The sequence below is a fragment of the Pseudonaja textilis genome, chromosome 1 (genome assembly GCF_049901715.1).
Source record: "Pseudonaja textilis isolate UNSWEBS1 chromosome 1, rPseTex1.2, whole genome shotgun sequence".
NCBI lineage: Eukaryota > Metazoa > Chordata > Lepidosauria > Squamata > Elapidae > Pseudonaja > Pseudonaja textilis.
Window position 1 is genome coordinate 271,848,430 of NC_141990.1, and position 72,089 is coordinate 271,920,518.

The 72,089-nt window shown below is 38.3% G+C and overlaps 2 protein-coding genes across 3 annotated transcripts; one reads left to right on the top strand and one right to left on the bottom strand.

The window, feature by feature from the left end:
• Positions 1 to 1,505: 1,505 nt before the first annotated feature.
• On the bottom strand, positions 1,506 to 13,535 carry VPS18 (VPS18 core subunit of CORVET and HOPS complexes). 2 transcript variants are annotated; one of them, XM_026710028.2, is made up of 5 exons: positions 13,293 to 13,535; positions 9,685 to 9,826; positions 7,688 to 7,779; positions 5,463 to 7,333; positions 1,506 to 3,450 (listed from the first exon to the last, which is right to left on the bottom strand). In XM_026710028.2, exons 1-5 carry the CDS (start codon positions 13,381 to 13,383, stop codon positions 2,719 to 2,721), a joined length of 2,928 nt encoding a protein of 975 aa, XP_026565813.1. In that variant the 5' UTR covers positions 13,384 to 13,535; the 3' UTR covers positions 1,506 to 2,718. The 2 variants fall into 2 exon arrangements, with proteins under 2 accessions (XP_026565813.1, XP_087777918.1); XM_087921792.1 differs by having other exon boundaries at positions 13,364 to 13,528.
• An 11,926-nt stretch (positions 13,536 to 25,461) lies between these two features.
• On the top strand, positions 25,462 to 46,207 carry RHOV (ras homolog family member V). The gene is made up of 3 exons (XM_087921793.1): positions 25,462 to 26,006; positions 42,612 to 42,670; positions 44,039 to 46,207. The coding sequence occupies exons 1-3, from the start codon at positions 25,808 to 25,810 to the stop codon at positions 44,477 to 44,479; spliced, it is 699 nt and encodes a 232-aa protein (XP_087777919.1). The 5' UTR covers positions 25,462 to 25,807; the 3' UTR covers positions 44,480 to 46,207.
• The last annotated feature ends 25,882 nt before the right edge of the window (positions 46,208 to 72,089 follow it).

Here is a 72,089-nt window from a genome sequence, read left to right on the forward strand (position 1 = left end):
TATATGATTCCACGTGTGAATATTTTGCATGCTAATAAAGCATATAAAACGGAGTGTGTTATATCAAGACGAATAAACGGTCCTAAAGAAAACAGTCTTAAAGAAAACAGTGACCCCTAATGGCTGAGGCTGATTTTATTCTTTTTATCCCTTGTTCAATCTGGTACAGGGAGTCTTCATTTAGTAACCACAACCCGGACCAGCAACTTGGTTATTAAGGGAAGCAATTGCTGTGTGAAACTGCAACTGGGCTTATGATCTTACTTCAATTTTCCTTTGCTTTGCAGACCTCTAAGATTATAAATGTCAGGAACTTATATTATCAACACCATTCTAACTGCAAAGTTACTAAACGAGGCAGTCTCTAAATGAGTATTATGTGTTTTCAATACAAATAAGATTTTTTTTTCCTGCCTAAGCAGGGGGTTGGACTAGAAGACCTCCAAGGTCCCTTCCAACTCTGTAATTCTATATTCTAAATTAAAGATTTCAGGATAAATGCATGAGCAGCAGCTACATAAATGGCTTATTTTTGTTCAAAAACCCACGTCAATCATATATGACACAATAAAAATCTGTTATGTATTTCTGTTGTATACGGTAATATTTAATGTTATTGTCAATTTATCCTTTAAAATTATATTAAACAGTTTATGTTGCTTTAAATAGTAGATATGGTCAACTACTTTGTTCTCACTGATTCAAATACGACGGGGAATTTAGTTGTCTCAAATATCAGAAGTAACATTCATAAAAAGTTTCTGCCTTGCAGTCTTCCTAATTATCCCCTTTGTTCCTAATTTGGCTCCGTGAGCGTTGGACTGCCATTAAACAAAGGTGTCTGACTTTGTTTGACTTGGGTATCAATCACATTCTACTTTAATACACCACAAATGTAGTAATAAACAGCCTAGTAATTTGTACTATCTGTACAAGTAGTATTCATGTAAACAAACAAGAAAATAAACAATAAAAACCCAAATAAAACATTGGGCAGAAATTGTTTATCAGAAGTGATCACATAGAGCCAACAAGAAGGTAGCTTATATTCTAGTATTTTACACTAACATTGCAGCAGTAAGGGATTTCTTCAATTATTCATCTGCAAATAATACAGTACAAGCTACTCATCTTTTATCCCCTGACACAGCATTTTTTAAGAGAGACAGAAATTTATCTTACAAACTTACAAATCTTACAAGCCTGAACTGATGCAGAAATGCAAACTTTCAGTTTATGCCTTACCAGAAAACAACTTCTCTAAGGAAACCAGATATTCAGGCAAAAAAGAAGGTGGAGTGGTCTTAGCTGGACTGTGAGCTATGTACGAACATGTACGTTCATACATCATGCTATGTGATTGTCTTCACATAGGTTGTTAAAATTCACCATTTGGTTGACACATTAACACGAAGTATTCACACAATTTATAATACTAGACTCTGTTAGCAATCTCACAGCAGAAATGGCGAAAAAGCAAGGACAAAGTACACAATAGAAAGTCATTAGACAATAATTTCAGGACTCTTTAATAGGCAACTAAGCACAAAAAGCATAATTAATTACAAATTCATAGCCATTAAAGGTATTTTAGCAGATATCTTTTGATACAAATATAATGTAACTTGGTAATTTGAAACCAGTGCCCACAGAAAATGTGGTTTTTGGATATAAAGTCCCTCTTAACTACTCTTTAGCTTGCATTCCTCCCCATTACCTAAATCTCTTGTACACTGTACATCAAACACAATTACACTCCTTAAAAGAGAGAGAAGTCAACTTTTAGCTCCAAACCTACAGTCAACCATTCTTCTAACTAAATGTTCCGGTTTAGTCATAAATTATCTGAACCACTTGCAAGGTTTACAGCTCATGGCGTGCAGGATTCTAATTTTTTTTGTCTAAATGCCACAAATTCAGATAAATATGCAGATGGCAGTAACAATGACAATAATGACAATGCAATAGAAAATCTCAAGTGAAAACACAGAATGCTTTCATAGTGCCGTAAGTTATGCAAACAACAATTTGCAGCTACCCAACTAAACCTTCAAGGAAACCCAGCAAAAGTACGATTTCAATGGACAATAATCAAAATATACCATTCGTGCGTGCTTTGACTGAAAATTATATGTCGGGAAGCTTCCTTGCCATATCAATATATGATTGGGATGTTGCCAGAAATGGGACTTCGTGCAGAATTTTTATCATTTATGAATTTCATCTGTTATATGAGTAGACTTCCCTTTGCACACTGAAGCACTATCTTCCTCTTCTTTCCATTATTCCCCAATTCTCCTATTTACCAATAGGGTCCATTCCCCTGACGGATGAATACATTTGGACGTGACCTTGTGTAGCTATTAATAAGAACCAAGGGAACTCTTTGCATGAAAACAGGGTAAGCTTATGCAGCTGGGCATCCTCACCTCTGTCTAATTATTCATAGAATTATGGGTATAGTGCAGATATAATATATGCTACCGGTATTATTTTAGTTTGGTTTTTCAACACAAAAATCCATACGGTATTTAAGGTAGGAATGTCTCTAAATTTATATTAGACAAATAGTTCAGTAAAACCAATATTGTCACTGACCATCTCATCTTTACAATCAGTTCACAACGAGCCGGATATAGTGCTTTTTCAAACCTATTTAGAATACCGGGAGAATATTGGCCAAGTTTCATGCTTCATAGGCAACTTCATTCTTCTATCCTACAACCAGCTCTGCATCTCTTCTTGATATCTCTCTGGATCAATGAAAGGCTTATCAATGGATCGGATCATTAAGTCACCGCAATATACACATTCAGCTGCCACAATATCATCTATGTCAGCTTTTGTCTGTTCTCGGCTTGGCTGACCTTTTCCTTGACCAAGAGTATCTGCTGTATCCTTATGGCGGTGATGGGATTTGGAAGGCTGGCTTGCAGCCAGCATCTTCTTTTGAAGGTCTTCCAGCTTAGCTTGCTTATAGGCAGGCAGGTTTGGGTAAACTGCCTGTAGAAGGCAGTCATAGTGAAACATGTGGCCACAAAGAAACAGGTAAAAAGGACGGTTCAGAAGTGGAAAATCACAAGCTGCACATTTTTCTTGGGGTTCAACAGAGCCATATTTGTTTCTCATCTCCTGAATGTCCTCCCTGATCCTTTCAGCACTTTGCGTGGCTTCCTCCATCTCTGTCTTCAGCTCCTCTATGTGCTTGTTATAGGCCTCTAGAGAGTTGCAGATAGCTTCCTTGAAGTGATCGATGGTGACAAAGTCTGGGAAGAAAGGCAACACATCTTCAATCTTCAGCAGATTGCAACTAGAAAGGCAAGCCATGGCCTTCTTGACATCCTTCTCCTCTTGTACAACATGACGAGCAATCTTTAGCCACAGCTTTTTTCTCAACTCCTCATCCTCTTCAGGAAGATCTGCACAGGATTTTGCCATATCTACATCCACCTTAAAAGAGGGAGGGGGGAGAAAGAAGGGGGGGGGAGAGAAAAGCAAGCAGTTATCCTATCTCCTATTATAAAAAATACTGTTGAAAAAGTGTGAGGGAGATAATGTTTTTGAAAGCAACAACATAGGGATACAAGAAGATATATTTGTAGATGTATGTCATCCTCTTTAGCCAATACTGGATACTGTTTTTAGTAGTGGCAGATCATTTTGGAGATCAGGCATTCTAAGATGCAACAAGCCTAAAATTGTGGCAGAATAACATTTGTTTTTCCTTAACCCATCCTGTCCCTTTTTGCTGGGGAATTCCTAATCTGAACTGTGCCTTCAATCTCTGTTTATGAGCTTCCCATGAACAATGTTATTTGCTGTTAAGGTAAAGTTGGCTACAGGTCTTTGATTTACAAACAGTTGTTTAACGACTACCTGAAGTTACTGCAACCTCAGAAAAGTTATTTATGACCCATTCTCAAACTTGCAACTATCTCACTACTTCTACAGTCACATGATCACATTTCGGGTAGTTGGCAACCAATTTGTATTTACGATTGCGTCATCCTGCAGTCATGAGATCACATTTGGTGATGTTTTTGCCATTTTCTGCCATTGGATGAGCTAGAGTCAGATTTACAGTGAATACAGAAAGTCTACAAACCCCTGTTAAAATGCCAGGTTTTTGAGATATTAAAAAAATCAGATCAAGATAAATCACTTCAGAATTTTTTCTACCTTTAATAAAACAAATAAGCTCGATAATTTAATTGAAAAACAAACTGAAATCTTTTAAGGGGAAAATAACAATTAAAAAACATATAATAATATGGTTGCATAAACGTGCACCCCTCTTATAAGGAGGGATATGGCCGTGTTCAGAATTAACCACATTCAAGCTGATGGTAAATAAGTACACATCTGTCACCAATTAACATCCAAGCCCAGCTACATTTTGCAAAAATCTACATCACGTGTGACAAAAGCATGTGGGAAAATGAGTTATATCCTGATGAAACCAAGAATGGACATTTTGTTCATAACCCCCAAAAGTATGTTCAGGAGAAAGAAAAACACTGGATATCACCAAAAGTACACCATATCCACAGTGAAGCATGGTGATGGCAGCATTAGGCCTTGGGACCATTTTTCTTCAGCTGGAACTGGGACTTTAGTCCAGGTGGAGGGAAATATGGACTGTGCCAAATAGCAGGCAATTTTGGCACAAAACCTCCGTTAAAAGGCTGGTCATGAAGAGAAATTTTGCCTTTCAACATGACAATAAAGCACAACTCCAAATCAACAAGAGTGGCTTCACCAAAAGTTCAAAGTTTTGGAATGGCCAAGCTAGAGACCTGGACCCAACTGAAAATCTGCAAGGAAGATTCCCAAGACAAGATGTTGCCATGGTGATAGGCTCCTACCTTAGAAGACTGAATGCTGTCATAAAATCAAAGGTGCTTCAACAAAGTATTAAAAGGAGTGCACACATATTCAACTCCACTATTGTATTTTTTAAATTTCCCCCCTAAAAGTTTTCTGTTTTTCAATTGAATTGTACAACTTATATTAAAAGAGGAAAATATTCTGAAGTTGGTTTATCCTGGTCTAATTTTTTCACATCTCTAAAACCTAGTATTTTAACAGGGGTGTGTAGACTTTCTACATCCACTGTTATGACATGATTTGCTTAATGACTATTATAAAATCAAGTCCAGTCATATAGTGACATGACTTACGATGCAATGACTTACTATCAGAATTCTAGGCTCAATTGTGGCTGACAGTTGACAAATATCTATAAGCAGGCCTTCATCTAATACAGCAAGGTAATTTTCATATTAGAGAATCTGTTCTAATAGTGTTGATTTTCTAACCAATAAATGTTAACAGTAATCTAATTCATTCTTGGTCTTCAGTCAACATTTCATCCTGCCCTTTTTAGATGATTATTTAAGAGATCCTGAAATTTCAAGGAGAAAACTTAAGGCAACCCCTTATTTATACAGAAGCATATTTACCTGCAAAGCTAGATCAACAGCTTCTTCATACATCTCCATAACTTTATAAACATGAACACAAGCTCGGTGGTGGCTATGTTCGGCACAAAGCCTAAGTGCATACTTCAGGTCATAATGGATACTGTCAGCAAAGGTTCCAGCATGTTCCAAGTAGGACAGTAATGAGTCAGGCCGACACAAAGCATAGAGTGACAACAAATAGTTGTGAATGGCCTCCTGAGTTTCTTCCAGCTCATTCACACAGAATTCCATGTATCGAATGGCTTCATTGATCTGCTGAGTACTCCCACTCTGACTGTAGGTGACAAGAGCAGGAATTAGCCTCTTGGCATCCAAGTCCTTGCCCATTTCAATCCAAGCATCTACCACTTTCTTGGGCATATGCTGGATCAAAATGGGAGAAAACTTGTAAAAGAGTTCCTCATTCTTGATCCTGGATAGGACTTTTAATGCTTCGTTATAATTTTCATGTTGACAGTAATGGGCTATCACTCGCTCATAATCATTCATTATGACAGCAAAGTATACCATGTGGTCTGTATCCCCATGACTTGCCAACAGCTCATGAATAGTTGATCGATTATTGCGGAGGGAGTCTTTGATTTTGGGGCTACTCAAAAAACTCCGGAAGTTCTCCTTGGTCTTACCATAGAGGTCTTGCTTTGACCCATCTCCTTCCAGCACCCCCAAGCGATTTAAATATAGTTCAGTTAACCAGGTGGTCAGCAGAGTTATTTGTGTTGTTTCAGACTGCTTCAAGCTAGCTAGTTTCTTTATCAAAAATTCCATCAGTGCCTCTTCCTGTTTAGCTTCAATAAACTTAAGAGCAATCTCCTCAAAGTAATTTTGGGTCAGTGCATAACACTTTGCGCTCTCCAGATATCTCTTGTTTTGGAAACAGTATTCTGCTTCTTTTGCCAGCACAATATCTAGGCACTCTGGGCGGTCTTTACAGTACTCTTTAGCCAAATCAAACTTGTTGATATTCATATACATCTTCCACACATCACGGGATTCTCGCTGAACGTTATACCGAAACACAACTTTCTCGGTGTGAATCCAGATTTGTCCAAATGCAGGATCTTTGATCATACGCTTTAGAGAGCCAAACTTTTCTAAGAATACGTCCTGGAAGACAACTTGCCCATTCAAAGTGCACACAGCCTTCACTCTATCAGGAAAAAGCAGCAGAAAATGAAACTGAGTGAGCACTATGGAGATGGGTTTATTGGCTAGTGTGTCTACATCAGAAGGATATTCCCACACTTGCTCATCACTCAGAACAGAATCAGGACGCCCGTAATCCAGAGAGCCATACAAGACCCCATTTCCCATCATCCAAGCAAAAGCGCTGGGCGAAGAACGAAGCTTGGGAGTGTAGAATGCAATTTCACTGTAGCCAAGACTAGCCGGAAACTCTCGAAATCCAGGCAAATGATCTTCAGGCATGCTAAATATGGTGCCAAAGGCTTGAGGCTCTGACCCTTCCGGAATCTTGCCCACAAACTGGAAAAGCCTCTTGTGAGTGGTGGCAATGATAAACCATTTCCCATCCACGCCTCGTTCTATTTCAAGGCAACAGACTGGGGCAGGACCAGCTTCCTCCTCCAAGGTATAAATCAGGCGGAAATATTGATCAGGATTAGTACTAAAGAGACTGCCTTCAGTGACAGAAATCTCAGCCTCGTAGATTTGGCCTTGTGATGTTCCAACCAAAATGGGGCCTGTGTTTATCTCTGTACCAAAAATTTTATTCCAACCCACACTTTCAATCAAATGACCTTTCCAACGGGAAAGAGGCCGTAGCTTTTGAGTACTTCTGTTCAAGTAGAGACACTCGCTGCTATTCAGGGCAATGATAAGATGAGAACCTATAGAGAAAAAGGATAAAAAGGAATTAATCTAGAATTACAAGAAGGACCAAACATGAAGCTTGGATGTTTGAGGAAATCTAAATGTATTAAGATTTCACAGTCCCCAAATATTCAAAAATACTCAGGATTATATTTTTCAGAATCCTTTTGGATAGTTTTAAAGGCTCATCTATGCTAGTCAGCATCCAGTTTTCAACAGCCTGATATCTATAAAAAGCCATAACGAAAACAGTAGATTTTCTGAGAAAAAATAAAGTATATTGAAATAAAACACAAATAGTCAGAATACAATATTTATACTATTTACCAAAAATATCAAATAGCCTTCTGCAACCCCTATTATCCTCTTACCTGTCTGGTCCAAGAAAAGCTTATGAACACTGGCTTCATCTTTTCGTCCAAGTTCAACCTGATTGGGCTCATCAGCCTTGGCTACATCAAGTCTACATAAAAAGGGAGAAAAGTAAACTCTTGAAAGATTGGAAGAAAAATAATAGAAACACTGTCATAAAACAGTTTATGAAGACAATTTCATGTAAAAAAAATTCAGAATAGATGTTGCTTTCTGTAAATCTACACTCATTTCAACAAAGATCATGAGACTAAGAACAGCCATAATCAAGGGCCTATGATTTTATTGAGGCACAAATACTATTAATAGCAATAATAAGCAGCACAGAACCTGACTATCTGAGGGATAGGTCTTGCTATGAGTCTTCCTAGTTATCTGAATGAGCCAGGGAGGCCCTTTGGAAAGTGCCCCCATTACCAGAAGTTCACCATGCTAGGAAATGGTCATGGTGTACACTGAAGATGGTGTTTGATTTCGTTGTACAAGGTACAATGACAATAAAGTAAACTAAAACTAAAAGCTTTCCCCAGGGAGGAGTGATTGGGTCCACTTTCGCAGTATGATTTCTGTAATGTTTATGACTGTTAAAGTATGGTCTGAGGGCAAGTTATTATAAAAATATGTATTTACTTTTGTATATGCAGTTAGTGGACCATTTAATATTGTTTTCACTATGGCTAACCAGTGCCCAGTTTTTCTTTTTTTTCCAGCAATAAGCTTAACCTTAAACACAGATTAACACAACTGCTGTATTTCCATAACATGTTATGCTCAAATAAGCAATGGCATGGTCAAATCTGATGGTCTGGTTTACACAATAAGCAAGAAAATTACAGAATTCCCCAGATGCAGAGAATCCCTCTTCTTTTTAGCCTAATTTAGTATGCTGTACAAGCCCAAATGTAAAATAATAAAATACAAGATATATAAACAAATGTATTCAAAACATGAAGAACTCAGAAAGCAATCTTGAAAATTGACAATCATTTCCATAAAATCAAGAAAAATCTTCCTGTTGTCTCCCATATTTGAAATTACTTTAATGCTACGTCATTTTTAAAAATCTAGCCCAGTATAATCTACGCTGACTGGCAGAAGCTTTTCAGAGGCTGCAGCAGAGAGGATGTATCCATCGTTATCTGGGTATAAGTTGACTTGTTTTGGGGGGTTCTTTTTTTGCTGAAAATATCAGCTATAGATTCTAAGATTTTAACTCCCAGAATACAGTCAGTATTTTTTTCAAGTGTGGGTGGGATGCAAGCTACATTTTGAAACAGCAAGGTACAAGACATGAAAAAAAAAATCAGCCATTTTAATATATACATAGTCCGAAGGAGAGGGCAGAGATGCATAAAGCACTCTCCTACGTCAGCATATATTTCTATTTAAGCATGAAACTTGGAGTTATACCTTAATGTACAGTACTCATCACTAATGCCACAGAGAGACTTTTGATCATCTTCCAGACAAGCTCTAATAAACTAGTGAATTATGACTGACTATGCACAGAACTGCAGGGACTTCTCCAATCACCAAGAATCAAGAGAGAAGGGCATCAAAATGGATCTGCTATAATGTCAATGGGTGCAGTGAAATGGAATGATATTAAGACTGATGGCACAGACTCTGCGCTGGTTTCCAACTTTTTCCAGACTAATTAAAAGTCTCCATGGTTATTTTTAAAGTCCTAAGTAACTTTAAATTCAAAATCAGAAGGAATGCTTCTCCAGCCTGCCCTATCCTCAAGATCTGCAAGGAAGGCTCTCCTTAAGTATATCGTGTTAATGATGTGATAATCAGAGAAAGGATATTCTTACAAAACAAATATTATGCAAAGATGCAACTGGTTCTCATCTTGCAATTATCACAGTCAGATTCAACCTTTTACTTCCCCACCTTTTTTAATGCTTTAATTTTTTTATGTTTAATAATGCAGAAACAATTTCTTTTGAGAGATGGTCTATAAATACATAAAGAAACTCTAAGTAGTGCTTACCTAAATATTATGTCTTTTCCAAGACTCATACACAGTTGGTTAAATGAGACAACCATACTATTAATCTTCTTGGGAGGTGTGAAGTCAATTCTCTGTTTGTTAAAAATTGGTGTTTCTTTTTCCAGGCGAGCATTTACATATCCTTAAAAGCAGGAAAGAAATCAATATTTCTAAAAATAAAATCAAACACCAATGTAAACCAAGATTTTCCTTCCCTCATTCCAGTCCTAGAAAATGAAACCTCTGTTTATGCTAATTAGTTGCTAATACTTTTATTATTTGATTTATTTTGATCCAACTTTTTTCCTCAATTCTGGAATAACAGGGAGTAGAGTGAAGAACAAAATACATGCCTTAAGTTTTGAAGTATATTGTGAAAGCATACCACTTTGTAACAATCCCAGAAAGCCCCCAAAGTTGATCTTGGCCCCACTTACACTTTTACAGTCACTTTTGACATGACATGGCACACAACCCATAAGCTGATATTGCACTTTCCTAGTACAGGGTACCCCTGAGATTTTATTAAGCAGAAGGAACGTTGTGTGCCAAAATCCACAGAAGTGAATTTTGTGTCATTTTGTAATCTTTCTTGTCATATTTGTTAAGTGAATCACTACAGTTAAGTTAATCCAGTTGTTAAGTGAATCTGGCTTCCCTATTGACCTTCCTTGTTAGAAGGCCACGAAAGGTGATCACATGACCCCAAGGCACTTCAACTGTCATAAACGAGTCTGAATTTGATCACCCGGAGGCTACAACAGTCATAAGTGTGAAAAATGGTTATAAGACAGTTTTTTCAGTGCCATTGTAACTTTGGTCACTAAATGAACTGTTGTGTTAAGCTTCAGAAATGTAAGTAGGCTTAAGTCTAATCTTTTCCAAAGTTTTGCCAAAGCAAATATATCTCTTCTCAGGATCAGAGAGAAACTGGAACATTGCAAGCGAACTGGAACATTACATATTCCTTATGAAACAAAACAGAACGTGTGGTCAAGTACAAACAGAAGCATCAGAGCTTTGACGCCACAAATGGCTTTATATATCCCACTTTTCTAGGCTTACATTTCTTACAAATATACAAAGTACCACGAAACCCTTTAAATAAGGTCTGCTAAAAGGATATGCCCAATTTACCACAGGGTAAATAATAAGAGAGGGACAACCACTTGTGGGTAAAATAATAGCAGTTTCATCGGGACAGGAAAGGGACTTTTATGCAGAATTGTGAGCCTGAGAAAATTTTACTGGTAATATTTATTCAGAAGGACAAGAAAAACCACATCAGTCTTTTTTTTTTTTTACAATTAAAGTTGTGTACTATAAATTTGTTTTTCATTTTACCAGAAAGAAATCCCTGCTTCAGCATCTGCAAGCTCTTTCATTTCTCCAAGCAATTAGTCACATGCCAATTCTTTTTTGAGAAGTTCCCTAAGAACTGTCCTCCTGGCATATCATACAGCCACCTAGTGGCTGCCCTCAATAACAACTCTTTAACGTGAAGAAGGGCACACTCCCTTAAACAGAGCAGTTTTAACTTCCCATTAATTATATTTGTTTGTTTAAAGGGATGAAACAAACACTAAAAAATTGGAAAAAACTATGTAGCTGTAAAGTATGATAAACCTTAGGCTGCTGAGTCCATTTCTTATTTTTTTCAACTATCATATGGGTAGTCCTTGATTTATGACAACTGAGCCCAAAATTTCCATTGCTAAACAAGACTGTTGTTTAAATGAGTTTTGTCCATTATACGACCTTTCTTGCCATATTTGTTAAGTGAATTAGTGCAATTAAGTTAGTAATAGTTTTTAAGTGAATCTGGCTTCCCCATTGACTTTGCTTTGCAAAAGATAATCCCATGACCTTGGGACACTGCAACCATCATAAATACACGCATCCAAATTTTGATCACTTGACCATGGAGATGCTGCAATGTTTTTAAGTGAAAAGTTTCACTTTTTCAGTACTGTTGTAACTGAAAATGGTCACTAAATGAATGGTTGTACATTCAGGTCTACCTATATTTACTCTCCTTTAAAACTACCCAGCAGCTTCAGAAAGACTATTATTCTGTATACTACGGGAAGCAAGGGAAACTTCTACTACTGAAATAACCTGAATAGGACCAAGAAACAGAATGAACCTGTTCAAAACAGGAGTCAAACTATGGAATTCATTGGCCTTGTACATCTGCCTCAGGATCTCTGAGTGCTTTATTATAACTACATTTTACTGCCAGCTGTTATTCTGATTGTAGAAATTAATTCCAATTCTTAATTCTAAACTACAGGAGCAATAATTTAATAAATACATCCCAAAGAAAAATAATCTTTTCTACCAAGATGAATCATATTAACCAAAACAGTTATTGAGCAACTCTATGTGTGGTTTTATTAACTTTTTCCTCCCTGTGTCACATTTCTGCATTAACTTGGCACCGTTTTTCACTGGCTAGTGATTTGGAATATCCAACACCATTAAATCCATGCAGCTAAGATACTGAATTCTTGGTCCCATGAAATGTTCAAGTTATAACTGCAGTCTTTTTTGTTTGGGTATCTGTTTTCCCTTATGCTACCTAACAGAATTGAAAGCAAAAATTTTTTTTTACTTAAGGGCTTTAATAAGTTTGTGGCTTCTATACTTGTTGCTTGTATACTTACAATGCATACTGTTTCCTAGTATGATTTGATTGCTTATTGTACCCTATGACTATCATTAAAATGTCGTACCTTATGATTCTCGACTCTTGACGAATGTATCTTTTATGTACACTGAGAGCATTTGCACCAAGACAAATTCCTTGTGTGTCCAATCACACTTGGCCAATAAAGAATTCTATTCTGCCTTGCTGAGAGATGGGCAGCAAACAAATATTAAAAAATAAAAATAAAATAAATTGGTGATTTCAACTTAAATTCCTGGTTAAATACTTTGTGGTTAAATACTGTGTTTATGTTTATCAAATTGACTTTCCCTGTATCAGGAAACGGCCAGAGTGTTGGATAGAATCCACTAAAGCCAGAGCAGATGCAATAGCGACTCTAAGTAGAGTAACTATGGTATAATGGTCTAGACTTAAACATTAGATAGTATCTTCCAAAGTTTTAATCTAAGTGGCCGGATAATTATTTGGGGATGCAATTAAGCCTGCCTGCAGTCAGCTTCTATCAGGACGAGCTGATTTAAGACAGCATCTTGCAAAACCTTTCATCAAGTTTTGCATAACTTCCAAACTGCAAAGCAATTCGAAGCACGTCCTGACGCTCAGCAGCAGCAGCTCAACAGAGCTAATTCCGAAAGAAATAGGTGTAAGAAGGCCGCCCGAAGCTTCGTGATCCAGTTTTTTTTTTTAAATTAATAATAATAATGATAGCGGAAGAAACCAACATTTATCTTAAAAAGCACGTCAAACGAAATGCGTCCTTTTCTGAAACGCAGAGAGGGGGTGTGCCAGGAAAGGCCCGACATGGTACTCAATTCAACTGAGGCAACCGAGGCTGCACCCCAAGTTAACACGGAGAAGCCCGTACGCTCACCAGCAAAAAAAAACAGAAAAGGGCGCTATAAACACGGAGAGAGCCCGTCCCTTTCTCCTCTCCTACCCGTGTGCGGGATGCCCAGGTTCACACGATTCTGCTGCGAGGAGGTGGAGTGGGAAAGCGAGGCCACGTACTCATCCAGAATGGTAGCCATGGCGGCGGCTATTACTGCAGCGGCTTCGGTATGGAGACCGCACTCTGCCTCCGCGCCTAGCAAACCTCTCGAAGACACCCGCCGGGCCTCAACGCCTCAGCCGATTCGCACCATTGAAGGGCCCGCGGAGCTTCCTGTTTCCTGTGGGACTCTAACCATAGAGATGTTCACGTGAGAACGAGAGGCCCTCTGGAGCCGTCCCTGCTCGGTCGGGGAAAAAGTGTCACTGTGAACGCAGAGCGAGGGTCAGCGAGACGTTGCGTCCTCCCGATGCGGAGATGATGGACAGAACAACAAGAGGACCGTTTGTCCTCTTCTAGCCGAGGAAGGTCCTCCAACCATAGAGTAAAGAGGCGTGTGTCTCGCTTTGGTTGTGGTGGGGAGCAGAACAAATTTTGTCAGATTGCAGAAGTACAAAAGGAAAAGGGTTGGTATTACTTGGCTTTGTCCGTTCAGCGCCCCGGTGTGATCTGAGGGTGTGTGTGTGTATTATACACACAAACACACATGCACTCGAATGCACACCAGCTGAGGGACATCAGACCATGTTATGTGGTTTATTTAGTGTGCTGCATGAATCCAGCTGTATGATACATAGGCTGTGTGATCTATGGCTATGCCGTAACAGGATTTTGGACTTGGCTTTTTTTAACATTTGGCTTGTGGGTTTTAAATGGAATTTGTGTAACAACATACTGATGATATGTTGTTAAATGTGTGGACCCTAAAGAAAGTAGTTGTGAATCAATTCCTGGTCTAAGATAGATGAGCTGCCACCCATCACTTCCATAGGTTATTAGCATAGCCCACCCCAGACAATTTATGGACACCTTATAAATGTAATAGATTTTAGCAGACACTTGTGAAATTTCCCAGCAATCTAGTGGGCAGTTCTATCAATTGCCTACGTGGACCCTGATTCTTAGGACAGTTGTTCTCTTGATGCCTTTGTTTTCTGATCAGAGTTGGCTTCTTGGTTTACTGACAGTCTTTGGGAGATGAAGTGGCAGAAGCAATACCTGGAGCCCCAGTGGATGAAGAGAAGAAATGAAGAGCATGGGTACAAATGCAGGTTTGAGCATTAAGGGAGTAATGATAGTAAGGGAGGTGAAGTGTCTCTACTTTTCCTCCTTTATTATATGGATGGGTTGCCAGTCAACAGCCTTAGGGTGGCAAACTCTCTTCAAAATAGGGAGACACCACTAGATCTATAGTCTGGTATATGTGATTGTTATACACAATATTCTGCTGGTAAAGCCATGCAGATTTGCCAAACTCTTGACTCTAGGAGGTATGTGGGGAATATTAGAGCAATGCCCGGCCAAGTGGATTCCAATGAACAGGGAATAGTGTGCTCATTAGTAGGTTCCCTGTCATTTGAGAACTAGTTGCATGTTCCATTTGGCTCTTGTGGAAAATGGCATAGTCAGGTGGATCCAGGAAGTAGTCAAAAAACTATTTCCTGCAGGCTTGAAAGAGGTTGTGCCCTCTTTTTTGATCCAATTTGTATCAGACAACCAGTCTCCAATATTCCCTAAAAAGAGAAGGTTGCTGGGAGCCAACTTCAGAGCACCCTAAACAAAGAGCAGTACTTGGACCCTATTCACTTGGGAACAGGCTTGGATATAGGATGGAAATGGTGTAGATCATGTTGCCTGATAATCTTTGCCAGAACCTAGATGGAGTGTAGCCTGTTTATCCTTTGATATCATCCTTTGATATCACTGATCATGGCATCTTTCTGATTGTGTGCAGTAGTTGAGGATTGGAGACACTGTGCACCAGGTTTTCCTAAATGAATTGTTACTTCTATTTTTTTAATATTCACATGAAGTTATTGAGAGAGGACATTTGTTGCTTTTGTTTGTAGTGTATCAGTTGGCTGATGATACCCAGTTGGACATCATCTCCCAAGGCCACTCAAATGATACAGTTGAAGTTTTATGTTAGTGCCTGGAAGCTGATGGAATCATATTATTCCATCAGAATTAATAATACAAGCATTTTTCTTCTCTCCCTTTTGTTCTGTTGTAGATAATTTTTCTATTTTTTTTTAGTTTACGTCATAATTATATTCACTGAATAAAAAGAGGAACATTTCCTTTTTTTAAAAAAAACTTATTTGTACATTTAATTTTCCCATTGAGTGAAAATAGCTCAGAGGAAATCAGTAGTTGAGCAAAACAAGTGGTAAATAAATCTAACAAATCTAACAAATAATTTTAAAGAAATAATGGGCATAAATGTAATTAAAGATGCATGGTGTGTTTCAGTCATTAAATCTATAAATCATTTCTTTTTCTTTTAACAAAAAGTCCATAAAAGATTTCCAGATTTTACCACAGTGATATATGTTGCTTTGTTAAACTTGCTACATATAACCAGCTTTATTTTCCCCACATACAGTAGTAGTTGGTGTCATGTTAATGATTCTGCTTATTTCTTCATTGCTATTTTTCTCCTCTAGGTGGCAACTCTTACCAACAAAGAATATAACAAAAGCTAATGGCTAAAGATAATACTGTATTAAAATATTATAGTGCTATTTCATGACTTTTGTTGTTGTAGGAGAAAAAGAAAGAAAAGTTGTTTAACTTCTTTGGAGCGAAGTTTGATAAAGCACTCAAAATTGTGCAGATTTCTTTCTGCTTCAGCAGTAAAATCTTATCTGCCCTTGAAATAAGGTATCTGAAATTATTTTGAAATATTGACCATAACTGCAAAATCTAAAATGTCCAATATGAAAGTTCCAAAATCAACATTAAGGCAATATTTTACAAAGTTAATTGGTGATTAAAAAAAGCTATTCAGGCAGAATGGGTTTAAACCCAGAAGAGTTTTCTGAGCTCTTAAAAAGTGTACAAGTATTTTTAACTGTTTAATTAGACTAATAAATATACACTATTGCCTCAAAGAGGGCTTAATTCCTGCCGTCCTCACTTCATAGTTACATTTTAAAAACCATGGCTCTTTACTTTAGGGTTTTCTGGGTTTTTAGATAGATACCTGAACCAGAGGTGGTATTCAGCAGATTCTGACCAATTCATGAGAACCAATAGTGGAAATTTTGAGTAGTTCAGAGAATCGGCAAATGCCACCTCTTGACTGGAGATTTTACAGTATCCTTCCCCTGCCACGTCCACCAAGGCACACCCACAGAACTGCTAATAAAAAAAATTGAATCCCACTACTGACCTGAACCCATTTTATCTTATATTCTGTTACTTTTTTACCATGTGTATATATAATACAGATCCAGTCTACCATTATATTTTAGGACCTAGTGACTTATAATTAGAAATGTTTGGATTTCTAGTACTATACTTGGGAAACTTGTGGCAGATGTTTGATATCACAAAAAAATAAGGGTGTTTTTTCATTCAATAATCTAGTCTTTTAAAAATATGTAAAATTTCCCCCGATTTATAAAACAATAGGTAGTTGATCTCAGTGATTGCTTTTCACATCTATGTTATAGTTGTACAAATGTTTCTCCGTCTAACCAAATACTTGCATAGAGAAATCATAGCCCATCCTGAAATGTTTGGCTTCCCTGAAATCAGTCAATGAGCTTATGCTCACATAAATTACTTTATGTGATTGGGCTACAAAACTGTCCTGAGAAAAGTTAGATTTACTGTTTCACTAAATTTGCTACATAACATTGCTGACTTGCCAGTGCTTTTTGCTGTGAGGACTGAGAGAACTATGTCCTGCTGGCTATGCTTCAGCCAATGTGTGAATTGTTGCGGTTCAGTTGTTCAGTTGCTTCTGATTCTTAGTGACACAAAACTTTTTTAGTAACTTCTCTGAGGTCTTGTAAGATTGTGCTTGTCTCATCTATCATGGTATCTAGCCATTTTTTCTTCTGTCAGTCTTTTCCTCCTGAGTTTCTTCTATTTTTCCAAGCATTTGAGTCTTCCAAGGATTGTATGTCTAAAGTATCTAAGATGTATTTATTTGACATACACAGCCACCCATATTGTAATCACAACCCAGGGCAGTTCACAGAACTACAAAAACAGCAAACTTCCCATGCAACAATCCCAACAAAAACTCATGGTGCCTGAACAACAATCTCCCACACGACAACACAGCATCTTGATGCACCCTAAACTTATCCTTCTCCAACACTTTAGTTTCATATTGGTCCTGCCAGCAATTAGTCTTATTTTATTTCACCCATTAACTACTAGCTTTTTCTTCCTGCATTTCTAGGTGTCCTCAATCATTGTTTCCAGCACAATCAATCAAGGGCATCAAATTTTCTTCACTCATCTTTTCTGATGGTTGTGCTTTACAGTCATTTATTTCAATTGGGAATATTGTGGCCTTGGCAAAGCATGCTTTTATTGTTGATGCATCCGGAGGCTAATTTTATACTAAGATGTAATTTGGTGTGCTTTCTGCACAGGTAGTCCTCGACTTACAACAGTTTGCTTAGTGACCATTCAAAGTGACAACGGCATTGAAAAAAGTGACTTTATGACCATTTTTCAGACTTACAAATGATGGGGCATCCTCGTGGTCACATGATTTACATTCAGATGCTTGACCATTGATTCACATTTATGACGGATGCAGTGTCCCAGGGTCATGTGATCACCTTTTGCAACCTTCTGACAAGCAATAGGGAAACTAGATTCACTACATAACCAGATTACTAATTTAACAACTGCAGTGATTCATTTAACAAATGTGGCAAAAAAGTCATAAAATGGGGCAAAACTCCCTTAACAAATTCCTCACTTAGCAACATAAATTTTGGGCTCAATTGTTGTAAGTTGAGGACTGCATGTTAGCAGGATGTGTGAGCCCAGCCATTCTGTTTTTTTATTATGCATGACCCCTATGGTTCATTTAACAAACTGTTAAAAATTTAAGCTTAACACAAAATCCACTCTTTGTCTTTTAATCAGTAACTAATCTTAGAAATATAGAAGCTGTGTTCTCGTAAGATGCTTAACCTTAAAGCTCCAGGTTGAATTACTGAAAAAAATGGGAATTAATACTATTGGATTGATGTGTTTGCTTGTATAAATCATAATGTGGCTTAACACAATAGCTCTTTCACACGCTTGCTAAGATAGTGATAGAGTTTCTACCCCATTTTTACCTAATTTGGCATATGAAAAGGCAACTAGTATGTTCTGAACACTTTACTGATTTGCTGTCAGAGAAAAATTGAGTAGCAAATCAGTAGAAATCAGCTTTCCCACTCTCTGACAAATGGAACATAGTGGATGTGCTTAGTTGTTCAATGCCAACACTGCAAGGCAACCGTATTCATTGCAAGGCAACCGTATTCATATTTTCTAGTTTGACGTCTGCCACAGAGATAAGTTATTTGATCTATTCTGTTTAACTTTTGCAACAGAAGAAAGGGACAAGATGCTTATTTCTCAGGGACAATGGGCTTTGGAAATGGTAAATAATTCTGAACCAGTCAACTTATTGACAGTGCAGCAATACAGTATCTATTTTGTTACAGTTAGAATTCTGTGTCACACTAAGCTTACAAAATTTCACATCTCTGGTTAACACGATACTTCTTTGCAGCATAATCTGAGTTCTCTCAGAATGACCATGACTGGAAGAAGAAGGGATGTGTATTGTTTTTTTTTTTCCCTTTTGAAATTAGGGAGTTGGCTTTTCTTTCCCACAGTGCTGAGGCTGTCAGAAAGGTGCAATGAATCAGCATTCGTTGACTCGGTCAATAAATAATTAAACATAGGCTTGACAAGGGAGACACATGTTTCATCTCTAGAAATAATCTGCCTTGGTTTCACCTGGTCTGTCCTGGTTGTCTTTCCTGAGCTGCCTCTCCAATTACATCTGCAGAGATTCTGATCCACCCCCCACCCCCCACCCCCTGCAGTTTTTAATCCTTGACTGGTTGCAAACATCACAAACTTCTTTCTGGGTACACTCTCTTGATTTTATCTAACAGACTTCCTTCCAAGAATAGCTGCCTTGGATAGAAGGGGATGAACATTCAGTCATCAAGAGTCGTGTGTTTTCTTTGAGAAAGAGAAACCTACAGATATATTAACTTAAAATTATACTTAAGGAATTATAGAAGCTACCTGGAATGCACTTGATCTTGAAAAAGCAGTATATTAATTGCTGTTGTTGAATCAAAGCATTTTGAGACAAAAGCCACAATTTCATCTTGAGAAAAAGCGTTATTTAGGTGTTGGTTAAGTGCTGCATTGTTTGATTCCCATGAAATAACTTATTCTTGGCTCTTTGCATTCTTTGATGTATCCCCATCACCACAGGTGGGGACTGCAACCCAGAAATTAAAAGACACTTGCTACTGGGGAGGAAAGATATGGCAAATCTAGACAGCATACTAAAAAGCAGAAACACCACCCTGCTAACAAAAGCGCGTATAATCAAGGGTATGGTTTTCCTAGTTGCAATATATGGCTGTGAAAGTTGGACCATAAGGAAGGCTGAGCGCCAAACAATTGAGGCCTTTGAACTGTGGTGCTGGAGAAGACTCCTGCGAATTCTTGGACTGCAAGGCGATCGAACCGGTCAGTCCTAGAAGAGATCAACCCTGACTCTTTAGAAGGCCAGATCTTGAAGATGAAAATCAAATACTTTGGCCACCTAATGAGAAGGAAAGACTCACTGGAGAAGAGCCCAATGCTGGGAAAGACTAAGGGCAATAGAAGAAGGGGATGACAGAGAATGACGTGGCTGGATGGAGTCACTGAAGCAGTAGGTCTGAGCTTAAATGGACTCCAGAAGATGGTAGAGGACAGGAAGGCTAGAGGAACATTGTCCATGGGGTCGCGATGGGTCAGACAGGACTTCGCAACTAACAACAGCAACAATTCTTTGAGGAAATACTAAGCAATCCAGATAGAGTATGATTGATTGTTGCAGTGAATTTTGTATGGGATGTTGTTTTTTATTGTTTTACATTGTAAACTGCCTGGAGCCCTGTAGTGAGGCATATTCACCAGCAGTGGATTTTTAAAATGACAAACAAAGCCAGTCTGGTGACTCTCCTCCAGTGAATTCAGTTCAGATTTTACAACTCTTTGTGAGAGTGAAGGCTGCCCCACAATCAGCAGAGCCTCTCTGTGAGTTTTAGCAAGGTTAGAGGTAAATAGCCCAGAGCCAATCTAGCCCATTACCATAACAAGGGACACTTCTCCCCAGGAAGAGGGAGGCTTAAGACCATAACAGCAGGCCACCGAGAAAGCCAAAGATCAAACCCAAATTTACTATAAAGTGGGCTTGTATTTTATACCGGGCAGTCCTTGGAATTCTTAACAGCTTCTGTTACTCTTGCAATAGTCTTAGTTATCAGAGACCTACATCCTTGACTCTTTGTCTACACAATTTCCCATTCTGCTATCAGCAGTCAGAAAAATCCAACAAATTGGTCAGATCACTGGTTTAATCTGTCACCATTCTTTACTCAAAGATGCCATTTAAAATTTGAAAAGGATGACATAAGCATTCTGCTCAATAGGTCAATAAATCTTGACCTTTTATCAGTCATGTAAAGGTAAATGTTGACCTCTGGAGCAACTTCTCTGTTTTTGAAGACTAACAACTTTTGCTCCTCTGTTTTTTCTTGTTTGTAAACCATATAGTTCAACACAACATGTTTGCCCCTTTCTGCCTTAATTCTGAACTGTATGCCTATAGGAGTAACATCTACTTGAATTCCTAAACTTTTGCATATCATGACTTTTGAGTTTGATTTTTTTACAGAAAGCAAAAAGATGGGAAATATTTTGGGGTAAAGGCAAGTGAGAAATGAAATCCCACTTTGCAGACCAGATTTATACTTACAAAAAGGTAGTCCTCATTTAACAACCACAGTTGGGACTGGCAACTCCATTATTAAATGACACAGTCATTAAGTGAAACATGGTGTAAGCATACCCAACATCAGTTCTGCTACTAATATTTAAGTGAATTACCTGTGGTCAATAAGGGCAACATCACATGACCACAACTTGTGACCTTCTGCTATCTTTACCATTGACGTTGCTTGTTGGAAGCCAGCCGTGAAGCTTGCAAATGTTGATCACATGACCACAGGACACTGCAACCATTCTAATTGTGCATTAATTGCCAGACACCTAAATTGCAATCATGGAAATGCTGCAACCATTGTAGGTGCTAAGACTGGTTGTAAAACTTTTTTAGTGCTGTTGTAAGTTGCTAAACAGAGCAGTAGTTAACTGAGGACTACTACTGGGGATTGGATAGGCAGCATTTTATTCTTGAACTGTTTCCAGCTCCCCACTAGCTATTCTTGCCTCAGATACATAGACATCATAAGGAGAAGATAAGTGATGTGCAGCCATGACGGAAACCCTACTACTTATGTATTTGAGTGACATTGCAATTCAAGTAACAAAAAAAAAAACAGCTTGCATCATGACATCACAATGTATGTTTTATAATTTTGGCATTACCATGGTTTGGAATGGATTGATTTCTTGGATGTACATTCATTCTCAACCAGAACAGATAAAATATAGTCAGAGGGCATTAAAGTCTGATACACCTGGAGGACACAAGGGTGGGGGGAAACTGAATTAGACACAGTAGAAAATATAATAGCTAAATTCAGTTGCCCCTTGTCCATCTTCATACCAGGCATGCCAATAAAATAATTGATTCTTCAATGCTCAGCTTTGCATCTGGTAACAGGAAAATCTTCATAGAATTGCCACAGATAGGTAAGTTGCTTTATTCCAGACAAGAAGGAAGTCATATATATGCAGAAGATCTGCCTATTACGTGTGTGTGAGAGAGAGAGAAGAGAGAGAGAGAGACAGAGAACACACCCCAGGAATTAAATTCTAGGTCTTTCCCTCCCATTCTTTCAAATCAACATACTGTTTTTTGTGTGTTTTTCCCCCTGTCCTTGAGAACCAGAAATATATATTCCATACTAACCTTACAATTCTGTCTCTGCCCTGAGAATTGTTGCTTCCTGCCTCATAGTTTAGCCCTTCTCTCATCATAGACGGGATCTTCTAACAGAAGAATGGGCACTTCAGTGGACACAACCCCAAATCTCCTACACTGTATACAGCTGAAACTCGAAAAATTAGAATATTGTGCAAAAGTTCATTTATTTCAGTAATGCAACTTAAAAAGTGAGCCTAATATATGAGATAGACTCATTCCATGCAAAGCAAGATAGTTCAAACCATGATTTGTCATAATTGAGATGATTATGGCTTACAGCTCATGAAAACCCCAAATCCACAATCTCAGAAAATTAGAATATTGTGAAAAGGTTCAATATTCTAGGCTCAAAGTGTCCCACTCAAATCAGCTAAGTAAGCCATGACACCTGCAAAGGGTTCCTGAGCCTTTAAATGGTCTCTGTCTGGTTCAGTAGGAATCACAATCATGGGAAAGACCACAGACCTGACAGCTGTGCAGAAAACCATCCTTGACACCCTCCATAAGGAGGGAAAGCCTCAAAAGGTAATTGCAAAAGAAGTTGGATGTTCCCAAAGTGCTGTATCAAAACACATAAATAGAAAGTTATGTGGAAGGGGAAAGTGGAAGAAAAAGGTGCACAAGCAGCAAGGATGACCGCAGCCTGGAGAAGATTGTCAGGAAAAGGCCATTCAAAAGTGCTGGGGACTTTCACAAGGAGTGGACTGAAGCTGGAATCAGTGCATCAAGAGCCACCACACACAGACGGATCCTGGACATGGGCTTCAAATGTTGTATTCCTCTTGTCAAGCCGCTCCTAAACAACAAACGTCAGAAGCGTCCTACCTGGGCTAAAGAAAAACAGAACTGGTCTGTTGCTCAGTGGTCCAAGGTCCTCTTCTGATGAGAGCAACTTTTGCATCTCATTTGGAAACCAAGGACCCAGAGTCTGGAGGAAGAATGGAGAGGCACACACTGCAAGATGCTTGAAGTCCAGTGTGAAGTTTCCACAGTCTGTGTTGATTTGGGGAGCCATGTCATCTGCTGGTGTTGGTCCACTGTGCTTCATTAAGTCCAGGGTCAACGCAGCCGTCTACCAGGAGATTTTGGAGCACTTCATGCTTCCTTCCGCAGATGAGCTTTATGGGGGATGCTAACTTTATTTTCCAGTAGGACTTGGCACCTGCCCACACTGCCAAAAGCACCAAAACCTGGTTCAATGACTGTGGGATTACTGTGCTTGATTGGCCAGCAAACTCATTGACCTGAACCCCATAGAGAATCTATGGGGCATTGCCAAGAGAAAGATGAGAGACATGAAACCGAACAATATAGAAGAACTGAAGGCCGCTATTGAAGCATCCTGGTCTTCCATAACAACTCAGCAGTGCCACAGGCTGATAGCTTCCATGCCACGCCTCATTGAGGCAGTAATTGCTGCAAAAGGGGCCCAAACCAAGTACTGAGTACATATGCATGCTTATGCTTTTCAGAGGTCCAATATTGTTCTATGTACAATCCTTGTTTTATTAATTGCATGTAATATTCTAATTTTCTGAGATTGTGGATTTGGGGTTTTCATGAGCTGTAAGCCATAATCATCACAATTATGACAAATCATGGCTTGAACTACCTTGCTTTGCATGTAATGAGTCTATCTCATATATTAGTTTCACCTTTTAAGTTGCATTACTGAAATAAGTGAACTTTTGCACGATATTCTAATTTTTTGAGTTTCACCTGTAAATGCATATAAACTAGCCATAGTTTAAAATAATTCATATGAGTACAAGTGGATACTTCATACTTGCTGGACACATGAATGATGTCTTTTCCCCGAAACTAATCTGCTTACGTCTGCAATATAACAGGAAGACTCAGCTTAGGCCAAGACTTGTTTCCATCAACTTGCATGGCTTAGATATGCCTTTATGCAAATAAATCTGCAATGGAAAGAAGTGCTAATCAGAGGTCCTGTGCCAAGTTATATTTGCATGCAATAACAAGCAAAAAAAAAAATTAAGTATTGTCCCTGTGCAAAAACTAGGTGGGTACGATGTGATTAGTCTTTCCATAGGGATATATGGATGGTGCATATATATCTGTCAGCCTCCACAAACAGCCAAACAAGCTTGCATATAAAGCACAACTGCTTTAATGATTTGAAGAGAAAGCTTCATTTCTGCTACAAAATGTTGCAAAATACCCCTTTCAAATGCCTTGCACAACCAATATCTTGACTAATAATAACTTGAGGATAAAGCAAATGGTGGTGAGATGAAGCCCATGGCTGCCAAGATTATATGGCCAGGGTTATAGAATTTGAGCTGTGAAAAATCTGTTAAAGGATATCCTGTATCTCCAGTCTGTACTGTGACTGAATACTGTACTGTGAAAAGATTTCAATATATATATTATAAAAACACACACCTAACTACGGTGGGAGATTAAAAACCAGTTCTTGGTAAATTGTTATTACTGAGAAGACGTCTCAATCCCATCTGTATCATGGAAACTCCGAAGTAAAGTAGGGAAATGGAAGAAATCCCATCTTGTGTTCAAAAGAGATAGGTTGGGAAGTATCTGGGAACTGCAGCTAAGGCTGAGGAAAACAAATCAGACGGGTTTATGAATCGGGTGCTAAGTGACCCACTTTCTGAAGCGTTCATTATTTGATTTTTGATTTTTTTTTTCCATTATAGTTCTCCAAGGGCTCAGAAGAGGATTGCATGCATATCCTTGAATCGTTTTGCCGACGAAATGTCCAGACATTTTCCCCAACCAGGTTGGGTAATTCTGGGAATTGACACACGCACCTCTTAAAATCACCAAGGATGAGAAGAAAAGCCGATTTACATCATATAGTTTGGGGGGAAGGGGGTGTATCGTGTTGCAAAAGAGATAGCTGCACCCAAACCACCTTGTTTTGTTTGCTTGGACTTTGAGCCGACAAGACGTGCCCCCTTTATATTCGTGTTTTTATACAGGGAGCCTTTGGGTTGCTCATCCCACCGGCTTGCCTTACCTAGCCGGCGCTCAGTTCCAAGAGAAAGGAGAAAATCCTGATGCCGCCGCCTCAAGTTACAGGGAAAGAAGGTGGCCCTATGCAAATGAAGGAGGCCGTAGGAAAAACAAAAGCACCTGACAGACCTGGGAAGTTAAATGGAAAGCTTGAGAGGATGAAATTCCCGCCCAGGATAGAAACCTACCTACCCTGGCTACTCTTTTCACTGTTCCGGGACACCTGAGCGATGTAACCCAGAAAAAGAGAAGCTGCCGCTTTGCTTGGGAAGCGGGGCTCTTAGGTCGGCTTGATACGCGGGTGGTCACCCTCACCTGAAAGTTACTGGGCTGGGCTCTTTTGGTTTGGTGGTTTCGGAAAAACAAGCAAGCAAGCAAGCGTAATATCTCCAACTGCAACATTTTGTGCTTTAAATCGCACCCCTTTTTCCAAAGAGGAAGCCGAAGGGGTTCCCTTCCGGCTCCTCCAGCCATGCCGCCTCAGGAGCTCTTGGATTACTCGCCCACCTTGCGAAGGAGCAGCTGCCCCAGCCGAGGGAGCGGCTCGGAACTGGGCATTAAGTGTGTCCTCATCGGGGATGGAGCTGTGGGCAAAACCAGCCTGATTGTCAGCTACACCACCAATGGATACCCAGACCAGTACCAGCCGACTGCCCTAGACACCTTCTCAGGTAGGCAGAGCGGAAATCCCAGCCGGGCAAGGGAGGGTAGAGGGCACTTGTTGGAAGAGGGAGGGGGGGTGTCTTTTAGGTTTAGCCCTGTGTGTTTTCGAAAAGATAACAATAGTTAATATAATGCAGAGGTCTCCAAACTTGACGACTTATAAGACTTGTGGACTTCAACTCCCAGAATTCTCCAGCCAGCTATGCTGGCTGGAGATCTGGGAGTTGAAGTCCACAAGTCTTAAAGTCGCCAAGTTTGGAGACCCCTGATAGAATGGGATGAAACACCCACTATTGGTTTCAGTGTTATTTTACAAAGTCTGCTGTGTAGATTGTCAAAGCTACTGCTTTGTTTCCTGGGCATAGGCACTGTAGAGAAAAAACAACAGCAATTTAGCAGGTGATTTTCCCCTCCCCTCAAGTTAGATGAAAAAGGATATATATATATATCCTTATCTCTCTCTCTCTCTCTCTCCCCTTTTGATCCTTTGAAGCCTGATGATGGCAGATGAGATTCTGCCGAAATGTTGCTACAACTTTAAAAGCACAACTATAATGACGTGGGAAAATACCCGAACAAAGCTGAATACACTATACATATATATATATATATAAATTACATGTAAGTACCCACGAAAACTTAAGAAAACATATATATATACATATACACATACACATTTACACACACACACACACACACACACATTTATTTATTTATTTATTTGTTTATTTGTTTATTTGTTTGTTTGTTTATTTATTTGTTTGTCTGTCTGTCTGTCTGTCTGTCTGTCTGTCTGTCTGTCTGTCTATCTATCTATCTATCTATCTATCTATCTATCTATCTATCTATCTATCTATCTATCTATCTATCTATCATGGGATCCCTGCACAAAGAAAAGGGAGGAAAGGCAAATCTCTTTGTAACCTTGATGTCCAAGGAAAGTTTTTGATCCTTCCTTATTTGTCAGGTGTTAAGCTGGAGCAAGAGGAAAGAGAGAGGACTGGCTGTGAACAGGTTTTTTTCATTCTTTGTGGAAAAAAATAAATGTCCACAATCAAGTGGGAAGGAACTGATCTGTATTCTTGTTTCATTGATGGTACAGTTGGTACAAGTCAATCTTGTTGAGATAAATGTGACGTCTCTAAATGTGTAAATGTGTACAGATAGGTGTTCTACCTTCTTGAAATTTAGTGGTTTTCTATTTTACATCTATAATTCCAATAATACTGATATTTCATAAGCTTGAGAAGTTCTCAAAAAGGAAACTATTGCAAATACACCTTGAACTCCCAAAGAGGTTTGTTTTACTATAGTCTTTCACCTGAAACAAGGGTGGGAACTCTCTCCCTCAGCTAGCAGCGCAAGATATCCAGTCTGTTTGACTTGTTTGAGGTGACTTTAATTGCTCGAGTAAAGCTGAGAGAGCATTACTTTTAAATGGTTTTTCCAGTTAAAATATAAGAGAGAAGATCACTGTATGCCATCTGAAAGTGTGTCAGCAATTCATTTATAAGGATGAAACTCCAATAGCACTTTGGGGTTGATTATCCCAAGTATCGGCTACCTACACTACAGATCATGTAGCTTAAGACTAAACTGGAAATGCAGGAAGGATAACTGTATATTATACCTTCACTGCAAGAAAGATATGTATTCAACTGACTGGCTAAAGTAGCAATTGATAAACCATGCTCCAGCGCCACAATTCTGTGCACGCCTCCTTAAAAGTAAATCCCATTAACATCAATGGGATTTCCTCCCTAGAAAGTTTGTATAAGATGATTGTCCAAACAGACTTTTGTAGCAGTTATAGAATAAGGTGGTGCTGGAGTTTTGTGTGCTGGGGTAAATAATCCATCTGATTCATTCTTTTATTTCCAGTTTACCTAGTGTCTGCGATTGATTGATTTACATGTCAGCAAGACAGTGTCACATTACTGACCACATAGCAATTCTTCTCCAAAATAATGTAATGATTATTATAACCATTTATAACCTATACATCTAGGCATTTTGTACAAATATTGTAGGGTTGGCTTTTGAGGATAAAGATTTTTCAATTGATTTTACTTTATTTCTAATCTTGAAAATTATGATGATTCTATTATGCTAGATATTGAATCTACATTTAACAATTTAAAATGTAACATTAAAACAATAGAACTACTGCTTGCATTAGAACAGTGGTTCCCAACCTTTTTTTCGCCCCGCACCCCTAAAGAAATTTCACTCGAACCTCACACCCCCTGAAATAAATAATAAATAAAAATCCCAACATATAGCCAATATCCTAGTATTTACCTGAACTTTTCTCGCGCCCCCTGGAATATCGTCTCACACCCCCAGGGGGTGCGAGCACCCCAGGTTGGGAACCCCTGCATTACAAGATCCATTTCCCACAGTGCCAAAGTTCTCGTCTCACAGACACGCACGCACATATTTCATTTTGGTCATTGGCCAATAAAAGGTACAATCAAATGATAGGGGATACAACACAAAAGTATCCCCATCAACAAGAACAATTAGTAACTACTTGTGGGTGGAGCTTATACATAATGTAACATTTTAATGAATTTTAGAGAAATAATTTGATTTTGATTTTTTTAACAAATAGTACAGATAAACACTATCAGAGTGCCCTGAAAATTTAAATAAAAGAGGGTTAATCAACTGGTGGTGAATGTACTGTACTGTCGAACTAACAATATAGAAGAACATGAACTGTGGTTTCTATGATACCCATATCAGAGGGGCAATATTGGGTTTCATATGTCCCTTCCAGGACAGCCGTGGAAAGTACATTAGATCAATCTAAAGCTAATAAGACTCATCTCAAGTTGGGAACTGTGATAAACATAAGGCTGATTTAGGCACTAAGATTTGGTGATGGCAATTATATTATGACAGAAAGCAGTGATTTGTGTTTGACCTTCTGCATCTAAGGACCTTTGCCCTAATGTTGATCGAGCTTGATCTTACTGTTAAGATGGCATCTCTGGAAAAACCATAGAAGTTCTGTTTCTTTTGAATTGTTATTTCCCCAGGACGTAGTTGTCTGCCAATATTATTAAGTTGGTGGGGTTGTCTATCACATGAGGATGACTGGCTGTCAGCAATCTCTTAATGCTCCTTGAAGCCTATTAGTCAAAACATCTCATCATCTGAAGAGTTTCTGTCAGTCTGAGCATAACCTTGTAAGGAGGGAAATAGGAAGTGCAGTTAGAACCAGCTGAGACAGTTTCTGTTCTTGATATTTTTGATGAATTGCTATTGCACTTTCTCTAACCTGGTGTCTTCTAGATGGGTTTGCTCATCTTCCCAGCTAGCACAGTCATTAGAGAGGTATTAAAAATATTTAATCCTCGGAAGTAAGAAACATGGAGTGGTTTGTTGTACAGTACATAACAAAGCTACAAAAGTGGTTACATGAAAAGTAGCATTTTGGAATTAGTTTTTTTTTTAATTTTAAGTAAGTCTCACTTAACAACCGAAGAAGAATTCGAGATACATGCTGGCCCTCACATTTCAGAGAAAGATATAGGCTAGCCATCTCTAACCCTGCTGCCTTCCTGAAGGATTGAACTTTAAGGACATCATCATACTGCCTCCCGTGCTGGCTGGGAAGGCACGAGATGGGAGAAGAGCGAAGTAGGTGTTTGTTCTCAACAGTTGGAATAGCTGCAAGATGTTGTGCCTCTAGTGCAATGACTGATTAATGCAATTACTCCAATTTGAGTGTGAGATCCCCCTGAACCTGGTTCATTGCATCCACGTGGGCTTTTAAGGATTAGAAAGGAATCATCTTGAGACTGCTTTCCAACAAATGACTGCTAGATGACAATATAAAACAATTTCTCTGGATGTTTTCAAAAAGGCTGTCTCTTTATCTTTTGAAAATTTGTGGTATGTTACTCCGCAATATGAACAAACAGATTTTTATTGACCTATCTAAAGCAGTGGGTAGGCATGTCTACTGCACGTGGTGTTCAGTTTATTATATCATACAGCAAAAGGAACCATTGCATTAAAATGGCAGCGAACTGAAGTTCCATATAACCCCAACCTGAATTTCATCTTGAACATGAGCTCACTAGATGGCATCTATCTTCCCATGAGCAACGTAGGATCCCAATGCTATATGGATCACCTCGCAGCATTTGTTGTAAAGAATGTTCATACAATGTATTCACAGAATCATATGACGAAAGAGTTGGAAGAGATGTTGTGAGCACTTTATCCAACCTCCTGCCTGGTATAAAAATCCATATTGCATCTGAATCCTATGAAATGCCAGAACTCCTTTTACAGCACCGAGAGCCTCAAACTTGCTCTTTTAACATTTGGGGTAGGGCAGACATTTGAGAAGTACAGGTAGTCCTCGACTTATGACCTCAACTGAGCCCAACGTTTTTGTTGTTAAGCGAGTTTTGCTCCATTTCTTGCCTCAATTGTTAAGTGAATGACTGCAATTGATAAGTTAGTAACCCAGTTGTTAAGTGAATCTGGCTTTCCCATTGATTGGTTGTCAGAAGGTTGCAAAAGGTGATCGCATAACCTTGGGACACAGCAACGGTCATAAGTATGAAACAATTGACAAGCATCTGAATTTTGATCCCACAATCCTGGGGATGTTACAAAGGTTGTAACTGTGAAAAATGGTCATAAGTCACTTTTTTCAGTGCCACTGTAACTTTGAACGGTCATTAAATGAACTGTTGTAAGTTGAGGACTACCTGTAAAATGTTCCAGAAAGCTAAAATAGACTCAGTTTGAGTTCTAACCCCACCCATTTTGGAGTGTCTTGCTTAACTCTTGCTTAATTTTGAAGTGAGAATAGTGACCTGGAACAGACTAAACTATATGCCTGAATTAGTACACAGTGTATGAACACCATTGTTGCCTCCCATAGGACAATCAATTGCATAGTCCAGTCAGGCTTAAGTCAACTCTCTCCAACCTTATAACTGGAATACTCAAAGCTATAGTCCCAATATACTGTATGTAGAGAAGACCAGGTTGGTTGGGACAGGCTGAATTTGCTGCTATATCTGCTGTTCTAATTTTGAACATGTAATATTTAACCTATCGCTTGATTTGGCCTGTACTATCGAGCAAACTATGTGCAGACCAAAGGACAGTCTGTGGTTCAGTGAACTAGAGCTTGAATTTTATATTGCGGTATATATCCTTTAAGTTTGTATTAATCCACTGATACATGTTTAATATACAGTGTACTTAGCTTATTATATGTCGTACATGCTTTTAAAATCTGATGTGATAGAAGGAATACATTATAAGAAGCACTTTTTTTTAAGATCAGGTTTTCTCCTTTTTTAAACAATGCTACAAAAGTAATATTGGATCTATCTTTTGAAAATTATTTTTAAAAATGTGACCTAGTAGAATGGGAGCATGAGCCTCCATGTTCAACTCCCAACAGTGAGAAGGCCAATAATGAGAGTTACTGGAAGGTGTATTCCAACAATATCTGGAACCTGAAAGCTAGATGTTCCCCTTGCCCACTTTGATTAAGGCCAGATATTGAATGCCACCCTGTCTGTGCCTTTTCTTGTTTCTAGGACAATAGATCTCTAACTTTTGGGAACAGGTGGGGACTAATCCAGATGAGGAACTAGTATAGCTTGCAATCTTCCTTATTTGCAACGTGCTTTGCATGATGTGATTTCCATCATGAATCATGTGCAAGAATAAAGAACAGAATCTATCAACCTGCTCCACTCCAGATAGTTGAAGTACAACTCTTATCATTTGTAATCAGCGTACTAGCTGGAAATGTCAAATTGTTGTCCTGTGCAGACAGAGGTCATTAGGTTGGGTGGATAGGGAAGGTTAGTATTTCAGATAATATTGAAAAGTAATATTTTCCCATGCCTGTATGCTGAGATCAGAACTACTGATATGTCACATTGCAAGACAGTTCTGCTCTTGGGGTCAGTAAATATTGACGGTCACCCACCAAACTTTCCTGCTTAACCTGTTTCTTTTATTACACTGAAACTTTCCTGCATCACTTGCAGGGGAAGCCAAAGCACGATTAAAACAAGACCTACAAATTTGTATGAGAGGAGTGGAGATAAACTTCCTCATATCAGTTTACCATGCTTATTTGGTGCATCCCTGGAAAAAGGCACACTTGCATACCTAGTACATAAGAATTCTGCTGGGTTAGGTCAATGTCTCAACCCAATTTTATTGCTATCATGTGTTAGTGTAGCAGATGCATCCAAGAGGGTAATAGCTCTTCCAGTGAAGTTTATTTGTTAAATTTATTTGCCACCTATCACGCCTGGGGATACTGCAGGCATCTTACAATAATAAGAAGGAAAAAGATGAAAAGAGTGTAAACGGAACAAAAGCAAAATAACAGAGCCATAAAATAAACAATGAAAAGGGGCACAATGAGAATACCTCAGTATGATAATCAAGTGTGAGAATAGCTGGTATTTGAGGTGCTGTCTGTGATTCAGGACTTGGTCATCCAATCTAGTAGCTATTGATAGCTCGATCCTTTATTAATTCTTCTTGTTAACATTTAAAACACGTGAAACTGGTAGAATCACCACATCTGATAGCGAATTATGTAGTTCAGCTGTGCCTTGTGTGCTAGTAGCAATTATTTTTTTATTAATCTTGAATCTCTTTCTGCTCAAAGTTTGATTTAAGGGTATTGTACCTTGCTTTAGTACCATGTAAGACAAAAATAACTTCCCTCACTCTACTTTTTCCATGCCTTGATGTTTTAGATATTTCTGCTATGTCTCCCCGTTCTCAGTTTTACTCTAAACAAGAAAGCTCTGGCATTGCAGTTCTTCCTTGGAAGAATGCTGCCTGCTACAGTCCCGTCATTTTTGTTCTCCTTCTTGCTTTTAATCTTCATCTGCTATCTTAATCATTTTGTCTATTTATTTGATCCGGACCTGGCCTTTCTTTTCAAATGAACACTCAAACTGGATAACTAATTAAAGATAGTGTACAGAAAGGTCAATGTTAAATATAATATGTATTAATGTTAGAAAATTAAAAGTAAAGTTAATGCTAAAAAAAGATGCATCTTTATAGATTTTCTCATTACATAGAAAGTGGAAGCAAAGAATATTCTGTGGCCTGGAGAAAAGGATGCTCACTTTGACCCAAATGAATAAACCTCTCAAGAGCGAGAAAATTCAGAAAGGTCAACCGATTTTAATGGCTGGATACCTTCATCATAGATACCTTCCAGAGGTCGAAAGTGTAATACCAACAGCTTAAATAGTACCTGGTAAATAATAGGCATTTTAAAATATAAATATGATGTGATATTTGTTTCTTATACGAGCTATTTGCTGCAACTTGTAGGGTGTTTCCAAAGGTAACACTACAAAGAGTATATTATGGTAGACAAGAGTATTTTTTGATCAGACCTCTGGAGAGTAAAGCCCTACCAAATGGCATTTTTACAGTGTTATATACAGTATATTACCAGTATAATGACATATATTTCACACAAAATATGGCATCAGATTTTTTGCACGCTAATGCTCTGGGCATAGCAACCATTTTATATTTACAATATGGGTTCGACAAGTATTGAAATGAGAAATGAAACAAGCGGGAAATGCCCACTATCTTGAAGATCAAGTAAAAATCTCAGCAAAAACTCTTTGACCAGGAACAGGTTAGCCTTCTTTCTTTACAGCTAAGCTTTGGCAACAGTCATAGTTGTGTCCTGGCCTTAACAAAGATACGGCTTCTTTCACTTCTGCTATTTGATGGTTAAGTAGGCATTGTGTTACCTCGGTCTATCATTCAGTGGAGATTAGACTATACGTACGCCTAGATCAGTGCAGTAATCATGAAATATTCATATGCAAGATATTGTAATAAAAGCATGGGGAATCCAAGGCTTGCCAACCTGACATCTCAAAAATCAGTAAGGACTTTCTCTTGTCTTCCACATCTGTGATCAGAAAAATGTAGTATGCCATGCAAAGACACATCACAAGTAGCCCTTGACTTACAACCATAACTGAGCCCAAAATTTCAGTTGATAAGCAAGATAGAGTCATTAGATGAGTCATGCCCCATTTTACAACCTTTTTTGCCATGGTTGTTAAGCACATTGCTACAGTTCAGTGAATTGTGCCATCGTTAAGCAAATCTGGCTTCTCCCATATACTTTGCTTGTCAGAAGCTCCCTAAGAAGGTTGCAAAGGACAATCCGAGGACCCCAAGATGCTGCAGCCATCGTAAATATACCCCGGTGGCCAAGCACCCAAAGATCACATGACTGGGGGTGCCTCAAAAGTCATAAGTGTGAAAACTGGTCATAAGTCACTTTTTTCATTGCTGCTATGACTGACCGATCAGTAAACGAATGGTTATAAGTTGAGGAGTACCTGTGTATAAAATAAATTCAAGCTAGTTCTGTGTCTTATGTTTAACCATCTAATTCCATCCCGATTTGCTTTTTATATGTCCTGAAGAAGGTTGCTTCATTTTCTGAGCCATGTTTGGCTCCACCCCATTTTCAAAAGATCCCACTGTATATTGCATTCACCACCATGCTTGATAAGGCAAGGTGCCTTTTTATTTGACTTGTTAGATACAGCAGCAAAAGAAGGAAGGGGGCCAACATATCAAGGACTTTCATCAGTGTTTTCGTGTAAGAACTGTGATGGGCAGTGGTTAGAATATAGTGCTGCAGGCCAGTGTTGGGATTCAAAAAATTTTACTACCGGTTCTGTGGGCGTGGCTTGGTGGGCATGGCAGGGAAAGGATACTGTAAAATCTCCAGTCAGAGGTGGTATTTGCCGATTTTCTGAACTACTCAAAATTTCCACTACCGGTTCTCCAGAACTGTCAGAACCTGCTGAATACCACCTCTGCTGCAGACTACTTCTGCTCACTACTGGCTACCAGCAGTTCAGCAGTTCGAATCTTTCTGAGGTCAGTAAAATGAAGAGCCAGATTGTTGGGGGCAATATGCTGACTCTGTAAACTACTTAGAGAGGTAGTTTAAAGTATTGTGAAGTGGTATATAAATCTAAGTGATGTTGCTATTGCAAAGTTTTTACCGTTATGAGAAATCTATCAGATTAATACAGGTAGTCCTCAATTTACAACAGCCCATTTAGTGACCATTCAAAGTTACAATGGCACTGAAAAATGTGACTGTTTTAACACTTACGACCTTTGTATCAGCCCCATGATCACGTGATCAAAATTCAGATGCTAGGCAACTAGTTCATACTTATTATCACTGTTGCTGTGTCCCAAGGTCGTGTGATGACCTTTTGCAACCTTCTGACAAGCTAAATCAGTGGGGAAGCCAGATGCACTTAACAAGCATGTTACTAACTAATCCACTGGAATGATTCACTTCACAACTTTTGCAAGACAGGTTGTCAAAAAACGGGGCAAAACTCACTTAACAAATGTTTTACTTAACAACAGAAATTTGGGGTGCTCAACTGTGGTCGTAAGTCGAGAACTATCTGTATACTTTTTTGCTCCAATTCCAAAATATGTGAATTTGCATGTATATGTACACAGCATGGTTAGGAAAATTTTGCTTGCTTTGCTTTATTTTTCTTCCTTTTAATTTACAACTTGGAGGACCTTGTTCCCCAGGAGGCTGTCTGGACATTAAAATAATTGCAGAGAAATCTGATGGCTGCCTTTTAATTGTTGACTGTCTAACACCTGTCTGCCCTGCTCGCTCTATAGATTCTCACTTAGAGTAATTTTATCACAGAGAATCATTCTAGGACACTCTATATAAGGGGGATTACGGCTTCCCTCAGTTTTTCAGTTTTGGGCTTGGAACAATTCAGTCCATATAAGAATATGCATATTGGGGAATTTTGTTGTCTGAGATGAAAACTAATATTATTGCACCCAGAAATGTACTCGTTTTTCCTGTTTTTAAAGTATAATCTTTGGATATTCCTTAATTTTATGACATTTTCAAGATTTTTTTTTTACTGTAACGTCAAAATGTCTCTGATTCCCTTTGTACATAATTATAAACAGTACAATATTTGTATTATCACTCATGTTTTCTGATAGAAAAAATACACTATATTATTCTGTACTAGAAAAAAGGGGCTCCTCCTCCAGTTGGTGTATTTGTTACTACTTCTGTTGTGCTGTGGAAGTGCCTTATTGTGTTATGTTATCTCAATATTTTTCAAACTTGACAACTTTAAGGTGTGTGAACTTCAACTCCCAAAAATCCCCAGCCAGCATGCCAGGCATTCATGCTGGCTAGAGGATTCTGGGAGTTGAAATCCACATATCTTAAAGTTGCCGAGTTTGGAAAACGTTGAACTGGGATTTGTGCTGAACTTGTTTCCTGACACACTTGAAAAAACTAAACTGTGTGTTTTGAAAAGGATATTGAGGTCTCCAGCAGATAGTTTCAAGGATAGCTTGATATTGTCTTCTTGACAGCAATACGGAAGTGGTTTGCTGTTGCCTTATTATTTTTTACTTCCCACTTTAGTTTTTAGCCCAGACATTTCCTGGTAGTGTTTGTGTATGAATGTGTGTGCATATACACGCGCTCTCATATACACATTTTCCCATTCTTGAGAGCCTTATTATATTATTTATTGAATCCAATTTTGGAACCACCCATCTGTATTGCAGAGGAACTGTGGGTGGTGAACAGATAAAATATTGAAACAAAAAATGTTAAATAAAATTTAAAAAGAGGCAAGGGTGATTGAAATCCAATATTAAAAGTTAATTAAAAGGCAGAGGGAAGGTTTTCAGAGTGCTAACCAGCGCCATGACTTTGTACTCCTATGCATCCCAAGCAAGGCCACAGAGCCATGTTTTCACCCTTTTGTTTACATTTCAATAGATGTTGTACTTCTAAAGCTTCACATTAGGGTCACCTCTCACTCTGGGACTGGTTTTCTTGTTTGTGTTCTGTTCCTTCCACCAACTCTCTCTCCATCCAATCTCTGGGCAAGAACTGAGATGAGAAACAGATGCCTGCAAAAAAATCCATGGTAGAAAAACTTAAAAGCAGGAATTTTGAGACTAGTTCATGGGGCATTCACAATAGTGGGGGAAGAGTAAAGAGGCTGGTTGATATGGCCATACTCAATACCCAACTACCCACATTATGGCTTAGCACTCACACCACTCACACTCTATTCAGAACACGGGCTGATTTCCGCACCTTCCTGCTCCTGATTGGCTCCACCCAACCTCCAAATATCTAGACAAGAAATTGTGCCTCAAAACACAATCTATATTTTGGGTTTGTTTTTCCCCAAATCTGAATGGCTGTGCCATGAATACCTAAGTGCTACCCTTAGCACATCTGTTCACCCCGCTCCCCCCCAAAAGTTGTTCCATCACTGGAGGTTTTTAAGAAGGGATTGGGCAGCATTTGTCTGAAATTGTATAGGATCTCCTGCTTAGGATTGGACTAGAAGACCACCAAGGTCTCTTCCAACTCCATTATTCTATCAGTTCTATAAGACCAGTCAACGCAGGGAAACAACTCCAGAAAAGTCCTCCATGTGCTGTGGAGACTAGTGACTGTATTCCAAGGTGGCAAAAATACAGCTGCCAGGGTGTACTAAGGATTTTGAGGTGACTCAGACAGCAGCTTTGCCTGATTGTACCGAAAGACCCTGAGGCAACAAGAGTTATTTCATCCAGAACAGGGCTGCAAAAGCTACATCCTTCATTTCCATAATGACAAGATGCCTGAGAAAAAAGATTAGCAGAGTTCTTTTTCTCCAAAATAAAGAACTCCTCTGTATTCAAGGACACCCTGGCAATATCTCTAGTTGGTGTTAAGTGCCTTCTGTTGCCTCCTTTAAGACAGGATGTCTCCCTTTCCTCCATTACACACTCCTGCTAATTGTGCATTTTGCCTTGATTTATTTTTATCACCTATCTCCTCTGCTTCCTGCATTTCAGTTAGCTCTCCACAGTTTTCACAAATGGTTACAGGAGAGTGAATGTTCTCAGATCTTGTCTACAAACATAGTCTTATTCAAAGAAGTTGTTGGGGTCAGGGAGCTGTGTGGGAGTATTTGAAGGTTTATTTTTAATTTTCATTCTGTGTCCCCATGTCTGTCAATGTTTTTTCTTTGAATATTTGAATAGCTTCTTGTGAAATCCTTTGGAGCTGCAGAGATCAGAGGACCTGACATATTTAGTTTAGAAGTGAGAAGACAAAATTTCATTCTCCTCAAGCAGCAGAAAACACTACAAAGGAGAGGACAGAGTATTTAATCTTAGCTATCCCATACAACAGGGTTGGATTCAACAGTAGGAGAAATGTGTTGATAAAAGGTGGTGGGTTCTCCCTGATTATTTCCTCAGTCAGTGTCCATTAGATATTGTGTAAACCATTCACAAAAGAAAGAAAGAAAGAAAAGAAAAGAAAAGAAAGAAAGAGAAAGAAAGAAAGAAAGAAAGAAAGAAAGAACTTGCCCTGCAGATTTTATCAGTTCAGACCCAATTGCTTATATATACATACACTGCTCAAAAAAATAAAGGGAACACTTAAACAACACAATGTAACTCCAAGTCAATCATACTTCTGTGAAATCAAACTGTCCACTTAGGTAGCAACACTGACTGACAATCAATTTCACATGCTGTTCTGCAAATGGAATAGACAACAGGTGGAAAGCATAGGCAGTTAGCAAGACATCCCCAATAAAGGAGTGGCTCTGCAGGTGGTGACCACAGACCACTTCTCAGTTCCTATGCTTTCTGGCTGATGGTTTTGTCACTTTTGAATGCTGGCGGTGCTTTCACTCTAGTGGTAGCATGAGACGGAGTCTACAACCCACACAAGTGGCTCAGGTAGTGCAGCTCATCCATGATAGCACATCAATGCAAGCTGTGGCAAGAAGGTTTGCTGTGTCTGTCAGCGTAGTGTCCAGAGCATGGAGGTGCTACCAGGAGACAGGCCAGTACATCAGGAGACATGGAGGAGGCCATAGGAGGGCAACAACCCAGCATCAGGACCGCTACCTCCGCCTTTGTGCAAGGAGGGACAGGAGGAGCACTGCCAGAGCCCTGCAAAATGACCTCCAGCGGGCCACAAATGTGCATGTGGCTGCTTAAACGGTCAGAAACAGACTCCATGAGGGTGGTATGAGGGCCCGACGTCCAGAGGTGGGGGTTGTGCTTACAGCCCAACACTGTACAGGACGTTTGGCATTTGCCAGAGAACACCAAGATTGGCAAATTCTCCACTGGCACCCTGTGGTCTTCACAGATGAAACCAGGTGCACACTGAGCACATGTGACAGACGTGACAGGGTCTGGAGATGCCATGGAGAACGTTCTACTGCCTTCAACATCCTCCAGCATGACCGGTTTGGCAGTGGGTCAGTAATGGTGTGTGGTGGCATGTCTTTAGGGGGCCGCACAGCCCTCCATGTGCTCGTCAGAGGTAGCCTGACTGCCATTAGATACTGAGATGAGATCCTCAAACCCCTTGTGAGACCATATGCTGGTACAGTTGGCCCTGGGTTCCTCCTAATGCACGACAATGCTAGACCTCATGTGGCTGGAGTGTGTCAGCAGTTCCTGCAAGACAAAGGCATTGATGCTATGGACTGGCCCACCCGTTCCCCAGACCTGAATCCAATTGAGTACATCTGGGACATCATGTCTCGCTCCATCCACCAACGCCACATTGCACCACAGGCTGTCCAGAAGTTTGGGGATGCTTTAGTCCAGGTGTGGGAGGAGATCCCTCAGGAGACCATCCACCACCTCATCAGGAGCATTCCCAGGTGTTGTAGGGAGGTCATACAGGCACGTGGAGGCCACACACACTACTGAGCCTCATTTTGACTTGTTTTAAGGACATTATATCGAAGTTGGATCAGCCTGCAGTGTTTTTTTCCACTTTAATTTTGAGTGTAACTCCAAATCCAGACCTCCATGGGTTGCTAAATTTGATTTCTGTTGATAATTTTTGTGTGATTTTGTTGTCAGCACATTCAACTATGTAATGAACAAAGTATTTAATAAGAATATTTCATTCATTCAGATCTAGGATGTCTTATTTTTGTGTTCCCTTTATTTTTTTGAAAAGTGTATAATTATCACACACACACACACACACAAATATATATATTAATATATATATATACACAATATATATAAAATAAATAAATATACACAATACAGAAGCCTGATGATGGCAGATGAGATTCTGCCAAAACGTTGCTACAACTTTAAAAGCACAACTACAATGATGTGAGAAAATACCCGAACAAAGCTGAATAACATACATGTAAGTACCCACGAAAACGTTTTGGCAGAATCTCATCTGCCATTATCAGGCTTCTGTATTGTGTTCGTCTGTGAATCAGACTTTTACAGTTGTTTCAGTTTTAAATTTGGGGCTAGCCTACTGCTGTGCCAGAATGGTTTTTTCTTCATCCTGATTGGTTGGGAGTCTTGGCCTGTGTTTATTGGTCTTGGAGTTTGCTGTGTTCTGCTTGATTGGTGTTTCTAATATCTTCTGTCTGTTTTGTGGCTTGTTTTGTCTTGGTTGGCTGGCAACATTGTATTCCTGTATTGGAGGCTTTTAGTGCAGCTTGGCTCCGAGTAAATGGACAGCTATCATTTGTTAGGAAGCTAGGTTTCATCTGAGTGCCTGGTTGGGGTGTGTTTGAGCTGGAGGTATCAGTGGGGATCTGTTTGTGCCCAGGTGTTTGCCTGGTTTGTGGTGTGGAGATTTTTTTGTTTGTGAGTGCAGGCTTCCAAATAATTGACAGTCTGGTGGAATCATCTCTTCTATTCATGCTTTCAGGTCTTTTTTCAATCTCTATGGCTTCTCTGATAATTCTGTGGCTGGGGTTTTCTATAGTGGCTAGGGTTTTGGTGCTGTTGAAGTTGATGCTATGACCTGTGGCTTTCATGTGTTGGACTAATAAGGAAGTGTGTTCCAGCTTTTTTACTGCATTTTTGTGTTCATCCAGGTGGGTACTTATTCTTCTATTGGACTGTCCAATGTATGTGGCCAGGCATGATGCACAGGGGACTTCATATAAGCCTTGGTTTTCTAGGTCAATTTTATCTTTGGGGTTTCTAAGGATGGCTGCTATTTTTCTGTCTGTTTTGAAGGCAGTCTTGATGTGATGCCTGTGTAGTATCTTACTGATTTTGTCTGTAGTACCTCTTATGTAGGGCAGGACAGCTGCTCCATAGGTCTGTTCATCTTCTAGGTCTCCATTACGTCTCAGTGTGTTTTTTTTGTGCATCAAGCCGGTGATTTTGCTTTTGTGGAAGCCATTGGCTGTCAGTACTTTAGTCAGGGTGCATAGTTCAGTCTTTATGTGTGTCTTGTCTGCCAGGCGTTTGGTTCTGGCGATTAGTGTTTTGGCCATGGAGTTTATCTGTGCTGGGTGGTGGTGAGATTGGGTGTTGAGGTAGCAGTTGGTGTGTGTTTTCTACCGCTACCTCAACGCCCAATCCCACCACCACCCAGCACAGATAAACTCCGTGGCAAAGGTAAAAGAACAACTTCTGTGCCTGCTGGGTGGAGCAGTTTTAAAAAACTTTGTCATGAGTTCATTGCACTTATGCAATGATGTTTGTTGCAAATACTAAGGTTTCACTGTTAACAATAAACAACTCTGGATATGCAGCATAGACATCAGCTCCCAGAACATCTCTGAGGTGGCAAAAATGGTGAAAGGGTAGCTGAACATGTAGACTTCTTGCTTTTCAATTGTTTGAAAAGCTGCATTCCTATACTGTATATAGTAGAGACTCAAGGACATCATGTTTAACTGTGTATGCATTTATTTGCGTTGGCTAAACATAGCATACAGATACTAAAGAGCCATTTACCAATTGGGATGACTGCAGCTCACATCTGGTTCTGTATTTTGAAACTTAAAGCCCTCCTAACCAACCTGAAGCATATCAATAATAACAATAACAATAACAATAATAGCTAGGAAGCAGCTGCATTAATCCTGGTCTTCTATGTTTAAATATTTGGCAAGCTTAATAGGCTCTATTGTTTGAAGGCCACCTTTCTATCTGACTGGGTGTCAACAAAACTGCCCCATATGCAGAAGAGCAGCCAAATTTGAAATTGCATGACTTTCTGGTGCCTTCTCAGGGGCCATGCTGGCTGAAGTTGACAGAAACTATCACCTTAAAACATCAGATTATAAAAAGGTGATCTAGAGTTTCATAATACCTCTAGAGCCTACTTAGGCACAATGGCAACCACTCTCGGTTATTGGTTCAGCACATCAACATAGATGGGAGTGTGGAACATAGATACTGCAGGACCTGGAAAAACTGGCTCATGTTTGCTTTGAGATGGAATATATACTTTTCTTGCAATCATATGTTAAGGTGTAGGTGGCCAAACAGAGGCAATAGTTCAATGCAGGTTAGCGTATAGAGTTGGGCATGTTTTAGTAATAAATCTACAGCATTTGCTCAGTATTTTCAAATATTCCCATTCCAACATTTGGGGTAATATTTGTGCAGGTTCCTATCTTCAAAGCCCTCTCTGTGGAATAGAACAAGACTGATGCTAGTGAAACTGAATGGCATACATCAATTGCTTAGTCATTTTCTCTTTCTCTTTACAGTTCAAGTCTTGGTTGATGGTGCACCTGTTCGTATCCATTTGTGGGACACTGCAGGACAGGTGAGGACTATAAAAGTAAAGTATATTTGCAGCTCTGGTTAAAATGCCATGCTAAGGATGATATCAGAAAAAATAATGAAAATAATTCAGTAAAAAACAAATGACTCTGACAGTCAGTAGTAATCTACAGCATAGTTCTGGCATATTTTACATTAAAATAATATTTCAGTATTGGAGAGGAGACACACCGTGTTTCCTTCTGGTGAGTTCTTGTTTGAAATAACCTTTGAACTGGGAATTCCTGAAGTTGCGTAATATGCTAAACATGTTATGAATGCTGTCTTGCATTGCTGGAAGAAAACTAGGTTATAAATCTAACCAACAAACTGATATAGTTTTCTTGTTTGTGTGACTTATGGCTTGCTAACTGAAATGTATTGATTATTATTTTTTTGCAGCAAAAATTCCTTTTATGAAATATTATGTCTGGAAGCCCATGTCTTTTTTAAGGAAAGCATGAACTCTGAAATATTATTTGGGAGTAGAGTTTTGGATTTGATTATTTACATGATTGAGAAGTTATTTTAATGGGCATTAAAAGTCCCTCTCACTTCTTCAGTGGTCTAATTAGTGAATTAACCTATTTTTAAAACCATCATGTATTAACTAAGCTATAGTGCTGCATTTACACCTAATACTGAGAAACTTTAATATTTTGGGAGCAATGGGCACATCTGGGATTTTGAGAGTGTTCTGAATATGCTCAGAGAATGGCTGCCACAGGGGATATTTCTGATTACAAACATCCACTTTATAGGAGGCAAAATAATGAAGTTATCCTCCACTCTTCACCTGCCATATTCGTTGAGGATGTTTCCTAACATCATAATTTTATCTTGCTTTTTGATGGGCACATTCCAAAAAGAGCATTTTATCTTCTAAGAATGCCTCTGTAGTTTAGAAACATTTTTGGGAATAAAAAAAAACTTAAATATATGCAAGGATGAAGATTGTTGGCTTCCTGTGTATTCATTTATTTCAATTATCAATGTCTCAAAACATAAAATCTGGAGAAAGAAACATCCACAAGAGCATTGATGTCCTAGCCCAGTCAGGAACTCTGGCCATAAACTGTAATGGTCGGGTTTAACATGCTGAAACAAAAAGTGTTTTGTTTGGCTTTAACTTAGTGTGATGTGTGAAAAAAAATTATATTTAGTAGCTATTAATTAGCTTAATTTCCCTCTTACAAGCACTTGGGGAAAACTCAAATGATTTCTAACCTTTGGATGATTTTGCTGGTTAAAAGTTAGAAAAGTTCAGCTTTGGAGCTTTGTGAAAAAGACAAGATTGTAATGCCTACTAAGTGTAATGATTACAGTAAATATCTGACACAAATTGATCTCTGTGTTTCTTTTCCCTGTATAGGAAGATTTTGATTGCCTTCGCTCTCTCTGTTACTCTGACACTGATGTCTTCCTGGTCTGCTTCAGTGTTGTAAATCCCACCTCTTTCCAAAACATTACAGAAAAATGGATTCCAGAAATAAGAACTCACAATCCCCAAACACCAGTGGTGCTAGTAGGGACACAAGCTGACCTGAGAGATGATGTCAAAGTATTAATCAGCCTGAATCGCTACCATGTAAAACCTGTGCCAAGAACACAAGCAGAAGGCCTGGCTGAAAAAATCCGGGCTCAGACTTACGTTGAGTGCTCTGCTTTGACTCAAAAGAACCTGAAGGAGGTTTTTGACACAGCCATTGTTAGTGCAGTTGAATACAAAGCCCAACAGGAAAAGAAAATGACAGCTAAAGGAATCAAAACTCTCTCTAAATGCCGATGGAAGAAATTCTTCTGCTTTGTCTGAAACTGACTCCAGTAAGAAACATTTATAAGCCAAAGTAGCTTGGAGCTCAAGCTCTTGTTGGATTATGGCAAAACTTGCCTGGGAGTCAAGAAGGAGAAGTGTAGTATCAAATGGTCCATGCTACCTTCAAACATTTGGGACGGAATGGTCTGATGCTGATGTACTGAGTCCAGCAACCAAGTTAATTTATGTATACATATATTTCAGGCAAGATGACCAGTTTTTACAGCTTTTGAAGGCATGACAGCATATTAATTGAACAAATTAATTAAATCTGGGAGTAGCAATCCCAACCTGCCTACAGGGCATGAGAGCAGAGAAGGTTGAATGAAACTTGATTTAATGCTTCAGTTATAAATTTGAGAGTTATATCTCATTTTCAAGTCATAATAATGAATAGAAGATTGATGCAGAGAATTAATGTTGAACCAAAATGTCCACTTCAACTTAAAAGTAAAAGAAAGTAAAATAAGCTTTCAAGATAGAACTGAGAATTAATCCATGTTTGGGGTGAAGAGTGGCCATGTCACATCCTTACAACAACACAATATTTCCCAATGAAATTATGTGGGAAAATCCCAATGAAATTATGTGGGAAAATGTGATATAGTGCTATTCTAAGAATATTTGGATTTACATGTGAAAAGCAAACCACAAACTGAAATATTGCAGAAAATATGTGGTTATATATGTGTGTATGTTTGAGTGTGAAATAATTTTCAACAAGACTAGTCTGGGCATCCACTGAAAAGATTGATGCATGATTTGCTTTCATGTAAACTTTCTGTGTGAAAAAATTTTCTGATTCATTTTTAAAGTCATCCTTAGAAAGTATGATTTTAGCATAATCAAAATTTAACCTGTTCGAACTAAATTCAAGATTAAAAGTCCAGCAGCTCTGAGTATACATTCTTTTCCCTCCTCAAATTATGCCCTGTTCTGCATATTTAGACTTTCCATGCTAGACAAACTGATACTGTATTGTCTATTTTAATAAGATCCCACCCAGTACTGTGCCAATAATGCTATTTAGGTGGAAGGAAATTAGCAATTCTTGTTATATATTTATGTCAGAGATTGGGCCCTAAATCATATTCCTTTGTATTTCACTGCTAATACTGAAGGCTTAATGTTCCCTCCCTGAAACCTGTAGGTGAATAATCAGGTTTACCAAGTTAGCAATTAATATTTATGTTGTGTAACTATTGCTGCTAGATGAGGTTTACATCTGAGATGGAAAGATAACCACACACAAAAAGACTGAATTAAAAGCATAATCTCAAAGGGAACATATGACACAGTATTTTCCAAAATTATAAAGCAGCTTCCCTAACCTGACTGCTGTAGGTACATTGGAATAAAATGCCTATAACTCTATAGCCCAACTATAATGAATGTGTATAATGGGAGAATAGTCCAGCAACATCTGAAGAGCATTAATTGAGAAAAACAATGCCCAGACATTGATAGCGTTGACTCCAAAGTGCTAGAGAATTGACCAATTTGTGCTCCATTTTTGGCATATGTGCATCACAGTCACTGAAGAGGAGAGGAGTGTCCACTTCAATGGTCCAAAAAGGAAAGATTGCCACCTTTGATGGCATTCAGGTGTGGAAATGTTTGCCGTTTAAAATGATTCACGACAAAATCTGCTTGAAAGGTTTGAGGAAAATAGAGAAAAAATATGAGAGGAAAGCAGAAAATGAAGAAGAGAAGAAGCATGTGATAGAAGAGGGAGAAGTAAGTGATAGCAAGAAGAGACAGAAAGAGAGATTGAGAGAGAGGGGGGGAAGGAGAGAGAAGATAGAAGGCAGGCAAAGAGAAAGCTATATAGGTAACATTGACAAGGTTAGTACATCATGGATATTGGAGTTGAAACAGGCTTATTGATCATATATGTTCTCTACAAATTATTTCCATAACTTGAAATGACATCTGAAGTTGTTTACACATTGGATCCTTTCCTAGGTATTCTATAAATGCACATAAACAGTTGAATCATATTTTAGATCCTCTCCAGTTATGCAGACAAATATCAGTCATTGCAAATCACATCCAAACCAAACACGAATGATCAAATGTGATCATCATGTCTATATCCCTTTTTTGCCACAGGTACATACACTGGGAAGCTGAGCCATGATTATTCATCTTTGTGGTCTGCACAGAAATGTATCAATGTCCTGGAAATGTGTCATTGTGGAAACAGCCATTGAGCATTGCTCACTCCATGTGGCATACTTCAGTTTTGTTGTATAAAAAGAAAATGTTTACAAGTGGGTCTTTATGCATTTCCAATGGGCATCACAAAAGGGTCCTGGAACAGCCTTAGCTGAGGATCAGACTTCAAAAGTAGTGCCAATTTAGCAAGAATTCATAGGTACCGTTTTATTTTTCCCCCTTTTATTCAAAATTCATTAGGGATATTTGGTTGTTGATTCGTATTGATGGTACCCAACAATATTCTTTTACAGGAAAGAAAGAATGCTTATCCATGCTATTATTGCCTTAGAGATTGCATATCATTCTTTTTCTGTATCAAATATACTCTATTTGAACATAACCATTGTTTGCATTGTATTTTCTCTGTTCTGCTATATAATGCAAATAAATAAATAAAAACTCAAGGAAGACAACTTCAAGTCACAGACTATTGAACTCACCATTCATTTAGATATCTGGTGTTACAGATTGCATATTTAAAATAACTTTTGATCACCATAAATATTTTTTAAAGTCATTACAACATGACACATGGATTCTCATTAAAGTTCTAAATATTATAAGCTAAATTAAATATTACATCATTTCTGTTTATGCATACACACAAATTGTTGACAGTATTAGTATACAGAGTTTGCTCAGTAATCAGTATGTTCTCAAAAATCAACACAAAATCGTGTGTTCAGCAAAAAGAGCAGTTAGGACCTCTAAAACAGATTGCCCACCTGACAAGTTCTCAGGATAAGCACTTCCTGAAACCTATAATGTTCCTAGCTTATAAACTTACATGGAATATGCACCTGCCTAGTTGTGACGAACTAAAATCAAAACCTGAAAAAAGAAACTCCAAAAATAAGATCACACTCAAACACAGAATTAGATGTGTTATTGTCAGTAGATGCTCTGTATATAAGTTAGGTGGCTGATTGGAATATAGACCTTTTATGATTTTGGCCTTGAACCATAGCTACAATCACTTGTAAGTATTGCAGCTATCTGAAAACAAAAACAAATGGTCAGTCCCTAGGTTGTGGCAAGCATCTACATGTTTTAGCATCCAGGCATCCTTTAGTAATCCTGGAAAAACACTGCCTGTCTACCAATGTGTGATGAAATCTGGATATCATAAGCAGCTCACCATTGCGTGAAATGAAAGTCAGTGTGTGCAGTTTTTTTAAGTAACAATACAGTATCTGAATAATTACATGAGTTGGGTTGCAAAGATATGACAACGAATGAACGAAAAAGATAGCTCAAGCTTTTATGGGGGCTGAAAAGGAGCAGGGTACTCATAGATGCTATATATACATTTCCCCCTAAAAGACAGTAATTAGAAAATATCTGATCATCAAAACAGCTGATTGAAATAAATTTTAGGAAGTGCTACATAAAATCTGAGGTATTTGCTGCTCTGTGTCATCTTGAATTATTTTTAATTTAGTGCCTTTCAAATGTTTGGGCATTAGAGCATCCAAAGTTAGCCATACCCTGACAATTTACCATTATCTAAAAGATACCAACCAATCTAGAGCCCAATCCAGAGAAGTAAACAATAGAACATTAATCTACATGGTAGAATTTCATTCATCTGATGTCCTTTGGTTGCATTGTATCCTAAAACATTTACTGACAAAGTAAATGCAAGGTTTGTTTGCAAAACTAATATTTTTCTAGACCTTGATTTTGGATAGCTTCTACCCACGTGTTTGCACAACAGCACAAATGCAACACATGTATTTTAGAGGAGAAGACAATTTGTGGGTCTCTGGATTTTGTTGAATAATAACTCTCAGAAGCCACTGTCTGCCTGGCCATTAGTGCAGCAGCACACAAATGATTGCACTTTTTATGCTTCTTTACAATGAATGTGGATCCATATTTGTCCAACTGGCAGCAGCTTTTTAATGTTTTTCTCATCACTGCCACTGAAGAAGTGACCAAGAGTGCCAGGAGATCACAGAACAGGCAAAGTCAAATATTTGCTCTTTTGGATTGTGGGGCTTTTAAAAGACAAATGCTGTGTTAAGGCAGCTTCCCTTTTAAAATGGGAAGGGAGGAAATAGGGAGGCTACATTGTTTTAAGTATAAAATGGAAGGTGCTTCTGAGAAATCTCAAAAAACACACCCAAAAATGTTTGGCTCTGTTTATTCTACTAATGCTACTGCCCCCCATCCCAACTATTAGCTCTGTTTAGCTCTGCTCTACAGGATGTTCCAGGGTCCTAAACCTTGTAAATACTCATAATGAGGATGTTGTGCTTGGAATTTTTTCTTAGCACCACCAGTGATACACAATCTGTGAAGGACACCTGTTTCATTCAGAGCCAAACAACAACAGCAACAATTGTAATATTCAACATTTCAAGAGTTAGCATGATTAAGCAATATTACCTGGACCTGCACCAAAGCAATTTGGAGGCATTTAGTCAGTACTTATAAAGTACACCCATTTACAAACTATCAATCTTGCTGGGAAGTGTAATTATGCAGTCCTATAGTTGATGAAAATTTGTCAGATCATCCTGCCATTTCTTTTAAGAGTAAGCAATATCATGCAAAGCATAGAAAAAGTGAAGACATCAACAGCAGAAGATAAGAGAAAGGATATTACATCCAATTTAAAGGATATTAAATCCAATTTAAACTTAAACTTAATCTAATTCACAATATCTCTGCCTGCCTTTCTATCTTCACAAGCAATCCTTGTTTCCATCTTAGGATATAGATTCATCCATTGCCTTTTGGTTTTAAAATTCTCTTACCTCTTGGAAAATAAATTCCAGCCATTCAGAATCTTCTCTCAACCCATCTACTCTTAATATATACTGTATTTGTTTTGTAAATCAGGTCTCTTTCATTCTCTTTGTAAGCTATATAGGATTTTTTAGTTCAGTTTGCATTCATACTTCACTCATAATTCATTCTTTTCTTATTTGTCCCTGCTAACCTTTTTTATATATATTCCCCAATTTTCAGTTCCATGTAACTAAGTGAGCAAAAGTCTTCTGTTATACACAACTATTTCCTCTTCCTTCAGTGAACATTCATTTCTGGTAGTAGTGTCAATTACTTTTGTACCATCATATCTTAACATTTCTCTATCCTTTTTGGCCCCCCCCAAAACAAAAATAATTCTTCCCCCCCCCCCCCCCCAAAAAACCCCACCCCCCAACAAAAAAAACAAAAAAACCCCCCCCCCCCCCCCCCCACCACTCTACCCCCCCCCACACCCCCCCCCCCCCCCCCCCCCCCCCCCCCCCCCCTTTAATAAACATTCTATTAAGGTACATCTTCATCTTCAGTTTATTATATTAGTATTCATATCTATGCTCTTTGTTGCATAATAAAATCTATCTTCAATGGAAGAGAATATCTACAGCTCAGGATTCAATTGTGTTTTTGCATTGACGATGTTACCTACTTGGGTAATGTAAGCAAACAACCAAGATCAGAAAGCACCAACTCCACAAAATCTACCTTAATTTCACTGCAAATCTCATTCCAATAAAAGGGCAAAATCTCTTACTATCTTTATTACAGACCTAATTTTACACAGCACATTTCAAATGCTTGACATGTACCCATCACCCTAAATAAAACAGGCTTGTGAAACACAAGCCTAATTTTACTGATTGGTTTCAAAAGCCTTATATAAGGGATAATTTCAGACTTCTTTACTAGTGTTGGAATTTAAACGCATCCTGGAAAAACTTCTGAGTTTGACTAATACTTTTTTTGAAAACTTTATGTCCCAGGCAGGTTAACTTACAATTCTCTTTTCCTTTCTTTTTTTTTAAATTTTATTGAAAATTAGGTTTAAAAACATTGAAATGGTGATCTTTTTGACATATATCTCAGTCTTTACAAAATATCATCAAACAGTATAAACATTTATATATATATATATATATATATATATATATATATATATATATATATATATACACATATTTACATTATAATCTTTGTATCAATTTCTATCTTAAACATTATGTTGCAATATAATCTCTTCTTAAATTCTATTTCACATTCTTAGACTTCCTTTCATATCCCTTCATTTATAAAAATTTTCCCATATTGCACAGAATTCTGAAGTATCTCGCTCCTTCAGTTCTAACGTCATACTATCTAATTCAGTGCACTGAAAGTTTTTTCTATTATTGCTTCTATTATTGCTTTTTTTTTCTATTATTGTATTCCTTTTAACTTCCATGTTTGGGCTATTGATAATCTTGCAGCTGTAATAACATGAATGATTAGGTATATATCTGCTTTTTTTAAATTCTCATTTATTATTCTCAATAAAAACATTACTGGTGTATAGTTTATTTTTAGGTCCAACATTTCTGCTAACCATTGCCATATTTTGTGCCAAAATTCTTGTATTTTCTTGCCCTCACACTACATATGATAATAGGTGCCCCTTTTTTTCAAACATTTCCAGCATATAGATGATTGAGAGCTATACATTTTGGCTAACCTGGTAGGTGGGAGATGTCATCTGTAAAACATCTTAAACAGGTTTTCTTTGTAGGATGTGGCTAATGTAATCTTTTTATTCCAATCCCAAATTTTCTGCCATTGATCCAAATTTATGATAATGGCCGAAATTTCTAGCCCAAGTTAACATTGGTTCTTTCACCTGCTCCTCATACATCTTATAATCTAGTAAATAGTTATACAATTTCTTTATTTGTTTCTTCTCTGATCCTAATAATATTTTATCTAATATTGTATCTTGACAATTTATTCCCAATTCTTTTTTATTCCTTTCATATCTGGATTGTACTTGGAGATATGCCCACCATTCCAACGTTAAGCCTTGCTGGTTAAGTTAACAGATAACAGATAATCAGAGTTGGAAGGGACCTTGTAGGTCATCTAGTCCAACCCCCCGCTCAAGCGGGAAAACCTACACCATTTCTGACAGATGGCAGTCCAATCTCTTCTTGAAAGTCTCAAGTGATGGCGCTCCCACAACTTCTGAGGGCAAGCTGTTCCATTGGTTGATTGTTCTCACTGTCAGAAAATTTCTCCTTATTTCCAGGTTGAATCTCTCCTTGTTCAGTTTCCATCCATTATTCCTTGTCTGGCCTACAGCACCTTAGAAAATAGCTTGACCCCTTCCTCCCTGTGGCAGCCCCTCAAATATTGGAAGACCGCTATCATGTCTCCCTGGTCCTTCTCTTTACTAGACTAGCCAAGCCCAGTTCCTGCAACCGTTCATTGTATGTTTTAGCCTCCAGTCCCCTAATCATCCTGGTTGCTCTTTTCTGTACTTTTTCTAGAGTCTCAGTATCTTTTTTATAATGTGATGAACAAAACTGGATGCAGTACTCTAGGTGTGGTCTTACTAAGGCTTTCTAGAGTGGTATTAGTACTTCCCTTGATCTTGATTGTATCCCTCTATTAATACAATTTAGGATTGCATTAGGGTTTTTTGGCTGCTGCTACACACTGCTGGCTCGTATTTATCTGGTTGTCCACTAAAACTCCGAGATCCCCCTCACAGTTAAGTTCGAGTCTTTGTTTTAATCTTCCTTCATCTGTTAGGATATCTTTGTATGTGATTGCCTTTTTCTGGTTGTAGAGATTCAGATATGATATAGCTTCTAAGGGGGAAAGGCAGCTTGGAGTTTCCATATAATTTTATGATTTTATTTCATTCCAAATTGAGATTAGGGCTTGTCGGTCTCAAAAAATATTGGCATGTCATGTCTACTGAGCCACAGATTTGCATGCCAACCCTGTTGTAGATTGTGCCCTTCTAAAAGTAAAAGTCTTTTATTTTCCCAATTTATTCAATCCTTAATCCATGTTAAGGGGGCCGCTTGATAATACAGTTCCCAATCCAGAAAATCTAATCCCCCTCTTTCTTTTGCATCTTGTAAATGTTTTAACTTGATTCTTGGTCTCTTACCCTGCCACACAAAACTTAATGTTATTTTATTCAGATTTTTAAAGAAAATTTTCTCCAATTTAATCGGTATATTTTGGAATAAAAACAAAATTTTGGGTAGTATGTTCATTTTAATTGCCAAAATTCTGCCTATTAATGATAGTTGAAGATCTCTTTTTCTCTTTCAACTTTTTTTTTTGCATGCAGCTCACACTTCAATTATTTCTCATATCACCTTAAGCCAAACATTCAAATATATTTGAACCATGGAACAAGAGTCATACAGTGAGAAATAAGGTTATATATTTCTAGGTCACTCTCTATACATTTCCAGAGATTTATAGTTAACTAGAGATTGCTGTGGTGACATTATCAGTAAGGAAGACAAGTTTTAGGTTGCTACAATAGCTGTACATTGAATCACCCTACCAACAGCCTTGTAGGCTGTGAACTTTGCTATGATATTCTCTGCCCTCACACATTCAATTTGAGACTTGATAAAGATGGGTAGGTAGAACTTATTTCAGGAATGTCCCTCATCTGCTTTCTTTTCTCTAAGATGATCATTTAAACCACAGGTCTCCAATGTTTGCAACACTAAGATTCAACTCCCAGGATTCTTTTAAAGGCTTAGCTTCTCCTCCTCATTTTCCTTTTCTACTTCTCATCTCACGGTGGAATGTTAACAACTATCCATTTCAGTGAGATTCTTCTTTCCAAGGTAGAAGCAAGCTTTGAAAATTCTTCCACCCACTTTCCAAAAATAATTTCACTCCCAACTGTCTTTGCTCAAGTCTGATTTACGATGCATGAAAAATTGTAAATGATGATGTTGACCTGTGTCCTTCAGCTGAAATACTTCACTCAGTAATGCTGATGAGGCCACAAGAGGATTCACACAAGTGTGCAAATTATTGTGGCTTTGAGATAAAATGTAACTGATTTTTAACAACAATGCTTCATTGCCTTCACTGATTAACAGTGAAGGACGTCATTATTCTCTTATAAATAGACCATTCAAAGAAAAGGCAGCATTGCTATGAGATATTAGCAATATTAATATCAATCTAGTTGGAGTGTTTGTGTCAAAATCACTAGAATTTTTTTTACCTTAGCTAATCATATGTTTTCATCCTTGATTTCTATTTTTTTCCTTTTTGTTTCTGAATAGAATAGAATAGAATTCTTTATTGGCCATGTGTGATTGGGCACACAAGGAATTTGTCTTCAGTGCAAATGCTCTCTGTGTACGTAAAAGAAAAGATACGTTCATCAAGAATCATAAGGTACAACACTTAATACTAGTCCTAGGGTACAATAAGCAATCAAATCATAGTGGTTTGCTTAATTTTTATCTTGAAAGCTTTTAATAGAATTAAGAGCTTCTAATGTATTGGTTTTCTTCTAGCTCATCTTTCCCAAGCATAGTGTCCTATGCATGGTGGGAGTGATGTGTCATTTGCACCTTTTGCCATATTCCTTGTAATCATCAGCTTCTAAAACATTGGTTTCAAAAATATTGCATACTCTTGAGAAACACTAGCTGGTACCGAGCAGTTTGCAGGTTGACAATCTATAGAAAGGGACAGAATAATTCATCAAGTATTGCAAGCTTGTTCTATACAGTGTGTAGCACAGCTCTGCTTCTGAGAAGAGAAGTTTTGTTTTTTTTAAGGTCATGTTCTTTGAAATTAAACCTGCTTACTCATGAAACTTGCAAGTCCCTTCTTCGCTAGGCGGAGCTTCCCAAACACTGATAAACGCTTTATTGTTCTTTTGTCATTGTGAAGCTCAATTGTGCAAGCAGGCAAAGAAAGGGAGGGTAGGGGGAGGGAGGAGTAATTCAGTCCTCAGCCCTGAGAGAAGAATCATGGACCACATCATGTGATATCAATTCCCAGGCTGACATCATCCTCTTTCCATTTGTGGGAAGCTGTGACTCTCCAGCTCTAAACTGGTCTAGCCAGTCTGGGAAGAGAAAGATCAGCTGTGAGGCCCTGTTTCCCTTCCTTCCACCAATACCCCCCCCTTCAGCCTCCTCCTAAGACTGCGTTGTGCACCTGAAGCATCACATGTGGTTTTGCCTTCCATGGAGGTGCATCGGGTGTGTGAAATTTGGCTCCTAAACAAGTTTCGCCACATGTCGACAAGCTAGGCTTCTGGTTCCCATGAGATAATCCTGGGCAGGGCAGGCAATCACTCAGAATCGAAATATAATGAAAATGAACAGCTTCCCAGGGGTTGCTGTAAAGCTCCTTCACTTGATTTTCTCAAGGAAGGAGCCAGACTGAATGAAACTGCTGGAAGCATCCCAGCAACACACAAGATGATTATATCAACAAGACCTCTCCATTTGTCAGAAGTTGACCCAAATTATAGTTGTATCTTACTTCAGCAGTGGTGTTAGGGTCATGCTTTTCACCAGACCTGAAGAACATCATGGTGGCTTTCAGGGGTGGGGGGGATTGGCTGGAGCAACCGGAGACTTCACATTTTAAGTGCAATTTCGCACAAAAATTTCCATCAAGTTATAATTTTAGGGGGAAATGATTACATGGTGAGGGAGTCATCATATCAGCTATATTTAATCAATGTATTTTAATTAAATTTAGGGAAGATACATCAAAAGTAAGGAGTATACCTCTGAACTCATTTCTCAAGGAGCACTTGTGGCACTTGGCCTGGAAACAGTTCTATCACTGGGACTTAAGGGATGCAACTCAAGATGTGAAAGCATGTTAGAATTTATTTCTTTCAACAACTCATTACTTAGCCCAAGCTCCAATATTTCATTGGAAAAATACTACTATAATAGGACTAGGCCTACCCAAATCCATTAAGGTATGTTAGAAAGGCCACCCTTCATTTTATTTTATTTATTTATTTTAAATTTTATTGTTTTTTAAAAACAAACATAAACAAACAAAACATAAAAACATCAAGCTGTCTTCCATAAGTGTACAAACAGTGTACTGGTTAGTTTACAAATTGTTTTGTGCTTCCATTTCGTAGTCTTCGATTATAATTACATTACATATGATCTCATATTGTCAATCAAAAATTAAATAATTATAATTATAATATTAGTATCATTATTAATCAATCATTTGACTATACTTTTATTCATTCATGTTTCACAAGATAACCATAATTTACTTAGTTTATTTTATAACAGTTCATATTATCATCCCAAATCTATCCTAAAATCATTTTGTAGAGATAATAAGAAAGAAGTACATCTTTATATATTTATTATTTTCTAAAAGTCTACATATTTCATTATTGTACTTTATTGTCTAACCATTGATAGAAAAGATCCCAAATTTTATAAAATTGTTTATCCTCTTGTTCTCTAATTTCAAATGTCAATCCACTCATTTCAGCACATTCCAATATTTTCTTAAAGATTTCCTCCTGTGATGGTATTTTCTCATTTTTCCAGTTTTTAGCAAATACAATCCTAGCCGCTGTTAATACATTTACAATCAAGTATTTCAAGTCTTTACTATATATTTCAGGTAAAATTCCCAATAAAAATATCTCTGGTTTCAAGTCTATATGTTTTTTTTTGTCATTTCTTCCAACCACGTGGATTTTAGTCCAATATTTTTTAGCATCTGCACAAGTCTACCACATATGGTAATATGAGCCAGGTGTCTGATGACATTTCCAACATTTTTCGGATTTATTCTTGAACTTTCTTGCTATTCTTGTCGGGGGGAAATGCCACCTGTAAAACATCTTATACAAATTTTCTTTATATGCTGTTGACATTGTCATTTTATAATTTTGAGACCATAATTTTTGCCATTTCTCTAAATCAATCCCATATCCAAAATTCTTCCCCCAAGCAATCATAGTTTCTTTAATTTGTTCTTTTTCTAGTTTAATTTCTAATATCCATACAATTTTTTAATCCCCTTTTCATCAGTACCTGTCAAAATCTTATCTAAGTCAGTTTATCATAGAAACCTTCTGTTTTAGAGTCTTTATCATACCTTGAATGTATTTGCGCATATGAAAACCAATTCATCTTTATACCTTGTTCCTCTAGTTTTTGCATAGATTTAAGTTCACCCTTTTCATTCAATATTTCACCATATCTAACTGTTTGTATATTATAGCATATGAAAATGCTTCAATAGTCGATAACCAGACTGGAATTTTCAAATAACATTTCAATTCAACTGAGTTCAATTGAGAGTATATTATCCTACTGTCTCTGTGTATGGTTCTCGAGCTGCACAGTGGCAGAGAAAAAGGCAATTCAGAGGGTGATTAAGATGGCCCAAAACATCATTGGCTGCTCACTCCCCTCTTTGGAAGAACTGTATAGGAATAGATGTAAGAGGAAGATATTTAAGATATTGAATGACTCTCTCATCCGGACACCAGCTCTTTGAACTATTACCATCGAGAAGGAGATTCAGGGTATTAAGAACAAGGACGACTAGATTTAAGAACAGTTTTTATCCAAGTGCAGTTTTGAGTTTGAATGCAGTGGGTCATAAGATTTTGTGGAATTTAATGGCTGAGAGTAATGGGGTATTTACATTTTTAAATTGTATAGAGATTATTGTATGGTCTGTTGTGTTTAATTTTATTTTTCTTTCAATGGTGTTGTCCAGTTTACTTGTGGAAGAGCACCTTTCCTGCATTCGCATCTGGCCAGTGTAATGACAAATAAATTCTTATGTCTTATGTCTTTAATCTTCTCCCAGTTTAACCACAGAGACTCCCGTGATAAATGTCTTCTAAAATATCCCTGTGTTTTAGTTCCTTTAAAAAAGCATGCCACCCCAACAACAAATCATGTCCTTCTAATGTCAACAATCTAGTATTTCTTAGTGTTATCCATTCCTTAACCCACATCAAATTTGTAGCTTGGTAGTACAACTCCCAATTAGGCAAACCGAATCCTCCTCTAATTCTAGCATCTTGCAAAAGTTTTAACTTTATTCTCGCTTTCTTACCTTGCCATATATATTTCAACACAATTTTTTTTAAATCTTCAAAGTAGTCTTTTCCATGCCTAATTGGAATTGTTTGAAACAAATATAAAATTCTGGATAATATATTCATCTTGATTGTTGAAATTCTCCCAATTAGTGACAGTTGTAAGTTTTCCCATTTCGCCAAATCTAACGCTATCTATTGTTTAAGTTTAATATAATTATTCTCTTTTAATGTACTACATCTTGCTGTCAAATATATCCGCAAGTACTTGATCTTATTTGTGACCTGAATTTTCAATAGATCTTCTAGTTCTTCCTTTTGTCTTAATAGCATATTCTTTGTCAAAATCTATGTCTTATCTTTCTTTATTTTCAAACCAGCCACCTTTCCATATGTCTCTATTTTTTCTATCAATTTTGATGCTGTTTCTAAAGGCTCTTCTAAGATGAAAACCAGATCATCCACAAATACTTGCAGCTTAAATTCTTCCTTTTTGATTTTCATTCCTTTTATATTCTTTTCATCTCTAATATTTCTGTTTAACACTTCCAAAGTTAATACAAACAACAAAGGTGATAGTGGGCACCCTTGTCTTGTTCCTTTTCTTATATTAATAGATTCTGTCAGTTCTCCCTCTATCATTACCTTTGCTGTTTGCTTATGGTTTATAGCTTCTATTGCTTGAATAAATTTTCTAGCAAAACCCATCTGTTCCAACAGTAATCACATGAATCGCCAATTCACATTATCAAATGCCTTCTGTGCATCTAAAAATATCAGAGCCATTTGTTTTTCAGGATGTGCCTCGTAGTATTCCAAAGTATCCAAGATTACTCTCATATTGTCTTTAATTTGTCTCTTTGGCAGAAATCCATTTTGATCAGGATGGATAAAATTATTTAAATATTTTTTAAGTCTTTCTGCCAATATTGAAGCAAAGATTTTATAATCTGCATTTAGTAGAGAAATGGGTCTATAGTTCTTAATTTGTAATGGGTCGGCCTCCTCTTTTGGAATAAGTGTAATATAGGCTTCTAACCATGATTTAGGTATCTTCTTCTTTAACATAACTTCATTCATAACTTCTAGCAATGGAAGATTCAATGATTCTTGTAATGTTTTATAAAATTCTGCCGGAAGTCCATCTGGACCTGGTGCCTTTCCATTATTTTGCTTCTTGAGTGCTTCAGTTAGCTCCATCATTGTTATATTGCTTTCTAACATTTTTTCAGTCTCTTTAGGTATCTGAGGTAAATTAGCATTCTGTAAGTACTGCTTAACTCTTTCCTCATCAATATTCTCTTGCATATATAATTTCCCATAGAAGTCTCGAATGATTTCCTTCTTCTCTTTGCTACCATGGCAAACTTGGCCCTGGTCATCTATTAATTGCAATATTTTCCTTGATTCTTTCTCCTTTCTCAATTTGTATGCTAACCATCTACCTGGTTTGTTTGCATCTTCAAAGTAGTTCTGTTTAGCACCTGTAATTTTCTGTGCTAATTCTTCTTTTTCTATTTGACCCATTTTGTGTTTAATTATATCCATTTTTAGCTTGATGTCCTTTTTCTGTGGCATTTTCTGTAGCTCTTTTTCAAGTCTTTTATGCTCATCCTCTAGGGCCTTAGAGGCTAGCCTTTTCTTAGTATTCCTTTTCTTTGTATAGTCTATAATCAAGCCTCTAACATATGCCTTCATTGTATCCCATACATTCTGAATTGATGTATCTTCTTTTTTGTTTTCTCTAAAGAAAAAAGCCAATTCTTTCTCCATCCACTGGGTGAAGTCTTTTTCCTTTAAAATAGTACTATTTAAGGTCCATCGAGATCTTTTTTTGTCCTTTCCATTTAATTGTCATTGGATTGTGATCTGCCCAAGTACTTGTTTCAATATTTATTTCTTGAATGTTAGATATTAATTCTGTTGACATCCATATCATATCCATTCTGGACCATGATAAGTGTCTATTTGAATAGAAGGTGTATTGTTTAGTTTTAGCATTTCTTTCTCTCCATGTATCTTTTAAGTTTATTTCATCTATCATTTTAAAAAAAGATTTAGGGGGAGTCTTTCTGTTTTGCTTTATTGTTTTCTGTGCTGTATAGTCCAATTTATTGTCTACAATTCCATTAAAATCTCCCATCATAACTATATTAGCATAGTCCAGTTCAATTATTTTCATATGTAATTTTTTGTAGAATTCTTCTTGTTTGTCATTCGGACCATAAATTGCAATCAGGAGTGTTTTCATATTATTTCATATTATTTCCACCATTAGTATTCTTCCATCATCATCGGTATAGATCAATTTTGCTGGGGTGGTCTCTTTAATATATAAAACCACTCCTCTTTTCTTACATTGTGTCAAGGAAGTAAATATTTTCCCTAATTTTGGCTGTACCAACAATTGTTCATATTGTTTTTTAATATGTACTTCTTGTAGACAAATTATATTCAATTTTAATTTCTCTAATTTATGAAAGATTTTCCTTCTTTTAACAGCTGAGTTAAGTCCATTTATATTAATTGTAATCAATTTTTTCTCTTCCATGGTTATATTTTGTAATTAGGTTTAGCAGCTCTCGTAGATCTTAGTTCACGTTGTTCTTTGGCTTCCATCTTTCCACCTACTGCGCCTTCTTCTTTTTCAGTCGCCATTTGGCAGTCCTCTTGGAATTCAATTAGTGAGATCTCTTTTTCTGCCTCTTCCTCTTTCCTTCCAAAAAATTCTGTATAAAATAATTCCGCTTTCTCAAGTGAGTCAATTCTATGTCTCTGTTCTTGCCTTGTGAACATTAAACCTTCTGGAATCAGCCATCTATAATTCACCTCTTTTTTAAGTAGCATTTTAGTCAGGAATCGGTATTCTCTTCTCATCTCTCTCACTCTTCTAGGTATTTGTTTCAAGTCCACAATCTCCTTGTCTTTGTATTTCAATGTTTTCTCTTTTGCCATTTGCAATATTTGCGTTTTAATGGCTTTCTTTGTAAATCTAACGTGAACTTCTCTTGGTAAGCTATTTCTCATTGCATATCTTGTGAAAACTTGATAAACCTCATCTATTCCATCCATCATCTTTTCTTGAGTTATTTACAAAGCTTCAGCCAGAATTTCTATAATTTTCTCAGCTAGGTTTTGTCCTTTTTCTTCCTCTACGTTTTGGAATCTAAGATAGAATTCTGATCTATCCATCTCCCATCTCAACATACCACTTTTATCTTGTTCAACCACCATTAATCTATTATCAATATCTCCAATCTTCTTGTCTCTTTGTTTATCTGCTTCAATTTTTTGGAATCTCTCATCATACTTCAACATCATTTGTTGGATGTTCTCCACTTTTTCATCAGTTTTCCCTGTTCTTTGTTCAATGTTCTCTGTTCTTTGTTCAATGTTCTCTGTTCTTGTTCGATGTTCTCTATTCTTTTTTAAATATTCTCTGATCTTGCTTGAATATTTTGAATTACTTGCATAATCATCTGCAGAGTCACTTTTTCTTGTTCTTTTTCTTGCTTTAACATTGTCTGTATTGAACGTTGTCCTCCAGATGGTAGAGAGGAAGAAGTAGAAGTTGAAGAACCAGGAGCTATAAATTTCCTACTCATTTTAAGCAATTCAAAATCTTCAGGTTCTTCTAAACCTTAATCCAATTGTGAAGTAACCAATTATAGTTCAAAATAAAAATAGTAGAAAAAAGAAGCCCAATAATAATAATAAAAAAAAGAAAAAAAGGGAGGACAAAATTTCTTCAGGTTCTTGTATACCTTAATCCAATCAATAGTTAGATAAAGAAAAAGACTTAAGAAAAAAGAAAAGAAAAATAAGGAAAAGGAAAAATTCTTCAGGTTCTTCAACACCTTAATCCAATTGAAAGATCTCAAATTAAAAAAAGTGCATAAAAATAAACCAGAAAGGTAGATGAAAAAACAAAAATACCAGGAAAGGAAAAAAAAGACTTTTAAGACCTTCCCTTTAAAATAAAAAGCAAACGTAGAGATTGGACTTCCCCCCCACCCCCCAAAAAAGAAAAGAAAAACAAACACAAGCTCCAACAAAGCCAAAAAACCCAAATAGTTATTACCAAAAAAAAAAAAGATTTTTAAAAAATACAATAAAGCTGGTGAGGAGCGATAGCACAATTTAGGAAAAGTAAAAAGGGCACACTGCATTTTGTTTGATTATCCAAGGCTCTTATTATAACTCTCTTCTCCAAAAACTTATCACCATTTTCCCCCCTATGTTTCAACACCAGACTCCAGCTGTTGATAGAAACCCAGAAGAGCACCTGCAATAATACTCTCCCATGCTCTTCCCTCTATCTTATCACATAGCAATGTCCTTGAAAAAGAGTCTCAGTTCTTTCTTTCTCAGCTTTGTCTGGTCACAGGAAATAGAATATTTTCAAGCCTCTAGTTGGCAGTGTTATAAAGTTTCTTTTGCTCTCACTTTCCCCCCTTTTCCAAGCAGGATATAATAAGAATTAATAAAAAAGAAAAGATTTTTTTAAAATGAAATAACTAAAGGGAGCCCTAGCCTAAATTATTACAAACTCAAAAAGGAGAAGAAAAAAATAGATATAAATGAAAAAAAACCAGTCCAGTTTCAAAATGCAAGATCATATATAGAAAATCCAGCAATGAGAAAAACAAAACAAAACATTACTTTGACATTCCTGTTTAAAATCGCCGTTTAATCACTTCTGTCAAAACTTTTACAGATTCTTTCTTTTCCTTAGGGTGTCCTTTCAGATCTTAAAATAAAAAAAAAAAGTTCTCACCAAACCGGCACACTCTCTCTTTCTGCTCTCTTCCGTTTCGAAGCTGTCCCAACTTCAGCAGCTTTAATGGCTGCCTCTTTGCTGCTGGCAAGAAGAGCTTCTCCTGGATCTACCAGGGACTTTGCAGTATCCCTGGGATCGACAGGATGCACTCTTCACTTTCACCGTCTCTTCGGAACGGTTTAGATCCGATAGGACCATCCAGGAGCAAAGATATTGGCAGTGAACTCGGATCTCCAAGAACACATGACGTATCATCGTGACACCAGCTCCGCCCTCCGCCATCCTTCATTTTAGAAGAACACAGGGATCATGTCCTTGAATCCTCTGTCAATAGCCTTGGCTGTTTCTTCATTTTAGGCTCATTCAAAAGTTTTATACTTTAAGCCTTAAGTGCCTTTGGAATACTAGAGTTATCTTCTGCATCTCACAGAGGAGGAAGCTATCTCGCCCCTATTTTGCTGCTATTAAGTACCATCAGACTGAAAGGTACAAAGAACAGGATCTTTCCTTCGGCTTCCTAACACCTCTCTTAAATAAGCGCATGGCTTTTTGTGTATGGCTTTTAAGCAGTTTTTGATCCTTGATTTTCTAATGTATGTTTTGAAATTTTAATAATTTTAATTGGTTAAATGGTTGCTTTCTATGATACATTTTGTTGATTTTTGTTAGCCACCTTGGCAAAAATTGGAAAAAAATGGACACACTTTTGTGAAAAAGAGTTGTATCTTACTGAAAAGTCCAGATTAATAAGTAATACTGGAATAATTATCATGATTATCATTGCTACACATTCCACTAGCATCCACAGCAGTGGTTGGTTTCTAAATTTTTTCCCTACCGGTTCTATAACCAGAGGTGAATATCACCTCTGATCCACAGCAAAAATGCAATCCTATCAGAATGCTTCCCTTTAATACTTGTACCCTTATATCTGACACAACTTAATTCCTAGTCATAACTTGCCTTAGTTCTGCAGACTCTTTTTCTAAAACCATTGAAGACTGGGAGTCTTACACATTCTGCTGGGAAGCGTAATTTACCAAGCTTTTCTGAAGTTTTCTTAGAATCTGCTTTTGCTCCCTTCTCATGCTTCCAAACAGGGGTGTTTGATTGAAGCTCTACCTATTTTTCATGTGCATCACAGATGGAGATGCATTCATACCACTGAGGCAGCTTTCTGGACTTGTTTTTACTATACCCTCTGGGCACTCATGTTGCCAATTTTTGAAGGCTCATATCTCCTCTTTGATTGTTTTCTACACACACACACACACACACACACACGTGTGTGTATGTATACCAATGGCAAATGCAACTATGCATATATCTACTCCACTGCACAGATTGAGCAACAATGTGGTTACGTTTGTATATTTGCAAGATTGGCTGTTCAACATACCCAAAAAAACAAGAGTTCATCTTTTATAAATGAGAAAGCAAGGGGAAGAAGGGGGTCAGGAAGAACTGACCATTCAGTTGAATTAAAAGCTTAGTTGCAGATTAGTTGCCTTTCTTTAAATGTTAGGTTACTTAGTGTAGGTTAACCTTATCTGGCATTTAGATAATTATAACCCTCAGCTTTGAGAACAAGAGAAGAAAGAATCTCAAGGGAGGAAGAATGTCTGTGCCAAGTGATAACCATTTGGGTAATCATCAATGGTATAATAATATAATAAGGCAACCTTTATTGCCTCCCTACGTGGCTATTTAATTATATCATGATTTTCTTGTAATTTATCGCTTAACCATAGAAAATGTGTGAGAGACATAAGAGATTGGGCAATATCTGAGGACATATCTCCATAACTGTGGGACAAGCTCAAACTGAAAGGCACTCCCTTTATTCCTTCATATCTGCTGAAAGCCCATCTGAGGGAAGAACTGTATATGAGTCTGGGTCCCACACTTCACAAGGCTGCAGGGACATGTTGCAATTGATGGCTGTAGAAATACAAGCCCAAAATGGTCACGAAAGGCTGTTGGAACCGTGCGTTCCTCTTTCCTTCCAGTGAGTCAATACAGTGCCTCGGGCAGTTCACTGACGCGTCACACACCTTCTTAGATCATCCCTTTCATGGGAATAAACTCATGAGAGAGGAAGAGAGAAAGAGTCGGTGAGACTCTCCCAAGACTTCAGTCACTCTCAGCACTCACAATGCAGATTTTCGTCAGATAATGCCAAAGCCTTTAATAACCACAAGGGATCTATACATAAAAACTTCCTGAGCTGTGCCAGGAAATGCAGGAAATGCAGTCAACTAAGGGACAAAATTTCAACCTTATGCAAGTTTATTAACTGTTTTCAGAGAGAGAGAAAGAGAGAGGGAGTTGTAATGATATTTACCAAAGTACAGTATTTGAAACACTAATTGAAATTTAATTATATTTTGATTAGAAGTTTCTTGCTCTGCAATAGAGGACTATTATACTCGATATAAATTAATTAATCATTAGGAAAGGGAGATCAGACTTTGTGAACTTAACCTTAGGATACATTCACACATTCACAATGCAATTTTGGAGGGAATTTTTTTTTGCAGTTCTCGCAAATATATAACATCATCCTATACTGCTTCTGCCTCAAAGAGCCATATTGCAAGTGGAACTATTTGCCAAATCTAGTCAGATTGGCACACCAAACATCATGATGTAATTTATTAGCAGTCTACAAGAAAAGATATCTGATTTTTTATATGCTCCTTTTATCCGACCCCAAAATTACACCACACCAAAGGTGTAAGTGTGGCCTATTATGTACCTCCCATACCTTTATTTCTTGCATCCCTTTTTGCTGTGTTTTTAAATAGTAAATTATTCTCATGACAAAAGCTACCCCAACAATATCAACCACAAAAGGGCAAGTCCTGGATTTTATGAAACATTTAGAGGCCTTTCCCAATACTCTAATGGGTTGAGAGTATTTTTGTAGACCTGTTTGTGGTCTGCAAAATTGAGACTAAGATGAGTAATCTCTGGGGAGAAGGAAAAATCTCCAATTTGGGTAGATTAAAAAAATGTTTGAAAATGTATTTAGATTCTGTTAATGCTTAATATTTATTCAGAAAAGGAGCTAGGAAGACGAGCCTGATTGCCAAACCCTGGTTAAAGCTGAGCCCTAGGGATGTCTTATTTGGTGGTGAGACACCTGGTAAGTATAATAATGTGCTTATTATATCAAAATGAAGGGGGTTATAAACATTGACCTTAAGTCAAGAAAATCTCCTAAATCAAAGTAATCTGATGATTGAAGCCATTTTCAACCCCACTTTATAGGCAGACCAAGAAGTCAGTTCTGAGAATACTAAAATAACTTTTATTAGCTATATAGTAATAACAGAGGGATGTGGTGGCTCAGAGGCTAAGACGCTGAGCTTGTTGATCAGAGAGGTCAGCAGTTCAGCAGTTCGAATCCCTAGCACCGCATAAAGGAGTGACCTCTGTTACTTGTCCAGTTTCTGCCAACCTAGCAGTTTGAAAGCATGTAAAAATGCAAGTAGAAAAATAGGGTCCACTTTGGGGGGAAGGTAACAGCATTCCATGCACCTTCGACATTTAGTCATGCTGGCCACATGACCATGGAGATGTCTTTGGACAGCACTGGCTCTTTGGCTTTGTAACGGAGATGAGCACCACGCCCAGAACCGGAAACGACTAGCGTGTATGTACGAGGGGAACCTTTACCTTAATAATGGAATCTTGCAAGTCTGACTGTGATGCCCCGTCTACTTATAGCTGAGTGAATAAGAGAGATCTCTGTCTGATCTATTTCCAAATTTTATCTGGATATTTTGGATTTAACGTGTTTTACACTGGTCATCTTGGCAACATCCATCAGGGTCTGCAATTTCTGAATTTTTAAAAAACAGATTGAAACTAGTTCCCAATCGGCCTTCTGCTGACCATGAAACACTGAGAATAAGGAACTTCTGTGGAGGTTGGGAGAAAGAAGCCAGGAGGTTGGGTGAGGCAGGAGTTCTATCATTAGGAGGAACAACCCACATATTCTGCAGAGCAGCAACTCTTCAAGGGAAAAGAGCAGCTTTGCTGTGGTTCCAGATACACTGAAGCAAGATCAGCAATAAATGGTCTCAGCTTCTGGACATACTCAACTTCAGGAGATTGGACAAGCCCAGACCAGGGGTGGAATTCTACCAGTTCGCACCTATTCACTAGAACTGGTTGTTAACATTCTAAGTTGTTAACATTTGGAGAACTGGTTGTTAGAAGAAATTACTGGCCTAATCCTGTAAGGAAGGCAGGAAGGAAACATTCTGGTGTTGCTTACAGAAACTGCCTCTCCGTTAACCCTTATTACATTCTTGGCAGGACTAGACTTCCTGTCTCTGGAACTTCTCTGGAGTTTTTTTCCCTCTCCTTTGCTGGTACTTTGGTTGTGTGGAGTGACTATTCAAAGTTACAGTGGCACTGAAAAAAGTGACTTATGATCATTTTTCACACTTACGACTGTTGCAGCATCCCTACAGTCACGAGAGGCCAGGCGAGGAGATGCGTGCCTCGATGTGAGTGATGTTGAGTTGGCCACGTCCAGCCAATAACATGACCACCAAGCCATGTCCACCCAGTCACAGGACCACCAAGCCACACCCACCACCTAAGCCACACCCACAGAACCAGTTGTTAAAAATTTTGAATCCCTCCCCTTGCCCAGACCTGATTCTGAAGTGGGACAAAGATCTTACGTGACAGTGCTCTAACTGTATAAGGTTAAGAGGAATGATTCTCTAGATCAGGGGTCCCCAAACGTGGCAACTTTAACTTCAACTCCAGCAAGTTTTTGTGCCCCAAAATGGCTCCCTTCTAAACAGGGCCCTATTTTCAAGACTGAATCTCCTCCTATATTATATATTTTTCCCCGCCTTAATTTTTTTTATTTTCACAAAGAGTTTCCAAATGTATAAACTCTGCAGTGCTCCAGTCCTGATTATTTTAAAAGCAAAGATGTCTGATCAATATTGGGTATGATCACATGCATTTTCTGAGAAGGAGAAAACAAAAGTAGGCATCATTACTGACCTATATCTTTAGCTTAAAATGCAGCGCCCTTGTTTTTCCTTATTCAGTGTCCAGGAAATAATGATTGTTGACTTTTTATTGTTTATTTGCTAATTTCCTTGTTTCATTTACTTCCCTTCACCACTGTTCTTCTACGAGACTAAGAGAACTGGTTGAGCAGAGCTAGTGAATTTCGGTTGTCCTACACTACAGGGCATAGCTAATTGTACAATGGTGGCCTGGTGTGCCTACCTCCTCCACAATGCTAATTAAATGTAATGTGATTTAATTTTCCAATTTTGAGGCTACCCAACTCCATGATGATTCTGGGAGCCCACAATGAAATAAAATTGAAAAATAACATTTATCAAGCAAAAGAAGAGATGGCTAATTGGAAGACCATCCTTTAATAGCACTTGGTGTGGTCAGGACTAAGTTGCAGTCTGTTCTTCCCCATCAAGGCCACATGGTCTCCAGGCACTGAGTTAGGATCTCAATAGCATTGATCAGCCGCAAGTCAGGATGTATAACTGGGTATTATCAGGATGCAGGTAGTCTTCACTTAATGCCTACTTGTTCAGCAACATTCAATGACAGCACTGAGTGAGGAAACTTACAACCAGTGCTGGGAGTTGCAACTGTTATAGTGTCCCAGTGGTCACATGATTACAATTTTGGCACTTGGCATCTGGCTCCACAATTATGATGGTTGTAACATCCTGTAGTCATGTGATCACCATTTGTAGCCTTCACTGTCAACTTCCAACAAGCAAAGTCAATGAGAAAATTGGTAGGTGGTCACAAATGGTGATCATTTGACATTTTGCACAGAATTCACTTAATGACTGCAACTGGAACTGCCACTCTTGACATTGTCAGTCTGCATGCTCCTGTGACATCATGCTTTATGACTGGGTCACTCTCCAAGGTCCCAATTATCATCACCAAGTGAGGGCTACTTATATGGAACTCACCCAGAAGTTTCAGATAGTTGTTAAACAAAAGGGGAGAGAGAGTCAAGACCTCCAGCACACCATAAATCCTGTCAACATGGATTGAAACTGGCTATTGAGAAAGGAGGAGAGCCAACATAAATAGTATCTCCCGTTTCCAGTCCTTGAAGCTGTCTAAAAAGAATACCATAGTTAATAGTACTGAATATTTCTGAGAGATCAAGGACAGTGTGGTGGGATTTACTACTGGTTCTATGGGCGTGGCTTGGTGGGTGTGGCATGGCTTGGTGGGCATGGCTTGGTGGGTGTTGCAGGGGAAGGATACTGCAAAATCTCCATTCCCACTCCACTCCTGGGGGAAGGTTCTCACCAGTTCTCCGAACTACTCATAATTTCTGCTACCGGTTCTCCAGAACTGGTCAGAACCTGCTGAATACCACTTCTGATCAAGGATGGTGTATTTCACCAAGAAGGGTGGTGTATCTCAGGATGGATACACCGCCCCCATTCTGGCTCTGCCACAGACCACAGGCAACCAGTGCTGTCTCCATACTGAACCTCAGGCTGAAGCCTGATTAGAATGGATCTAGCTAATTTCTGCTTAGCCCCATTTATCTGGATATTATGTTATTTCGAGATATGTCCATATAGGTTATGGAAGCAGAGGTAGGCAAACCAGCTTAAAAAAAAGCAGGGCACAAACCCAATGTCAGATCTTTGTCTTTCCTCTTCAGAGCCCTGATGGGTTATGAAGTCAGTAGGACATAACTTCAGTTATGGCAACAAAACTAGAGCAGAAAAACCAATAACCTTATCTGGAATGATTGACACACTCACAAATCAGAACATTACCAGAAGAGTGACTCAGAGGCAGGATGGATACCAACAATGGACATAATGACCGCAATGATGATCCATGTGTCATGACATCATTGTGCAAACTGTGGTGGATACACATATCTATCGGACAACAAAGTTTATGCTAACTTTGCTTTCTGCAAATTCAAGAATGAATAGCTGTGTAACTCAGTTACGGAAAAAGACCCTGGGAGTGACTAAGGAAAAGGTGGTTTTTTAAAAAAAAAACACAATTTGGTCAGATCAAGGGAGGTGAGGACTTTGAACAAAGGTATTGCAAAATCTTCTGTTTTACCTTTCAGCTTGAAGGTTTAATAGGCTTTAACCACTCATGGCTGTCTTTGTTTAGCCTTAACACAGAGGCTGTCCCTGAGTGAATCATCCGTTTTTGGAAACTTTCCAAGACTTGTCTCGCCACTGGTTTCTAATCGAGCAGAACTACAATTATTTGTCCCTAAGAAAAAATGAACAAGGAGGGAACTTTCTCTCAGAAAAGCACAATGGCTTCAATCCACTGAAAATAAATTGAATGGGATAGGATCCTCCCTCCCTCCCTCCCTTCCTAAAGATATACTGGGGACAAGACATGGGAGGGATTGCAACATGGAGGTCAACCATATACTTTGCATGAAGAAAGTCCCAAGGGCTGAGACCCTGGATATTTCCAGTTTGAAAAGCATTGGAAAGCAAGTGATATGGGATGCTCTTATTACTATATCCTTTGAACAGGAGAGACATGCACTTCTTCCGGCTTTGATGCAATTGACCAATTGTTACTCAGGAAGTCTTTGAACATTGAAGAATCTCAGGACACCCATGGCAGTGGTGGGATTCAAAAATTTTTACTACCGGTTCTGTGGGGGTGGTTTGGTGGGCATGGTGTGGCTTGGTGGGTATGGCAGGGGAAGGATATTGAAAAATCCCCATTCCCTCCCCACTCCACTAACCTGCTTTCCAGCTCCGTTCTCCTGTGCACGGCAACAAAAGAAGATCCAGCCGATCAGCTGGGAGTCGGGAGGCAGAGAATAGATGGAGGTGGGGCCAGTCAGAGGTGGTATTTGCCAGTTCTCCGAACTACTCAAAATTTCCACTCCTGGTTCTCCAGAACTGGTCAGAACCTGCTGAGTACCACCTCTGACCCATGGGCTTTCTATGGATCCTGATCAATCCTCCATCAAGGCCATCATCTGGTTTCTTATAATGGCTAACAAATAAATATGGGAAGCCTGAATGGGAGCATAAGAGAGATAGTCCTTAACTTACAGCCACAATTGGAATGGGAACTTCGGTCACTAATCAGTGCTGTTATTAGGTGAGCAATCATATAACCACACATGATTTTACAGTGATCACTAAACAAACCACTATGGCCATTAAGCAAATCATATGGTTATTATTTGAATCACGTGATCAATATGCAAATCTGGCTTCCTCGATTGTTTGCCAAAAGTCAGCTGGGACAGTCACAAATCATGATCACATGACCCACAAGATGCCGCAACCATCATCAACATGATCTGGTTGTTAAGTGCCTGAATTGTGATCATGTGACCAGGGGGATGGGTACAATGGTTGTAATTTCAAGGAAGGGTCACAAGTTATTTTTTTCTGAGTTCCATTGCAATTTTGAACCATTGTAAAACCAAGAACTACCTGTACTGGAGTCATACACATCTCTGATCATGGAAGCTTTCATGGTTTCCCGAATGCAGAAAAATGCCAGTTTTCTACCAGTGTTGCAGAGGTGGGTATTCAGCAGGTTCTGACCAGTTCTAGAGAACCAGTAGTGGAAATTTTGAGAAGTTCAGAGAACCAGCAAATACCACCCTTCTGACTGGAGATTTTACAGGATCCTTCTCCTGCCACGCCCACCAAGCCACTCTCACAGAACCCGAAGTTAAAAAAAAATTGAATCCCATCACTGCAGTGTTGCCTGTGCCTGGTTCCAGCCAGCAATGAGTGCTGGAGAAGGGAAGAGTCATCTGGGTATCCTTTGCAGAGAAAGAAATACTTGAAAATCTGTTGCACAGCACTTTGTGGATAAAACAATTTGTGTCTCATTTGGTCTCAGTTGATTAAAAGCTGGGCGTCAATCCCCAAGAGAAAACAGATAATGTCCACTAAAATGTGGCATGTGTTGTTAGCTGTTGTTGTTATTCAGCATTTATTCCACTCACTCCTAAACCAGAAAAGTGGTATTCAGCAGATTCTAACCAGTGCTGGAGAACCAGTAGCGGAAATTTTGAGTAGTTCGGAATATCACCTCGACTGGCTCCATCCCCATCCCGAGTCCCAACTGATCAGCTGGGTGTTCTTTTGTTGCCCTGCACAGGGGAACAGAGCTGGAAAGCAGGTTAGTGGGGTGGGGAGGGAATGGGGATTTTACAGTATCCTTCCCCTGCCATGCCCACCAAGCCACGCCCACAGAACCGGTAGTAAAAAAAATTGAATCCCGCCACTGTCCTAAACGATCTGTGCAGCTTAGAAAGATAAAACACAAACCTTTACAAACAAATGCACAACACGTTTCCAACAGGCTGGAATAAAACACATATTTTGAGTCCATTCCTGGACTATAATGTAGGAAGTTAACACCCACACCTCTCCTAGAAAATTGAAATATTCTAGGAAATATTAAAAAGGCAGAATATTTCCCCTAAAAAGAATAGAAACTCAGAAGCAGAAACTCTCCTCAGAAGTAGAAGCTCACCCTCACCTTTGGTAATGGGTGGGCCATTAAGGCCTGGGCCAGAATGCTTTACATAACAAAGATCTCCAGGTAAAGCTATAGCAATTGCTCAAAAGCCCTTTTCAGTGCATCATCATCCCCCAAGGCTCAACCAAGCCAGGAACTCAGGACAGCCTACAAAGGCATGTCCTCATGGGAGTCTGACAACCAATCAGAATACAAGCTCCGATTCAAATCCC

Bases quoted from the DNA above. Each gene is read 5' to 3' on its own strand.
- VPS18 (XM_026710028.2), bottom strand. From the start codon at position 13,383: ATGGCTACCATTCTGGATGAGTACGTGGCCTCGCTTTCCCACTCCACC. The intron at 7,780-9,684 runs GTAAGCACTACT...CTTTTTATGTAG, and splicing joins GGAAAAGACATAATATTTAG to ACTTGATGTAGCCAAGGCTG. The intron at 3,451-5,462 runs GTAAATATGCTT...CCCTCTTTTAAG, and splicing joins CTGTTGATCTAGCTTTGCAG to GTGGATGTAGATATGGCAAA.
- RHOV (XM_087921793.1), top strand. From the start codon at position 25,808: ATGCCGCCTCAGGAGCTCTTGGATTACTCGCCCACCTTGCGAAGGAGC. The intron at 26,007-42,611 runs GTAGGCAGAGCG...TTCTCTTTACAG, and splicing joins TGCCCTAGACACCTTCTCAG to TTCAAGTCTTGGTTGATGGT. The intron at 42,671-44,038 runs GTGAGGACTATA...TTCCCTGTATAG, and splicing joins TGTGGGACACTGCAGGACAG to GAAGATTTTGATTGCCTTCG.